The sequence below is a fragment of the Rosa rugosa genome, chromosome 5, assembly GCF_958449725.1.
Source record: "Rosa rugosa chromosome 5, drRosRugo1.1, whole genome shotgun sequence".
NCBI lineage: Eukaryota > Viridiplantae > Streptophyta > Magnoliopsida > Rosales > Rosaceae > Rosa > Rosa rugosa.
In genome coordinates, this window is record NC_084824.1 from 55,661,417 (window position 1) to 55,733,505 (window position 72,089).

The following is a 72,089-nucleotide window of genomic DNA, read 5'->3' on the forward strand; positions in this document are numbered from 1 at the left end:
GCACCTACTAAGCACCTCTTACCTAATAAACCTATACGAGCTCCGCTCTTCATCACTTTCCCAAGTGGCATACACCCGGGCTATACGTTTTCTCTCAACCTTGGAGAGCGTGTAGGACTGATCCTCGATGGCTTGGTATGTGCCCGTCACATACCATTTTCTATTTTTAATTTTCCATCTACACCCCAGCAAGAAACACTTTGTTCCTCCATCTCTTGCTCTAGGAGGAGGGCAGATTAGTGACTAGTGGTTTGTAGTCCCGAACGGTCAGTGTCACGGTACCCTTGCCTAGAAACTTCTTTGAATATGACAAGCAGTACACAGCCCTAAACTTGTTAATGGACAACCATCCAAGATCACAGACATCCCACATAACGATCATACTAAGGATCTGCCTCCACGCATTCGGCGTCACTTGTCCCGGAACGATGTTGAGCATGCTCAGCAAGTATTGCAGGCAGCAGGGCAGCGGCAGGCTTAGATCTTGGTACAATTGATTCTTATGCAGTGCTAACCACCCAGCGGGAGGGTTTGCTGCCATCTCACTGAGATATAGCGGCCTTAGCTCCACCTCATTGGGAATCCCAAACTTCATCCTCAATGTACTGATTTCCTTCACTGTCATACTTCTCACCGGTTCGCCACATACCGTTCCATTTGTCAACGTGTATGTTAGCCTCGGTATACCCTGTGGTATGGCTACAGTAACCTCAAGCTCCTCCTCAGTCTCCGACCCCTCAAAGCCCTCTTCATTAATCCCGGTGGACGAAGAGGCGGTCTCGCTCAACCCACCCTCATCTCGAGTACCGGTCCGCTCCAGGTACCGATCGATGTCCATCTTCACCTGTCTCGCGAAGGCCTGGTGAGAGGATTCAGCACCCCCTGCAGCGGCTGATGTTTCTGATTCCATCCTAAACCTAGTATATGCCAAGTCATGCTGACAACGGCATCTGAAATCAGAAACAAAAAGGGGCAAACGTCAACCTAAGTCTTCGGATCTAGGGCTCGATTAAAGTTAGAGATCAACCCTCACTTCAACCTTAAACCCATAAAACCCAGAAATTCATACACAACGTCCATCGATATTTCTACTCTACAAACACTACCCAAAATGTGATATTTTCCTATCCAAACCCACACACCAACCCAAATTATTCTTATCAACCAAGCACAAGCGCACAAAGCAAAGCAACAGAAACACAAACATTACAAGGTACGAACAAATCAGATAACCAACGAAACATGTATGAATGCAGAAATGCCATACCTGATTAGAGCAACCGCACTCGTTCTCCAAACCAGAAGCAATACCTCACAGCTTGATCAGTCTCCTCCCTTAGCGAAATCGGTGAAAGAGGCGAAGCAAATAGACAGGAAGAGTTGAAAGAGACAACAAAGGATAGAGGAGATGAAATCGGAAAAACTGAATAAGAGCAGAGAATTCCTTCTTAAATTCAAGCACAAGTCAATCCTGAATGTCAAAGCTTAAAGGACCTCCACCATCAGATTGGGACACGTGTCCCACTAACCCTTCTACTTTCCAAACAAGCAACCGGTGAGCAGGCGAAGGGACGTGCATTTATTATCACCAAGGAACCTACGGGCCACGTGGCTTTCATGTACATCTTAAAATTTTGCAAGTATTCACCTCCATATAACACTCCTCCAGGTACATGAGGCCAGGCCCTAACCCTATTCCATTGGGTACATGAGGCTAAGCCATCACCCTACCCCATTAAGTACAAGAGGCTCAATGAGAGGTTCACACCCTCATTCTACCCCACAGGGTAACGGAGGCTCAAACCCTCATTTTACCCCATCGGGTACAGGAGGCTCAAGCCCTCATTCTACCCCACCAGGTAAAGGAGGCTCAAGCCCTCACCCTGACCCAGCGGGTACAGGAAACTGTAGCCTAACTACCTACAGTGATCACAACAACGATGTAACTTCACCCAATCCAGATATTTCTTCACCCGGAACTTGGGGGACTCTCATGGGCACAGTAACCAATGAAACCTATGTGCAGTCATCTAATTCAAGTCCCCCCCCAAGAAACATCTTGAACGGGAACTTGGGGGACTTGTACATACAAGCGCATACTTCGGACTGTCACAAGGTTTTCATACCAATACCAGACCCCGTAGGGCCACCCAAATGCCAGGTTCAGTGCCGGGACCAATACTTAACCAGGTGGTATCCACAATGGACGACACCTTGGGTGATTCAGAGCAACGCTTAGCCCGGCAGGGCTCTCCAAAGTATGCATCAGAGCTGTTTATCAGAACCTAGCAATAAGGGAACTGCATCCCACATCGAAGATATGGAAAAACTCTTCCCTTGCTGAGAGTATATAAACAAAGTTCAACCACCTTCACAAGGGTAATAACTTCTTTCTCTTACCATTACTCTGTCAAATTACATACATAGCCTTACTTAAGCATCGAAGAGGCATAGACCGACCAGCTCGAGCTATACCTCTGACGTTGTGTATTTCTTTTAACAGGGTCTCGGAACCATACTCATATCCGCCTGCGGGTATCGCATTATCTCAGGCTACACCGGAGAAACCAGAAGAAACACATAGTATTTGCACTAACCTCATATAGTCCTCCTCTTTTGGGCACTGATGTATAAGGATCATACTGCTGTGAATTTTCACATATATTCTCTGTAAGACCTCGGAAATTTCTTATTAATTCCTAAATATTTCCTGGGATTAATAAAGTGTTCGTTTGTACGATTTCGTGGTTCGGGGGTGGAGTGGAATTATTTTCGGACGAATAATTATTCGAAGTGCACGTTTTAGGGGGTTCACAAAGTTTGACTTTTTATACGTTTAGATTCTGTGAGAACTTCCTTCACGAAAGTTGTAGAGCGCATCGACACGAGTTCGTGGACATGTGGAACGCGAGAATCGGAGTTCGTATGAGAAAGTTATGAGCGATTGAAATTTGGGAAATTTCTATAAATATAAGAAAATCCGAGATTTTTTCATAAATCCCAAAACTTCCGAAATTTCCATTTTCTTCCCCAGAATTCTCTCTGTTCTCTCTCCTCCGCGCAACCCGACCCGAGGCGAAACCCGGCATCCCGACCCGACTGGATCTTTCATCTCCGGCCACCTCCGGCGACGGGACAAGCCAAGGAACACTCAGACTTGCCTCGCTGACTTCCCTGTGGTGGTGGGTTGATCGGTGCCTCGCCGGAAGTAGCAGATCGGAGCGCCCAAAGTTTATGCTTTCGGGATCCGACCGGTTTTCCGATCTCCGGCGACTTCCCGGCCTATCTCTTCGTGGTTCTGGGATTGCCTCTTCCTGCTGATCATCCCCATATAGGCCTTGCATCTCGATTTGGGGTGTAGAGCGCTAGATCAAGGTTTGACTTTTTAGATGGTCCTGATTCGATCTAGGATCTGATCAGACGCACGAGAGTGATCCAACTTCCAAGCTTGATCTAGGACGATCTAGACCGAATCTCACTTTGCTCCAGGTATGAAAGTGGCTCATCTCTTCATTTTGAACATGTTTGTAGTTGGTGACTTTGGCATCGGAAGTGGTTGATCCGGCGTTGACCGCCGTGGTTGACCACAATCTGAACCACCCATTGTGGCGGCGCGTGGTGGCGCGTCTGGCCTTATTTTTGTGTTCTGTTTTCAGTTTATCCATCTACACATCGATACGGTCGTTTTGATATATTATAAGGTTAATTTGGAGAAAGTTGATGCATGTTAGGGTTTTAGGGTTTTCGATTCGTTTCGGTTTTCGATCCGTGAGGATTTGGCCGTCCGATCGACTTGTAGTTTTGATTTGTTGATCGTAGAAGTGTTCTGAAGACGTTGGATGGTCTCGGATGAGGATCCGACTGTTGGATCGTCGTATAATTGTGTTTTGTGAATTTTGTGCTTTGTGTTGTATTGAGTGTGGCCTTGATTTGGTTAGGTGATTGATGGTTTGAGTTGGCGGACGATTGTGAATCGTATCTTGGCTGTTAGAGAAGACGCAGCACGATTTGGAGGTGAGTAAATCTCACGGTGTTTCGGTTGATAAATTAGTTATGTTTTATTTTCGTATATTTTATTGTTAGCATGAGAAATCATTTTCGAAACAAATTATTTGTTTTAAAATATATGAACTTGATCGACAACGGTTCATGGGTAAGTTAAAACAATGTTTTGATATAAAATGATTTTCGAGAAGTATAATTTATAAAACTATAGTTGGTATTAGTGGTCATTCCTGCGTGAATGACTACGTATATATATATTTACGTGGAATATATATATGGATGGTGTGGTGTTGGGATATGTATATGTTTGATGATTATATTGTTGAAAGAGTTATTAATTTGGAGTTGTGATGTGACAATTGTGAGTCAGAAGGTTTCAGTGGTAAACCTGGGTTTATTCTGAGGACCGAAAGGTCTGAAGTTTGAAGGTTACAGAGGTAACCTGGATTTCTATTCTGAGGACCGAAGGGTCTGAAGTTTGAAGGTTACAGTGGTAACCTGGATTTCTATTCTGAGGACCGAAGGGTCTGAAGTTTGAAGGTTACAGTGGTAACCTGGATTTCTATCCTGAGGACCGAAGGGTCTGAAGTTTGGTAATAAGGTTGAACCTCGGCAGAGGTGACAGGTTACGATTCAGTTGAGCTCGAGTCTGTCGTAGTTCAGAGAAGGTTTTTGGGGTTTTTCGTTTGTGTTTACGTGAGATTGAGATTTCTATGAATTCTATTGTTTTCTTTAAATGTAATCTCCAGAACTAAGTTATATGCTGGGACTACTACCTTTTGAATTGTTTGTTTTTATGTAATCTCCTGAACTAAGTTTCTATGCAGGGATTGCTGATTTTGCTTAATTCTTATTGTGGGTATAGTTGTGGGTTGTGATCTGTAGTGATTGGGAAATGAGTTGTGAGGTCATCGTTTTGACAAATGCTTTATGTTGAAGGGAAGTGAGTGTGATTTGTCGTTGTGATGATATGATATGATATGAACTTGATGTTTGGTTGTGTTTTGTGGAATTAAATATTGTTGCTTTAATTATCTCATGAATTGAGAAATTATACGCATGAGTGACGTGAGTCATTTTAATTGAGTTTACTCATACGGGTTGAAAAGCTTACTGGGTTTGTTGTTTACATTCCCGGTGCACTATTCTATGGTGTAGGGTTTATTGTGCAGGTTAGAATATCGGGTGATCGTTATCGAAGCTGAGGTGGACTTTCCGTCACGTGGGTGTAGAAGGGCGCTTATACTTGTAGTCTTCCGCTGTGTAGTGAGTTGGTGAGAGTGGTTACACGTTGAATTGATATTCAGTTTAATTTGTAAACTATTGTAATGTAATATGTGACTCTAAAGAACGAGTCGGTATTGACATTGTGAGTTCAGTTTGTTTGTTGCTTAGTTTATTTGAAAAATTTTCTAAGAGTCTTCTTGGGATTGTTTGTTCTCACGTTTCGGATTTGAATTCTTTTATTCAAAATTCGGGGCGTGACAGTTTGGTATCAGAGCGTAAGGTACATATTTGGTGATTGTCAGTACTACCCGAGTGATGGCCAGTCTGCAGCGGATTCCCATCTGATGCTCTTCAGTACTGATATAATCATTGGGTATGTCGTAGTGTTAGGTGTCAGTCAGGGCATGAGTCTTTGGAACTTTAGGTTTGCCTTATAGGTGAAGGGGTGGAGCTTTGTGTAGCTTCTTTGAGTTGTAGTCTTTTGAGGAATGGGAACCTCTGGATTAAACTCTGGTGGAGATGTCGAGGATAGTTTTCAGGGAAAATCGTATCCTTGTGCGGAGTAGTCGTTTGGTTGTTGGGGTCATGGCGTTTGACCTATGCTTGTATCTAAAGTCGGTACAAGTGTTTGATCGAGTGTAGTTGTGCCTTCCTAAGTTGGATCGGCAGAGGTATTGGGTGGAAGGTGCTTATCAGGGGTTAGTCATCTTGTTTAATTGCGTGGTGTCTTAGTGGAGCATTTTATTCAGCATACTATTATGTGTTTAAGGTGACTCTAAGGTATCTATGCTGACCTTGTGTGTGGTTTGAGTTCTTGGTATGGTTTGAGAATGATTGTGGATTGCTGCTTCTCTGATTTTTGTTGTAGTAGAGATTTCGGCAATGCTGATTATGTTTGTGGAATGCTTTGTGATGACTTATGTGTAGGTTAGCTGAGGCTAGACCTTACTGTGATTTTGGTTATGAGATGGTAGGAATTGATGAGTGATTATGCATGCCTTATTTTGATGGTGATTGAGACCTTGGTGTAGTTTTGATTGGTGAAACAATCCCTTGTGAGTTGGAATGGTTTCACTATAATGTTGTTTAGGTAGTGGAATGCTTTTGTGGCAGTGCTTTTTGTAGCAGCTTTTGTAGCAGTGCTTGTGTGGCAGCCTTTGTGGCAGTGCCTTTTGTAGCAGTGCTTGTGTGGCAGCCTTTGTGGCAGTGCCAGTAGTGCTTTTGTAGCAGCTTTTATGGCAGTACTTGTAGTGCTTGTGTGGCAGTACTGGGTGGTGGTCTGTGTGACAATGATGGTGTGTAATGTTATGTGTTGATTTATGTGTGAGTATGGTCATTGTTGTGGTAGTAGAGGATCTATACCACTTTGATTGTAATTACAATGACATGTTTCATTTTCAATTCTTGTAATGTTGGGGTTGTATGATTGGTGAAGTGATGCAGATACTGTTGTGAGGACAGGATTCTGGACTGTTGTTTTGTCTGTGTGATGTGCTGCAATTGCAGAGTTTTGATTCATGAAATGATTGTTTTACCATCAAGTGGGGTGGTAAAGTGTCGTAGTGTGGTGATACTAGGTATTGTACCGGTATCAGTGTGTTTGATCGTGGTACAGTTGGAAGGGATGTTGATGCGACCATTGTTGGTGTCGGCTTGTATTCCAGACGGGACTACATAACAACTTGGATCGAGGGATATTGACTTGCTCAATATCTGGTGAAGGTTTCGTTACGAGAGCATTACTTGTTGGGGAACAAGGACTGGATTCGAGGATGTGTTTAGCCGTACCTGATTTTTGGGTAATGCGTTTAAATTTCGGGACGAAATTTCTTTGAGGAGGGTAGAATGTAAGACCTCGGAAATTTGTTATCACTACACCAATTTCGGAATCAGACAACACATATCAGACGACAGCAAACATTTTAACTGTCGTCTGAAATAATCAGACGACAGCAAGAAATATTCTGTCGTCTAAGTTTTTGAATCCAACAACAGTTTTTTCTTGGCTCTTGTGTAAAACCATTTCAGACAATGGTTGATTTTTTTGATGTTGTCTGAATTGACTCATTCAGACAACAGTTATTATGTGATGTTGTCCAAGGTTCATTTATACAATGGTTTATTTTTGCTGTTGTCTGATTATTTTCAGTCACACAACTGTTTTATTTTATTTTAGGTGTCTGTTGTCTGATATCTTTTAAGTCAATGCCTACTGAAAGATGTTGTCTGATTGTTCTGATTCACACAACAGTTTTAGGTTTCTATTGTGCCACTCTCTTTCAGACAATGTACTTGAGTTGATGTTGTCTGAGTTTTAGGGTTCAATACGCTGGAGCCCTAGAATTGACCTTTAAGGCTTGGTTAAATTTTCAAAATTCACTTCCCTCCGTTCGACCAAATTTTGGTGAAATGACTCACTAGCGACCCATTTGCTCTACTCTTCCCCGAAACTCTATGTCTCTATCCCTCTCCTCCTCTCTCTCTCTACCTCCTGATCGAAACAAAACACAAAACTCTAGAAAACGATTTTCTCTCTCACTCTCTCCCCGTCCTAATCGACCCAAACCACAAAACCCTAGAAAACAAATAGATTTCTTTGTGGTCAGCTCGGAGGTGGACTGGACGGAGCTGTGTGGCCATGCTTCTAGTAGTGGCCGGAGGACGTGCAGCCTAGCGTTGACTTGTCGAAGGAAGGCAAAGAAGATGGTGGCTCCGGTGAGTCTACCCTGATGGTCGGAGATCGGTGACAGAAGAAACAGAGTCCTCCAGATCCACTTTCTCTCTCCTCCTTCTCTTTCTCGTCTGTGCTTTAGGGTGGTCCAGTACTGTGGTCCTCTTCGGATTCGTATAGAGACGAACGTTTCTCTACCTACTATACACCGACATCGACTCATTTAGCGAAATCAGATATCAAAATCAATTGTTTCACACTATCAAGGTGAGCCAGTTGCGAAATCAAATTGGAAAAGCAATTCTATTTTAGTTAGTCGTGTCGATTTTGGGTTTTTTGCCTTTGTTTTTGTTCTCAGTTAAGCTTTTCCTGATTGCTTCTTCTTCTTATGCTCAGTAGAGTGTCGAAACTCGAGGCTTTGACGCGATACTGTGGTATTTGTCATGTAAAGAAATTTCGAAGAAAGAAAAACAATAGAAGCTCTTGCGTTGTTGGGATCGAGGGAAGAGAAGAAGAGGTTTTTCATCGGAGGTGATGTTTTATTGATGTCTGTGGTTTTGTGGTTTTGAATCGGTGGATTTTGCTGTGGTTGGGTTTCGATTGATCTTGATTTTTATGTTTTGTTGAGGTATTGATCTTGGTCTTCAGTGGGTGATTTTTGTTGAGGTTTGGATGTTCGGTTTTTCTGGATGTTTGGGTGTTTTCTTTGTGTTTGACTGGTGGTGATCGTTTTGTTCTTTGTGCAAGTTTTATGCAAAGGAGTATTTGGGTTGTTCTTTTGCCGGTGTTCCTGGTTTGGTTAGTTGGTGTTACTTGGTTGTGCTGCTGTGAATCAGGTATTTAACTTTTGTTCTCTAATTACTTGGTGTTACTTTGGTTACTTGGTTGTGCTGCTGTTGCTGTGTTTATATAGTTCTAATGGATAGTTTGTCTGGGTTTGTTCAGCATAACGTCCAATTGCAGCAAAAATATGGTTAATTAAACTTCAACTCTTTATCTGCATTCAATTTTCAATCGACATTGTTTAGCTCTGCTTAATCAAATCATTAAAAGTATAGTAATTTATGATTCTTTGCTTGCTCTGTACAGAGAGCGAGATAGAGAGATATTCTCTTTCCCTTCCACTTCTCTCTGCCTTCTCTTTCCCTTCCACTTCTCTCTGCCATCGTCGGAGACCACCATTTTTGGCCACCAATTCACGACACCACCCTTGGATCAGCTCCTCTGCTCGAAGACGGTAAATGGAATCGGAGTTCTGCGGCCTCTGCCTCAGTCTTGTAAGTCTAAGTCCCTAATTACTCACATTTGTAAACAAAAGGAAAAAAAGATTAGATTTTTATACATTTTATTGCTTGCAGGGAGATCGTTGTGTTATATTATATATATGGCTCAAATTGCCCCCGATGGATTATTGCAATGGAGGTAATAATAATACTGTGATTCTTTGTTTCATATTTGAGCATATATATTGTGCAAGACACTTGAATGGAGAAGCCGTATATTGAGGCTGGTTGAAGTATTGTGACTAGTTGAAGATTTGGAGTATTGAATAACTGAAACTATATATATTGGGGCTGAATTTTACAAAGAATGTGGCTTTTTAATCTTATGCTTATGTTTTGATGTTTACAAGCCTGTAGCAGCCATGCCATTACATGCATATGTTCAACTTTATGAACCCCTTGGTATGCTTGTTTTCTTTTTCAAGAATTTTTAGTGCATGTATCATTTTCCAGTGGCAATGATGAAATGCAATGATGAGATTTTTGAATAATAATAATGATGAAATGCAATGTGCTACTGTAAGTTAGTTTTCTTTTAGACATAAACTACTCATTGGTTTCTCAATCTTTTTAACTAGATTATATTTGATGATTCCTTAAACTTTAGTTTCTGGTAATGCATTTTTCATTCGTAAATGTGGTATCTTGAGGTCTTGAGTATGTGTTTCCCCCAATTTTAGTAGTACCATGGTTTACTAGTTGCAAGCCACCATTTTGCGGACTGCATTTGATGAGATTGAGAAACTGGAGACTTGACAGTCATTTGTTTTTTATAATCTCATATGATCCCATTAAATTTCCCAGTTTGTCTTACCCATATATATTCTTGAAATGTGGCTGATTTTATAAGATTTTGTGCTATAGGGACATGCCAGATCTAAACGACTTGCATCTTTAGCATCATCTCTGGCTGTGGTAAATTGTATGCCACCTTACTCTTTCATGTAGTGTAGCTTATGGTGATTTATGAACTTGAGTGAGCATGGCCATTATCTTTTTTATTTGTGGGAAATATACTAATTTTTGTCATTTGCGTTGTTTGTAAGTGAATTCGTCATATAAAAGGGCTACTGTAAATCTTTTATCAGAGGGTCTGAACAAAGCAGTAGCATTAGTTGGGAAAGTGCTATTCTTCATTAAGCATGAAAATGTTGCTCCACTGTAAGTCCTCTGGAAGCATCTTGCATATGTACTTGAGTGCTTATCTTTGTAGAGTTTCGCACAAGCTTATACTCTAGTACTCTACTAGCATTATCTTGTCTTGCTTTTAAAATTGAAGTGATTGAGTAGAGGAACTTGCTGTGTGTGTTTGAGTGCTTTTGTCTTTAGTTTTTTTTTGTTCCCTCAACACCTTAATCCTTTCTTTGTCTTAATCCTCAACACCTCCAATTTCATATCGAAGACCAGCTTGAACATGAGCTTGGTTTTGCACTCTTGCCAAGTCAAATTGGAGGAGTTCAGCAATTGCTTCTCCATGGCAAATGGTCGAACACCTTATATGCACTTTTTTGGAGCTACTTTGCAGCGATCAGGGGAGTAAATCCAGTAGTTCAGCCATTGATAGATTTGAATATGAATGTTCTTGTTTATAATGGTGTGTATTTGTTTTTGAATTTTGGGTGTTTTGGATTGGTTTGCTTGGTTTTGTGTGTTGGGTTTTGATTTAGTGTGGTGTTTTTATGGAAAGGTGAGATCTTTGGGGGGATTGAGATTGCTAGTGAGGAGAATGATGGTGAAGTTCTAATGGGGTTGCTGGGAGGGTGTGAAAGTTGTGTGCCGAATGTGGTTTCTAGGATCAAGGGGCCTTGGGCTATCATCTATTGGCAGGTAACTTTTGAGTGGTAAATTTCGATTTAGTGTGATTGGAATGTGTTGCACTATTTGTTTTGCTTTGGATACTAGTTTGAATTATGTCAAAGACGGCTTTGCACTCTTTCTAATGTTATTTGTCTTTCTATGGCAGTTGCTTTAATTCCTCTATCTATTTTTCACCAACATTTTCGTTCCACTTTTCGTTTTTCTTTTTCAATTTTCATTAATTTTGCTTTAGATCCAATATTATATGCTATCTATGTCCTAAGTTATGGATTTGTGATCTCGCTTTCATTTTCATATTGTCCATTTTGGTATGGTGAACCAGTAAGCATTTTTACCTTTGGGTGAGATTTTGGTTTCTCTTTAATATGATTTTTAACTCCTCTGACAGATTCAATTTGTTAATGGACGTGTACCACAATCTATATCAAAAATACGAGGGTATTTCCAGCTAAAAACTATTGTCTAATAATTATTCATCATAAAATGCCTAGCAAAAACTGTTGTATAAGCTATCTAACTATAATACATTAAGGACTAAAAGAATGAGAAAGCCATTGTCTAGCAAAACAACAGACAACAGTTTTTCGGAAAAACCTATAATATCAATAATGGATAGACAATTGGAATTTCAGCTACATGTTGTCTGACCCAACCTTCAGACAACAACAAGCATATAAGCCCCTGTTGTCTGGCACAGCCTTCAGACAACAGCAAGCATATAAGCCCCTGTTGTCTGGCACAGAATTCAGACAACAGCAAGCATATAAGCCCCTGTTGTCTGGCACAGAATTCAGACAACAGTAAGTATATAAGCCGCTGTTGTTCTTTGTGGTATTCAGACAACAGACTGGGTAGTAACTGCTGCTGTACTAAATTTTATCAGACGACAGTTTTCTAGTATTGTCTGATTATGTATCAGACGGCATTGAGATAGACAACAGCAAACCTTATACTCAGACAACAGTGAAAAACTGTCGTCTGATTGAAAAATTGGTGTAGTGTATTAATTCCTAAATTTTTCCTGGGATTAATAAAGTGTTCGTTTGTACGATTTCGTGGTTCGAGGGTGGAGTGGAATTATTTTCGGACGAATAATTATTCGAAGTGCACGTTTTAGGGGGTTCACAAAGTTTGACTTTTTATACGTTTAGATTCTGTGAGAACTTCCTTCACGAAAGTTGTAGAGCGCATCGACACGAGTTTGTGGACATGTGGAACGCGAGAATCGGAGTTCGTATGAGAAAGTTATGAGCGATTGAAATTTGGGAAATTTCTATAAATATAAGAAAATCCGAGATTTTTTCATAAATCCCAAAACTTCCGAAATTTCCATTTTCTTCCCCAGAATTCTCTCTGTTCTCTCTCCTCCGCGCAACCCGACCCGAGGCGAAACCCGGCATCCCGACCCGACTGGATCTTTCATCTCCGGCCACCTCCGGCGACGGGACAAGCCAATGAACACTCAGACTTGCCTCGCCGACTTCCCTGTGGTGGTGGGTTGATCGGTGCCTCGCCGGAAGTAGCAGATCGGAGCGCCCAAAGTTTATGCTTTCGGGATCCGACCGGTTTTCCGATCTCCGGCGACTTCCCGGCCTATCTCTTCCCGGTTCTGGGATTGCCTCTTCCTGCTGATCATCCCCATATAGGCCTTGCATCTCGATTTGGGGTGTAGAGCGCTAGCGCAAGGTTTGACTTTTTCGATGGTCCTGATTCGATCTAGGATCTGATCAGATGCACGAGAGTGATCCAACTTCCAAGCTTGATCTAGGACGATCTATACTGAATCTCACTTTGCTCCAGGTATGAAAGTGGCTCATCTCATCATTTTTAACATGTTTGTAGTTGGTGACTTTGGCATCGGAGGTGGTTGATCCGGCGTTGACCGCCGTGGTTGACCACAATCTGAACCACCGCTTGTGGCAGCGCGTGGTGGCGCGTCTGGCCTTATTTTTGTGTTCTGTTTTCAGTTTATCCATCTACACATCGATACGGTCGTTTTGATATATTATAAGGTTAATTTGGAGAAAGTTGATGCATGTTAGGGTTTTAGGGTTTTCGATTCGTTTCGGTTTTCGATCCGTGAGGATTTGGCCGTCCGATCGACTTGTAGTTTTGATTTGTTGATCGTAGAAGTGTTCTGAAGACGTTGGATGGTCTCGGATGATGATCCGATTGTTGGATCGTCGTATAATTGTGTTTTGTGAATTTTGTGCTTTTTGTTGTATTGAGTGTGGCCTTGATTTGGTTAGGTGATTGATGGTTTGAGTTGGCGGACGATTGTGAATCGTATCTTGGCTGTTAGAGAAGACGCAGCAGGATTTGGAGGTGAGTAAATCTCACGGTGTTTCGGTTGATATATTAGTTATGTTTTATTTTAGTATATTTTATTGTTAGCATGAGAAATCATTTTCGAAACAAATTATTTGTTTTAAAATATATGAACTTGATCGACAACGGTTCATGGGTAAGTTAAAACAATGTTTTAATATAAAATGATTTTCGAGAAGTATAATTTATAAAACTATAGTTGGTATTAGTGGTCATTCCTGCGTGAATGACTACGTATATATATATTTACGTGGAATATATATATGGATGGTGTGGTGTTGGGATATGTATATGTTTGATGATTATATTGTTGAAAGAGTTATTTGGAGTTGTGATGTGACAATTGTGAGTCAGAAGGTTTCAGTGGTAAACCTGGGTTTATTCTGAGGACCGAAAGGTCTGAAGTTTGAAGGTTACAGTGGTAACCTGGATTTCTATTCTGAGGACCGAAGGGTCTGAAGTTTGAAGGTTACAGTGGTAACCTGGATTTCTATTCTGAGGACCGAAGGGTCTGAAGTTTGGTCGTAAGGTTGAACCTCGGCAGAGGTGACAGGTTACGATTCAGTTGAGCTCGAGTCTGTCGTAGTTCAGAGAAGGTTTTTGGGGTTTTTCGTTTGTGTTTACGTGAGATTGGGATTTCTATGAATTCTATTGTTTTCTTTAAATGTAATCTCCAGAACTAAGTTATATGCTGGGATTACTACCTTTTGAATTGTTTGTTTTTATGTAATCTCCAGAACTAAGTTATATGCAGGGATTACTGTCTTTTGAATTATTTGTTTTAATGTAATCTCCTGAACTAAGTTATATGCAGGGATTACTGCTTTTTGTATTGTTTGTTTTAATGTAAATTCCTGAACTAAACTCTATGCATGGATTTATATGATTTCTTTTGTTTGTTTTCATGTGATCTCCTGAATTAAGTTTCTATGCAGGGATTGCTGATTTTGCTTAATTCTTATTGTGGGTATAGTTGTGGGTTGTGATCTGTAGTGATTGGGAAATGAGTTGTGAGGTCATCGTTTTGACAAATGCTTTATGTTGAAGGGAAGTGAGTGTGATTTGTCGTTGTGATGATATGATATGATATGAACTTGATGTTTTGTTGTGTTTTGTGGAATTAAATATTGTTGCTTTAATTATCTCATGAATTGAGAAATTATAAGCATGAGTGACGTGAGTCATTTTAATTGAGTTTACTCATACGGGCTGAAAAGCTTACCGGGTTTGTTGTTTACATTCCCGGTGCACTATTCTATGGTGTAGGGTTTATTGTGCAGGTTAGAATATCGGGTGATCGTTATCGAAGCTGAGGTGGACTTTCAGTCACGTGGGTGTAGAAGGGCGCTTATACTTGTAGTCTTCCGCTGTGTAGTGAGTTGGTGAGAGTGGTTACATGTTGAATTGATATTCAGTTTAATTTGTAAACTATTGTAATGTAATATGTGACTCTAAAGAACGAGTCGGTATTGACATTGTGAGTTCAGTTTGTTTGTTGTTTAGTTTATTTGAAAAATTTTCTAGGAGTCTTCTTGGGATTGTTTGTTCTCGCGTTTCGGATTTGAATTCCTTTATTCAAAATTCGGGGCGTGACATTCTCAAAATCTTAAATTGCCTCTTTTGTTGTCTTTCCCATCAAGCTTCCACCAACTGTAGCATCCACCATACTTATACTTTGGGAGTTCAGACCTCTATAAAAAAATTGAGGCTTTTGGGGTTTAGTAAATCCATGGTCAGGACACTTCAAGAATAAATCCTTATAATGCTCCCAACTCTCATAAAAAGGTTCCCCTTGGGGTTGAGAGAAACCAAAGATTTCTGCTTAGAGAGCATTGGTTTTCTTAGCTGAGAAGAATTTCAACAAGAAATTTTTAACCAAATCATCCCAAGTAGTGATGGAACCAGATGGAATAGAGCTCAGCCACTTCCTTGCCTTGTCTTTCAATGAGAAAGGAAAAAGCCTTCAAGGGATTTGCTCATCTGATATCTCATACCAAAGAGTTCCACATGTCTTTAAATTGCTCCACATGGAGATAAGGATCTTCATATGTCTTCTCATAAAATTTAGGCAAGCTCTGGATTGTTGCCTGTCAAATCTCAAAATGCAGTCCTTGAGGAATGGGAGCTACAGCGATGCAAGATGATGTTGTGAGTGCAGTAGGAGTAGTGCACTCCTTTAATGCTTTTGTATCATCATCTGCCATTGGATCTTGAAATTTTTCTTGATTTCTTACTTGTCTTAAAAGTTGTTTACCAGTTCGTTCAATCTCTGGATCATAGACAATGAGACCTAAATTCTGAGATCGACGACCTTGCATAAACAAAATTCAAACCTGCAAGAAAAACAAACAAAAAGTAGGTAAAAGAAAAGGAAAAAAAAAAAAAAATTAAGTATGGCACAACTAACAAATCTAAGTCAATCCCCGACGATTGCACCAAAAACATGTTGTCAATTTTAATATAGTACTAGCAAGTGCATGAATCAATGTAGAATAGATGTGCAAATACGAGGTCGTTCCCTCAAGGACTGATTGAAACAATTTTGTTATGACAAATGTGCTATACTTAAGTAAGATAAATAAACTGAGTTTATGATGTGGATGAGTTTTAAACAGAATATTAAAGAAAGAAAAACTAAAATTAATGCGAATCCACTTCGTAAAATTTCTCAGAAAGCTAACATCCGTATCTTTACCAGTAATTTTAAATCCTTCTGGCTGAGTCATATATATCTCTTCTTTTAATTCACCATGTAAGAAAGCAGTTTTTACATCAAGCTGTGCTAACTCAAGATCAAACTGTGCAACCAAGGCCAATAAAATACGAATAGAAGAATGCTACACAAAGTAAATGACTCAAAAATGACAAGAACTGAACCTAAAGTCCTACATTTAAGGGTATAGAAATGTATGAAATTGTGAGTCTATCAAATTATCTTCACCCAGATTCGTCTTGAGGGAATTCCTTCTCACCTGGATTCCGCTCCTCACTCGGATTTCCCTCGAAGAGAATACTCTTTGCCCAGATTCACTTTGAGGAGATTTCTCCTCACCCATATTCACCTTGAGGAGTTCTCTTCTCACACAGATTTGCATTTAAGGAATTACTTCTCACCTAGATTTGCCTTGAGAGGATTTCTCCTCAGTAAGATTCGCCTTGAGAGGATTTATCTTCACCAAAATCTGCCTTTAGAGGTTAGACTTCGAGATATTTTTCCCAAACAGGTTAATATGCCTCTTTATTAGGCCATATCCTAATTAGAAACCATTATTAAAATTTTACGCCCCCACATAACCTCCACATTCCATAGTGTATGTTTATCTGTGAATAATTTATTTTTTTCTTTCTATTTTTCATTCCATCAAATTTTACAGATGGTTCTTCATTTTATCAGGATGTATCCTCAATATCTTATATATCGAGGATATTTTACGACACTAGAGAAATTTCACAAAAACTGTGGAAGATAAGATATTTTCCTTATGATATATCGATATCTCGAAAAAAAAAGATATCGAGAGATATATCAGAAATATCACAAATATTTCAATCTTTAAATACACTGAATACTCTCTCACACAATATAGAATGAGGAAGGAATGAATGAGTTACGATATAGTGATGTAGGTAGACAAAAGTTAATTGCACGTACACACCGACCCACTGCTCAACAAATTGGAAACACTTAATTAATTAGATCCACATGCAATATGCATATATGGTGGGGTTGTTGCACCTCTACTATCATCTCTTAGGGACCAGAATTAATATGGCACCAATTGCTTTATAATAATGGTAATAATAATTATTAAGCTCTCAAATAATATATAACGATTTTCTTGAATAATATATTAGGGAAATTAAACAGGTCAGAATGAAGTAGGTAATGATAAAAAAACTCCACGATATTTCCAGAATTAATATGGCACCAATTGCTTTATAATAATGATAATAATAATTATTAAGCTCCCAAATAATATCTAACGATTTTCTTTGAATAATATATTAGGGAAAGAATAAAACAGGTCAGAATGGAGTAGTATTTCCAGAATTAATATGGCACCAATTGCTTTATAATAATGATAATAATAATTATTAAGCTCCCAAATATTATCTAACGATTTTCTTGAATAATATATTCGGAAAATTAAACAGGTCAGAATGAAGTAGGTAATGATAAAATATTTCCAGAATTAATATGGCACCAATTGCTTTATAATAATGGTAATAATAATTATTAAGCTCCCAAATAATATATAACGATTTTCTTGAATAATATATTAGGGAAATTAAACAGGTCAGAATGAAGTAGGTAATGATAAAAAAAACTCCATGATATTTCCAGAATTAATATGGCACCAATTGCTTTATAATAATGATAATAATAATTATTAAGCTCCCAAATAATATCTAACGATTTTCTTTGAATAATATATTAGGGAAAGAACAAAACAGGTCAAAATGGAGTAGTATTTCCAGAATTAATATGGCACCAATTGCTTTATAATAATGATAATAATAATTATTAAGCTCCCAAATATTATCTAACGATTTTCTTGAATAATATATATTAGGGAAATTAAACAGGTCAGAATGAAGTATGATTCCCTGGTTGTGTCGTTGAGGCAAAGGAATGGTGATCTGATAGATTGTGGGGACGTAAAATGTTTAAAATATTGGGAGTTATTTCTATAATTGGAGATTGTGGGAAATAAGATAAAATGAGTCGAGAGTCAGAGCATGTTGATTTTGATATGAGTTAACTTACGTGAGCATGATATGATATGATATGAACTTGATGTTTGGTTGTGTTTTGTGGAATTAAATATTGTTGCTTTAATTCATCTCACGAATTGAGAAATTATAAGCATGCGTGACGTGAGTCACTTTAATTGAGTTTACTCATACGGGCTGAAAGGCTTACCGGGTTTGTTTTGTTCAATCCCGGTGCACTATTCTATGGTGTAGGGTTTATTGTGCAGGTTTGAATATCGAGTGATCATTATCAAAGCTGAGGTGTACGTTCGATGGCGTGGACGTGGAAGGGTGCTCTTAGTTTTAAGTCTTGCTCTGGGTAGTGAGTTGTGGTGGGTGTGTTTACTTATTGAATTGTCATTCAGTTTGATTTGTAAACTATCTGTAATGTAATATGTGACTCTAAAGAACGAGTCGGTATTGACATTGTGAGCTCAGTTTATTTGTTGCTTAGTTTAAATGAAAAATTTTCTATGTGTGTTTTCTTGTGTTTGTTCTCGCGTTTCGGATTTGAATTTTCTTTATTCAAAATTCAGGGCGTGACAAATATATTAGGGAAAGAACAAAACAGGTCAGAATGGAGTAGTATTTCCAGAATTAATATGGCACCAATTGCTTTATAATAATGATAATAATTATTATTAAGCTCCCAAATATTATCTAACGATTTTCTTTGAATAATATATTAGGGAAAGAACAAAACAGGTCAGAATGGAGTAGGTAATGATAAAAAAACTCCACCATATTTTCATATTACCACTTTTACCCTTTTACCTTTATTTGCTTTTTTAACTTTTACCGCTTTATCTTTTACTTTTACCGTTTTATTCTTACCGTTGCTGTAAGTAGATAAAGAAAAAATTAAAAATAAAAAAATTTCTTTTCAAACGGACTGTGGTGGGCCCATATCTTGAATTTATGATTTTAAGCATTTATTACTACTAGAATTCATCCTCTATATTCGAAGATAAACAAATAATTTTATCATTCATAAGTTCAATCGTTAGTAGAGTTGAATTGCTTACTGCTTGCAAAGAAACTAATAAAGAGTTGCGAGAAGAACGAGAAAAGTTAGAGAAAGTAAATTTTTTAGATCAAGACTTAATAGAAAAACTCCCCATTACTGGGATTATTTCTGTTGAATAGATGGGTCTGGTCTAGTCCAACAGAATCACGGGATGTTGTGCTACTATCGCTCTCGGTCTCGTTTATATGTAAAACAAACAAAGGTCAGAAGGAAGACCGGGTGTGCCCTAACGGCTTTTGGAACTCCTCAGGGGCATTATGAATGGCTAGTCATGCCTTTCATACTTAAGCAAGCTCCGTCCATTTTTCAAAGAAAGATGGATAATATCTTTAACTGCTGCTCAGACTTCTGCATAGTTTATATAGATGACATTCTTGTCTTCTCAAAAACTATGAATGAACATATGAAGCACCTAGAACAGGTGTGCAAATTTATTGTCCAAAAGGGGATCATCCTTGGACAAAAGAAAATACACCTTATTAAAGGTGAAATAGATTTTCTAGGCATTCATGTTAAAGATGGAGAAATTCATCTCTAAAAGCATATAGTGAAGAAAATCCGCCAGTTTCATGCTAAATCTCTTATGAGATTTTTGGGAGTCATTAACTTTGCTAGAGATCTTATCCCTCAAGTCAGTGGACTCACTGCTCTTCTCTCACCAAAAACAAGTTCGAAGAGAAAATGGTCTTTCACAAAGGATGACAGTAATACTGTCAGAAAGATTAAAGAGTTAACAAAAGACCTGCCACCTTTACAGTTACCAGAATAGGGTGATTTGATCATTTTGCAGACTGATGCAAATGATTATTACTTGGTAGGAGTTGTTCTAGCAGCAACACCAGATACAAATCAAGAGAAAATTTGTAAATTGTTATATGAAAAATTTAATCCTGCATAGTTAAATTATTTAATAGGAGACAAGGAAGTCCTTGCTCTATTTAAAACTATTAAGGGTGCAAAAGCATTCTTAGGAACAAGTTTTTGGTCAGAACTAACATTAAAAGAGTTAAAAATTTCAAAAATTATAAACTAATTGATGCTGTTGATAGGGGAAGAGTTCTTAGATGGCAAATATTTTTAACTCAATATGAGTATGACGTTGAAATGGTTGCAGGTGACAAGAAGTATTTGCCTGACGCGCTCACAAGAGAAATGGCCATGTTCAATAGAGATGAAAGACGCAATCCGCGAAGCAAAATACCAGAACTTGAAGAAAAAAGTATTTGGAAAAGATATAAGAGTGGTGACAAAACAATTGGACCCTTGCATGATGGACCAGGCTATCAGTACATAGTATCCTACAGCAAACCAGACACGAGTCAAGGTACTGAAAGGGTTAGATTGCCCAAACAATATCCCAAAGAAAACAATTCAGCTTGGCAAGATGAAGTGCAGTCTGTTAAGTCCAATGATGAAGAAAAACTCTTAAATGAGTTTCTGCTACATCTGAAAGGAGCAACCACAACTGATCGATCCCAGGAGAAAGGATCGGCTAGCCAGTCTCAAACGGCAGACGGTAAAGTCATATCAAGTCCGTTGATGGTTGATGGTTGCTGCTTTGCCAAAAAGTAGGCAAAACCCTTTTGGGTAAAATCAACCTATTCCATTGAGAAGAAATAGTGTTCATAATAAGCTGTTAAAGGTTTTTCAGAAACCTGTATTCATAATAGATAGAGTTTTAACCTTCAAACAGAAGCTTATTTTAGATAATATTCTCAGCGCTTTCTATGAAGGTAATGAGAATCATATTCTTCAGTGTCTAGAAGCTTTAACAGAAGAATTGTATGAAATCCATACAAAAGAGAAAACTACTCCAGTTAAGAATCCCAACATTTTATATTTTGAAAATCCAAAAAGTGCTAAAGTCCCTGTTTTAGCATTAAAGGAGTTTGAGTGATTTCATTTCCATAATCTCATAGGAGGTTTCGGGTATAAACTCCCTTCAACGTTATTTGTGGTCCCTGGCCCTTATTATGGGAGATATCTAATTGATGTTTAAGCTTAGCATCCTCGGAAACACAAGCTATGGCTTGTAGCAGAAAATGGTTTTGTTCATAATCTATGTATCATTTTTAGTTGACATTTAGGTGATTGATGTTGTTGCAGAAAAGAATTCAATGCTGGAAACGAATGCGGTAGCTGATTGATGTTTACGTCTTATTCTAGTTGCAGCAACAACAGCTAAATCTTATATTGTAGATAATAACAACTTTGTTTGACATCTAGGTGAGTTCTTGCAAAAGCCTGCCTACTCATCCTTTCCTTCTTAACCCTCTTTCTCAGCTCTATATAAATACAACCCATTGCTTCAGACTTTATATATTAACATTTTTGCATTACAACATAACACATTCCCCATCCTTCCTTCTTCCTCCCCACCTTGACCTTTTTTCGATATCAAAATGGTGACCGTTGACGAAGTCCGCAAGGCTCAACGGGCTGAGGGTCCGGCCACCGTCTTGGCCATCGGGACAGCCACTCCTCCCAATTGTGTCGACCAGAGCATATATCCCGACTACTATTTTCGTATAACCAAAAGTGAGCACAAGGTTGAGCTCAAGGAGAAATTCCAGCGCATGTGTAAGTAGTAGCTAGCCACGTACTGATTTCTCTTGTCCATTCTACTTTCCAAAGAAAACTTTTGTGCCATCAAATTGGAATTAGTCATATAAATAGATTACCCTAATGTATAATTTGGCATGCAATCCTTGCCATATATATGTGATTTTCAGGTGACAAGTCAATGATCAAGAAGCGTTACATGTATTTGACTGAAGAGATCTTGAAAGAGAATCCCAGTATGTGCGAGTACATGGCACCTTCACTTGATGCAAGACAAGATATGCTGATTGCTGAAATTCCAAAGTTGGGCAAAGAGGCTGCCACCAAGGCCATTAAGGAATGGGGTCAGCCCAAGTCTAAAATCACCCACTTGGTCTTTTGTACCACCAGTGGTGTTGACATGCCCGGGGCCGATTACCAGCTCACCAAGCTTTTAGGCCTCCACCCGTCCGTCAAGCGCCTCATGATGTACCAACAAGGTTGTTTCGCCGGCGGCACCGTGCTCCGGTTGGCCAAGGACTTGGCTGAGAACAATCGGGGAGCACGTGTTCTCGTTGTTTGCTCCGAGATCACTGTCGTCACTTTCCGTGGGCCTAGCGACACCCATCTCGATAGTCTTGTGGGCCAAGCCTTGTTCGGTGACGGTGCTGCGGCCATTATTGTTGGGGCTGACCCGCTGTCTGAGATTGAGAAGCCCTTGTTTGAGGTTGTCTCGGCGGCTCAAACTATCCTTCCTGATAGTGATGGGGCCATTGAAGGGCATCTTCGTGAAGTTGGGCTCACATTTCACCTCCTCGAAAATGTTCCCATGCTAATTTCGAAGAACATCGAAAAGAGCCTCAACGAGGCCTTCAAGCCTTTGAACATCACGGACTGGAACTCACTTTTCTGGATTGCACACCCGGGTGGCCCTGCAATTCTGGATCAAGTAGAGGCGAAATTGGCATTGAAGCCCGAAAAGTTAGAAGCAACAAGGCACATATTGTCCGAATACGGCAACATGTCCAGTGCTTGTGTGTTTTTTATTTTGGACGAGGTGAGGAGGAAGTCTGTAGCAAATGGGCACAAGACCACTGGAGAGGGCCTGGAGTGGGGAGTTCTATTTGGGTTTGGGCCTGGGCTCACCGTCGAGACCGTCGTGCTTCACAGTGTTGGTGTCACTGCTTGAACTTGAAGTTCTGGGCTGATCCATTTCATATGCTCCCTATTCTATTATGAATGATTTGCATGATTAGTTTATAGCTAGTTTTGGTTTTGGTCATGGTAATTTATTTTTTTAAAGGCGTGTGTGGGCATCATGGGGAAAGCTTAATTGTTGTTGTGTTTACTTTCATGTTGACAAAGTGTAGCCACTTAGATAAAATAATGCAATAATATAAGCTTCCATTTCATGTGACATATTACTATTTTTTCTTTCCTTTTGTTTGATACAATAAATACAATGGTAAGGAATTGACCAGGTCAGTTAGTTTACCAGACAAAGGCTTTTTAGCTAGCCTTCATCATATCATGCTCATTCAACTTGTCATTCCCATCCTCTACATCCTGAGAGGACTTGTGCTTCCTGACTCTCATAATGTCATCTAAGCTGGAGGGATATTCCTTTTCAGTCTCATAATTAATTGCTAAACCAAATATGTATATTCTTTCACACCAAAATCAAACCCAGTGGTTCAAAAATTGGGTTGTTGTAAAGAAATGACCTCACAACCGGGAGGAAATCGCCTGTCCCCAATAACCCTATCCCAACCCTGTCACTACTCCTATATCGTGACACATGTCTATCAACTTAACAGAGATTAACACCGTTAAGTCTATTACTTTTCAGCCTTTTTCTTAATAAAATACATAAAACTCATTGATTATTGTTTGACTCTAACTCTTCCTCTTCCCTATCCATCCGTATTCTTCTTCTTTTCTTCTCTCTACACTTGTGCAACAAACTCAACACCCTTTGTTCCATCACTCCAACAACCTTGCTGTGGATTTTAAGTTTTAATCCAGTTGGAAACCCATCCCAATTTGTGTTCGTCGTCTCTTAAGGAGGAAGTTGATTGCGATGGGAGGAAACTGATAAAGTGATTTAAGGCGACGAAGAGGAGGATGCACTACAAAGATGCGCTGTGGCAAACAAGAAGAATATAGAATTTTGGTTGGCTAGTGTCTGCAAAGGAGGCATTTATTCAAATGTCAGGAGTTTTTAAAGATGAATAATTACAGACTGAAATGGCCAAAATGATTTGAAGAAGAGCCAAAAACTGATTTCTTTTGTAATCTCTGAATTCGATTTACTAGAAATATAATTTTGGCTATTCCATTCGGAAGACCCACCATCCTGATCCACACCATCAGTCAACGCAGCAACCACCGAAACCACCATAGCCACCGTAACTCCACAACTAAAACCTTAACCAAGAAAAGCTCTGCAAAGCCAACTCCAGCCTCCTCATCCCGGGCCACGAAGAAGAGCCAAGAAGGCAAAGAAGAGGATGATGAAGAATAAGAAAACAATGTCGCTGAAGAAGGCTCTCTGGCCAGAATGGCTTGATGGCTAGATCTGGGCTTTGAATCAATAGAAAGAAAGAGAAAAAGAGAAAAATATTATTTAAAATTTTTTTACTTATTTTTTAGTGAGAGTTAACAGAGTTAGTAAGGTGTTAGGTTAGTGATGACGTGTCAAATTTGTATTCGTGAGACAGAGTTGGGATAGGATTATTGGGGACAGGTGATTTCATCCCCTCATAACCTTGAAAGTCCGACCCCAAAGGCTTTGATTTCATTAATTTGGAAATGGATATCTTCACATATGGTGTATGAAATATAGATGATTCTACACTTTGGTGTATGAACTTTGGAAACTATCAAAATGGTGTATCAAGTTTGCTCCACTCTTTCATTTTGGTGTATGCCGTTAAATTTTCCGTTATCTTTACAAAAAAAAAAAAAAACTGACAAAGCCCATATTTCTGAGTTTTTTTTTTTTTTTTTTTTTTTTTTTTTTGTAAAGATAACGGAAAATTTAACGGCGTACACCAAAGTCTAGAAATGCCTAAAGTTGATGCATAGTTTGTGATGTTTTCCCATTTGGAAAATGTGTTGTGGTACAAGTACAGGTCACTTCAAGTCAAAAAGATTTTTATATAAATACACAAAACAACCCAGAGATCCATCATATCCAAAATCAAATTAGAATAAATGTTCAATCAATCTATCTATTAGGACACAATTCCAAAGCTGATACTAGCATAAGCGCCGTTGAAAACAGCACAATCTTCACCACAATTGCCAAACTCTTCCAATTCCTCCAGCCATCAGTAGCCCTATCTAAACCCACCTCCGAAACAGAGCTGCAAAACCCCAAAATCCCAGTCCACACTCGACAAACAGCCCAACAAAATAAGGCGAAGAGTACTCCATTTTGAGCCCAATCATCTCAAATCCTCCAACCATTAAGAACAAGAACAGCCCAGCAACAAGAAGAACCAACAAAAACACAAACTGGGAAGCAAGAAGAGTACTTAATACTGGCCAGAACGAAACCTTGACAGATTGGACAGCCGATATGAACTTGACCGTTGAGAGAGAAGAAGGTTTTAGGGAAATGTGAATCAATTTTGCTTCTGGGATTCTGTATGTGAGTGAGAGAGAGAGAGAGAGAGAGAGAGTTTGAGGAGAGAGGAAGTAAATCTGAAATTCTCTCTCTCCTCCACACCATCGTGCTCCCCAGACTCCAATGAGTCAAACCCAACCTACACTTCGTCTAACGACGCCTGGAAGCGATCTCACGTGCCAACACTTTTGATACCTAGAATTGATTTGGACACCCACCGGCTCCGTTACCCTTAGATGGTCAGCCAACAACTTAACCCACCTTTCCAATGACCTCATAAAATGAAGCAGAAGAAGCAAAATGATTTTTTTTTTTTTTTGGGTGAGCAGAAAAAGCACGAAGTATAGGCAAACTGGGTGTAGTAGAAGAAGAACGACGCATAGGGTTCTTTATTTATTTATTTTTTAGTGAATTTAGCCCAAAGGTTATTTTGAGAATTTACCCTTCTTGGAGGGTCAAAGGTTGAAATGTGGGGCCATGCTGTCGGCTCCATGCCAACTCAGCAAATGAACTCATGATTGGAGCCAAATTTGAAATTTAGACGCGGGTGGTGGAAATTAGAAGTGCACGGATCATCGTGATTAAAAAAAAAAAATCAGGGACCAAACTGATTTTCGACCCAAAGTTTGAGAGAGTAAACTGAATTTAGTCCTATATAATAAGATCTCCGTAACCCAAAAAAAGGAGGCATAACATCTGAGATATAAGATTGTATTTACTAGTTTACATCATTTGTCTTACTAGACTTTCTGTTGCAAAGTATTAATGAAGTCACCTTTCATTGCAGTACTATCAACCTAGTACTCTTAGTTTCTACATGAGAAGGTGTGAAAATATATTCCCACTTTTTCAATAGGGGTATATATGTATTTGGATTATTTGTTCCTCTTATTGAAGCAACTCTAAATTTTTAGAATCAAAAGTGCTTTTTTATTTCTTGCCTTCATTTATGGGATGGACACGATATTTACTAACTACAGACTATCAATTGTGTTTGAACCATAAATCCATTATCTCCATTTACTATTTCCACTATCTCCATTTAGTGCTCCACTACCTCCACTTAGTGCTCCACCTCCATTTAGTGCTCCACTATCTCCACTTAGTGCTCCACTACCTCCACTTAGTGCTCCACCTCCATTTAGTGCTCCAGTACCTCCACCTAGTGATCCACTACCATTTAGTGCTCCACTATCTCCACTTAGTGCTCCACTACCTCCACCTAGTGCTCCACTATCTCCATTTAGTGCTCCACTACCTCCACCTAGTGCTCCACTACCATTTAGTGCTCCACTATCTCCATTTAGTGCTCCATTATCTCCATTAGTGCTCCATTATCATGATTTGTTTAAGGCCAACCACTTTGGCATGGTATCCTATATATAGAGGCTAAAATGAAACAACACAACACACAATTCATCAACAACAATCTCTAAGATTATCCAAGCCTCTCCAGAGCAACCCCTCTTCTTCTCTTACCGGTGACCACACTCCAGTCCTAGAATCCTCAGGAGCCGACTGTCAGTGCCACCAAACCTTCTGTCAACGTGCTTTGGTCCTAGTCTCCTCGGGAGCCGACTGTAGTACCGCGACCACAACGGTTACGGAACCAGCCAAGCTAAAGTCACGCTTTAGCAAGTTCTCCCCACTTCCCGGTGATTTCGCTCTGCTCAATCTACAATATTGAGTATCGATTGTGTGACAAGAAGAAACTGCAGCAAAGTCCTCACCACGAGGCACAAAGAATCCTGCGACGAGGTTGATGCTCTCCTCGTCCTCAATCGCTGAACAGAAGTCAGGTCAAGGGACACCCCCGACGACCGCACCCGAACGGTGCTGGCATGCCCACGCAAGAAAAGAGACTGTTGACCAGCTGCAGCAAAATTAGAGCCAAACATTTTAGCACGCCCAGTGGGACCTACTGCATAGCTTTTCTTCGCAGCCATTAGTTGAGGGCGGAGTATTTGACAGAGGCTCTTAAGGTTAAGGGCGGCTTTTATTAACACTTGTTGAACTGTCTTCACACTTATGACCTTTCTCATCTTAGTAAGTATAGCCTATGTGAAATGGTGTCTAGAAAGGGGACAACGTTCATGACAGGTTCTTGAATCCAGAAGTGCGTGCAAATGGGTCTAAACCACTATGTGGGAGTAGCTCATGCCAAAATGGATTATGCCTCTCTTGTTCGCCCTCCCCCACCTGGCCATTTCAGTAAGGTTGCCCAAAGGATTTGAAAGAAAATTTGTGTCTAGGCGACTATACAGGCACCGGAATAGTGATCTAATAGATTGTGGGGACGTAAAATGAATTGAGAGACAGAGCATGTGGGTTTTTAGTTGGGTTGAAATTGTTGAGCATGTTATTGATTAATTTGAACTTGACGTTTTGTTGTGATAATTGCATATTGTTTTTGTTAAACTAAGATGGTGAAAGCATGTATTTTGTGGAATTAAATGTTGTTGCTTGAATTATCTCACGAGTTGAGAAATTATAAGCATGAGTGACGTGAGTCACTTTAAATTGAGTTTACTCATACGGGCTGAAAAGCTTACCGGGTTTGTTGTTTACATTCCCGGTGCACTATTCTATAGTGTAGGGGTTTTTGTGCAGGTTTGATTATCGTGTGATCATTATCAAAGCTGAGGTGTACGTTCGATGGCGTGGACGTGGAAAGGTGCTCTTAGTTTTAAGTCTTCCGCTGGGTAGTGAGTTGTGGTGGGTGTGTTTAGTTATTGAATTGTCATTCAGTTTGATTTGTAAACTATCTGTAATGTAATATGTGACTCTAAAGAACGAGTCGGTATTGACATTGTGAGTTCAGTTTGTTTGTTACTTAGTTTAAATGAAAAATTTCTATATATGTTTTCTTGTGTTTGTTCTCGCGTTTCTGATTTGAATTTTCTTTATTCAAAATTCGGGGCGTGACAGTTTGGTATCAGAGCATAAGGTACATATTTGGTGACAGTCAGTACTACTCGAGTGATGGCCCGTCTGCAGCGGATCCCCATCATATACTCTTCGGTATTGACATAGTCATTGGGTATGTGGAGTGTTAGGTGTCGTCTAGAGCGTTAAGTCATCAGAGCATAGGTCGGCTCTGTAAGTGAAGTGTAGGAGCTTTGAGTAGCTTCTTGAGTTGTAGTCTTTTGAGGAATGGGAACCTCTAGATTAGACTCTGGTGGAGTGGTCGAGGATGGTTTTCATGGAAAATCGTATCCTTTGTGCGGAGTAGTCGTTTGGTTGTTGGGGTCATGGCGTTTGACCTATGCTTGTATCTAAAGTCGGTACAAGTGTTTGATCAAGTGTTGTTGTGCCTTCCTAAGTTGGATTGGCAGAGGTATTAGGTGGAAGGTGCTTATCAGGGGATAGTCATCTTGTTTAATTGCGTGGTGTCTTAGTGGAGCATTTTATTCAGCATACTGTTATGTGTTTAAGGTGACACTGAGGTATCTATGCTGACCTTGTGTGTGGTTTGAGTTCTTGGTATGGTATTGAGAATGATTGTGGAATGCTGCTTCTCTGATTTTTTGTTGTGGTAGACATTTCGGCATTGTTGATTGTGTTTGTGAAATACTTTGGGATGACTTATGTGTAGGTTAGCTGAGGCTAGACCTTACTGTGATTGTGGTCATGAGATGGTAGGAATTGATGAGTGATTGTGCATGCCTTATATCGATAGTGATCGAGACCTTGGTGTAGTTGTGATTTGGTGAAACAACTTCCTTGTGATTTGGAATTGTTTCACTGTGACAAATTTATGTGTTGATTGAGTGATTGAATTGATGTTGTTGTTTTCAATTCTTGTAATGCTGGGGTTGTTTGATTGGCGAAGTGATGCAGATACTGTTGTGAGGACAGAATTCTGGACTGTTGTTTTGTCTGTGTGATGTGCTTCAATTGCAGAGTTTTGATTCATGAAATGATTGATTTACCATCAAGTGGGGTGGTAGATTTCTTAGTGTGGTGATACTAGGTATTGTACCGGTATCAGTGTGTTTGATCGTGGTACAGTGGGAAGGGATGATGATGCGGCCCTTGTGGATGATTAGCTTGTTTTTCCAGACGGGACAACTTAGCAACTTGGATCAAGGGATATTGACTTGCTCAATATCTTGTGGAGGCTTAATGACGACGGCATTACTTGCAGGAGAGTGAGGACGAGATTTGAGATTGAGTTAGCCTTACCTGATTGTTGGGTAGTGTGCTTAAATTTCGGGACGAAATTTCTTTAAGGAGGATAGAATGTAAGACCTCGGAAATTTGTTATTAATTCCTAAATGTTTCCTGGGATTAATAAGGTGTTCGTTTGTACGATTTCGTGGTTCGAGGGTAGAGTGGAATTATTTTCGGACGAATAATTATTCGAAGTGCACGTTTTAGGAGGTTCACAAAGGTTGACTTTTTATACATTTGGATTCTTCGAACACTTTCTTCACGAAAGTTGTAGAGCGCGTCGATACGAGTTTGTGGACATGTGGAACACGAAAATCGGAGTTCGTATGAAGAAGTTATGGCCATTGGAAAACGTTTCCATTTTGGTTAAATAGCAAAAATCCCAAAAATTTTCAGAAAACCCGAAAATTTCCAAAAAGGGAAAGTTTCTCCCCCGACCTCAGTTCCGCCCAGCCAACTTCGGCGGCTTCGTTCTCCGCCGTCCGGCCACCATAGGCCGTGATGTTTGTCCCTATTTCTTCGCCTCAGTCCCAAATTCGTCTCCATGAAGTTTCACGGTGTGGGTAGACCTGTGCACGACGCTACAAGGCCGAGAAGTTGCACGGTGGAGCTGCAAATCGCCGGGCTTGGTTCTCCCAGCTCCGGCCACTATAGCTCGAGTTCTTTGGGGGCTTTTGAAGCCCAGAGGACGTAGATGCTTCCCTCCAAGAGGCTTGCAACGATTCAACCTATGGAGCTCGAATTTGGAAGATTGGGAATCTAGGGTTCTTCGAATTTCTGAAATTGCGAGGTAAATTCCGGCCAAATGGCTTTGTTTCTGACTTTGTGTTAGTTATGAAAGTTTCAATTGGAGTTGAGATGAAGAACTTTGATGTCGGAAGTTTTGTCAAATTTTGACTTTGGATTGGTGGCGGTGCCGCCACTGTGGTGGTGGGTTCCGGCGGCTTCCGGCCACCTCTGGGGCAGTTTCTGCTCCTCAGTGCGATCTACTCGTCGATACGAGCATTTCGATATATAGTTTGTAATTTTTGGAAATCGTATGAGCATGTTATGAATTTTCCAAGTTTTAGGGTTTTCGGTTCGATCGGTTTTCGATCCGTGAGGATTCGGCCGTCCAATTGACTTGTAGTTTTGTTATATTGATCGTATAAGTATTCCGGAGGCCTCGGGTGGTCTCGGATGAAGTTTCGCCTCGATTGACATTACTTTTGGGGATTTTAGTTCAACGGGGGTTTGAACTTTAATCGTTTTCGATCCGTATACTAAGTTGTGATGCATTTTACTTAGGTGATTGATGGAATGTGTTCTGTACTTTATCTCGGCTGTAAGAGAAGACGCAGCGGGATTTAGAGGTGAGTAAATCTCACGGTGTTCAGTTGATAAATTAGTTATGTTTAATTTAGTAGATTTAATTGTTAGCATGCAAAATCATATTTATCAAAATAAATTATTTGTTTTAAAATATATGAACTTGATCGACAACGGTTCATGGGTAAGTTAAAACAATGTTTTGATATAAAATGATTTTCCAGAAGTATAATTTATAAAACTATAGTTGGTATTAGTGGTCATTCTTGCGTGAATGATTACGTATATATATATTTACGTGGAATATATATATATATATGGATGGTGTGACATTGTGATGTGCGTATGAACTGTGAATTATTCAGAATGTGGTTTTGTGCGTTTACTCTTTGTGGAAAATTCGTTATATCAGGGGCTTGTTGATTTGTCGTGTTGAAAGAGTAATTGAGTTGGGGTAACATTTTGAGTCATGTGGGATTCTTTGTAAATGTTTGCTGATCTTCGGATCTAGTGTCACTGTGGGTGACCGTTTGCTGATCTTCGGATCTGGAGTCACTGTGGGTGACCGTTTTCTGATCTTCGGATCTGGTGTTTATTTGAAGTTGATGGGTGATCATCTACTTTAGTCAAAGTCGATGGGTGAACATCGACTATCGACTTTAGTTTGGAGTTGATGGGTGATTATTGACTTTAGTGTGAGTTGTTTGACTTCTTCATTTATTTTCCTTTTCCTTCTAATTGTTGAATTTTATGTAATCTCCTGAACTAAGTTATATGCAGGGATTACTGTCTTTTGAATTGTTTGTTTTATTGTAATCTCCTGAACTAAGTTATATGCAGGGATTACTGCCTTTTGTATTGTTTGCTTTATTGTAATCTCCTGAACTAAGTTATATGCAGGGATTACTGCTTTATGTATTGTTTGTTTTAATGTAAATTCCTGAACTAAACTCTATGCAGGGATTTATATGATTTCTTTTGTTTGTTTTCATGTGATCTCCTGAACTAAGTTTCTATGCAGGGATTATTGATTTTGCTAAATTCTTATTGTGGGTACAGTTGTGGGTTGTGATCTGTATTGATTGATAAATGAGTTGGGATGGCATGATTTTGGCAACCGCGTTATGTTGAGGGAAATGAGTATGATTTCCTGGTTGTGCCGTTGAGGCAAAGGAATAGTGATCTAATAGATTGTGGGGACGTAAAATGAATTGAGAGACAGAGCATGTGGGTTTTTAGTTGGGTTGAAATTGTTGAGCATGTTATTGATTAATTTGAACTTAACGTTTTGTTGTGATAATTGCATATTGTTTTTGTTAAGCTAAGATGGTGAAAGCATGTATTTTGTGGAATTAAATGTTGTTGTTTGAATTATCTCACGAGTTGAGAAATTATAAGCATGAGTGACGTGAGTCACTTTAAATTGAGTTTACTCATACGGGCTGAAAAGCTTACCGGGTTTGTTGTTTACATTCCCGGTGCACTATTCTATGGTGTAGGGGTTTTTGCGCAGGTTTGATTATCGTGTGATCATTATCAAAGCTGAGGTGTACGTTCGATGGCGTGGACGTGGAAGGATGCTCTTAGTTTTAAGTCTTCCGCTGGGTAGTGAGTTGTGGTGGGTGTGTTTACTTATTGAATTGTCATTCAGTTTGATTTGTAAACTATCTGTAATGTAATATGTGACTCTAAAGAACGAGTCGGTATTGACATTGTGAGTTCAGTTTGTTTGTTACTTAGTTTAAATGAAAAATTTTCTATATGTGTTTTCTTGTGTTTGTTCTCGCGTTTCGGATTTGAATTTTCTTTATTCAAAATTCGGGGCGTGACAACAAGGTTTGAAGTTTTCGACGTCCCTGATTAGATCTAGGATCTGATCAGACGCACGAGAGTGATCCAACTTCCAAGCTTGATCTAGGACGATCTAGACCGAATCTCACTTAGCTCCAGGTATGAAGGTGGCACATCTCTTCATTTTGAATAAGTTTGTAGTTGGTCACTTTGCCATTGGAGGTGGTTGACCCGGCGTTGACCGCATGCTGACCCGTCGCTTGTGGTGGCGCGTGGCGGCGCGTCAGACCATATTTTTGTGTTCTGTTTTCAGTTTATGCATCTACGCATCGATACGGTCGTTTTGATATATTATAAGGTTATTTTGGAGAAAGTTGATGCATGTTAGGGTTTTAGGGTTTTCGATTCGTTTCGGTTTTCGATCCGTGAGGATTTGGCCGTCCGATCGACTTGTAGTTTTGATTTGTTGATCGTAGAAGTGTTCTGAAGACGTTGGATGGTCTCGGATGAGGAACCGACTGTTGGATCGTCGTATAATTGTGTTTTGTGTTGTATTGAGTGTGGCCTTGATTTGGTTAGGTGATTGATGGTTTGAGTTGGCGGACGATTGTGAATCGTATCTTGGCTGTTAGAGAAGACGCAGCAGGATTTGGAGGTGAGTAAATCTCAGGTGGTTCATTTACGAACCGAGTTATTTAATCGTCAGAATTGATTGATAATTGTAAATCGTTTTCAAAATAAAGTTTTGTTTGAAATAATATGAACTTGATCGACTACGGTTCATAGGGCTACGGCTCACAGGTAATGAAAATGAATTTAAGTATAAAATGAATTTCTTGGTTTTAATGCGTATAAACTATAGTTGGTATTAGTGGTCATTCCTGCGTGAATGACTACGTATATATATATATATATATATATATATTTACGTGGAATATATATCTGGAAGGTGTGGCATGTGATATGTAGACTTTTGTTGATTTATACTGTTGAAAGAGTTATTTGGAGTTGTGATGTGACAATTGTGAGTCAGAAGGTTTCAGTGGTAAACCTGGGTTTATTCTGAGGACCGAAGGGTCTGAAGTTTGAAGGTTACAGTGGTAACCTGGATTTCTATTCTGAGGACCGAAAGGTCTGAAGTTTGAAGGTTACAGTGGTAACCTGGATTTCTATTCTGATGACCGAAGGGTCTGAAGTTTGAAGGTTACAGTTGTAACCTGGATTTCTATTCTGACGACCGAAGGGTCTGAAGTTTGGTCGTAAGGTTGAACCTCGGCAGAGGTGACAGGTTACGATTCAGTTGAGCTCAAGTCTGTCGTAGTTCAGGGAAGGTTTTTGGGGTTTTTCGTTTGTGTTTACGTGAGATTTGGATTTCTATGAATTCTATTGTTGATTTAATTGTAATCTCTTGAACTAAGTTATATGCAGGGATTACCGCTATTTGTTTTGTTTTGTTTGTTTTCATGTAAATTCTTGAACTAAACTCGATGCAGGGATTTATATGATTTCTTTTGTTTGTCTTCATGTAAATTCCTGAACTAAACTCTATGCAGGGATTTATATGATTTCTATTGTTTTCTTTAATTGTAATCTCCTGAACTAAAATACGACGCAGGGATTACTATAATTTGAATTGGGTGACTTTGGTGATCTCCTGAACTAAACTTTCGAAGCAAGGATTACTAATTGTTATCTTGTGTGATTGTATGTTTGGTTGTGTTTGTGATCTTAAATATTGTTGCTTTAATTATCTCACGAGCTGAGAAATTATAAGCATGAGTGACGTGAGTCACTTTAATTGAGTTTACTCATACGGGCTGAAAAGCTTACCAGGTTTGTTTTGTTCAATCCCGGTGCACTATTCTATGGTGTAGGGTTTATTGTGCAGGTTAGAATATCGGGTGATTGTTATCGAAGCTGAGGTGGACTTTCCATCACGTGGGTGTAGAAGGGCTCTTATACTTGTAGTCTTCCGCTGTGTACTGAGTTGGTGAGAGTGGTTACACGTTGAATTGATGTTCAGTTTAATTTGTAAACTATTGTAATGTAATATGTGACTCTAAAGAACGAGTCGGTATTGACATTGTGAGTTCAGTTTGTTTGTTGCTTAGTTTATTTGAAAAGTTTTCTAAGAGTCTTCTTGTGATTGTTTGTTCTCGCGTTTCGGATTTGAATTCCTTTATTCAAAATTCAGGGCGTGACAAAACTCCTTCTCCAAGGGACTCAAACTTATTCAAAAAGTTGAAAACCGCGAGGGAAGAAGGGCAGACGGATAAGCGGCAAGGGGTTTTAACCAGACCTTACATTCCGCCAGTGTCGACGTCCTCCATCAAAGAAGGGAGATGGTATACATAGAAGAAGGGCAAGGCGGTGGAGATGAGCTCTTCAAGGAAGAGAAAACTCCAGCTGAGGTCACTACTACAAAAACCACATATAAGGACACTCAATAAGGACACATTTTGGAGATGAGCTCTTCAAGGAAGAGAAAACTCCAGCTGAGGTCACTACTACAAAAACCACATATAAGGACACTCAATAAGGACACATTTTTGTCAACGTGTCCTAATAAGCTTATGAGGACGACAAGAAAAAAACAGGAGCAAACTTCTCCAAACTTCCGCTGCCCCGCCAAAATTTTTTTGCCAAAAGTTAAATTTCCCACTTTTTTTCCCACACCAATTCGCACTCTAGGTTGGCCGATAAAATTGCCTCTATTATTTTAGTTGACCTCCCTCTCTCCCCCCTCTCTCGTCTGCATCTCTTCCTCGTCGAAGAAACCAAATTTGAGCTCAGATTCTTTTGCTCTGAGCAAACCAAATTCACTTACCACGGATGGGTAATTCTCCCTCCTTCTCGATCTGTCTATGGCTTTTTCTTCTTCTCGTCAAATCTGTATGCTTTGGTTCTGGGTAACAGTTGTGGGCAGTGTTCATGATTCTTCGTCGGGTTCCTTTCACCAGGATGTACGAGCTCTCTTCGTTGCCTCTAACGAGGATCAATCTAAGAGCATTGACTGGCGGTGGCTTTGTTCTCTGTCTAGATCTGAATCAGATGGTAAGCTGGAGGTTCATTCAGAGTCCTTAATTGTGTGCGTTTCAAATATAATTGATTTTTTTATGTTAAAACCTAATGAGATTCTTTTCTTGTGTCAATTTTTGAAAGTAGTGTATCTTGTTTATAAGACTTGATGAATTGATGATATTTTGAATTGATGATATTTGAGAGTAGAAAAGTCCTTGACATGTTACTGATTTATTTATGCAATTTCAATCTTACAAGCTTTGAGGCTGCTGAGATTCATTTATGCTTCAAGCCCAGGCCATTGACAATGCATATGAAGGTAAGGTTAGTTTTCGCTCCATTTTTCATTGATTTCACTGTTCAATAAACTGAAAATTCTAAAGCATAAGAATATTGAAAAGGTTTTGGAAGGTCGTCGATTCATCATCCTCTCTGAATTTCTGTCCATGAGACCTTAGAGATTGTTTTCTTTTGTAAGAACTTGTCCTTTAAATTTGTTTGATGTTGGTGATAATGATGATTATGACAGGTGCAAGTATATTACCTATTTTGTTCTGTTAACGTATAACAATCTGTTAACGTATTACCTATTTTAAATATTGTTGCTTTAATTATCTCATGAATTGAGAAATTATAAGCATGAGTGACGTGAGTCATTTTAATTGAGTTTACTCATACGGGCTGAAAAGCTTACCGGGTTTGTTGTTTACATTCCCGGTGCACTATTCTATGGTGTAGGGTTTATTGTGCAGGTTAGAATATCGGGTGATCGTTATCGAAGCTGAGGTGGACTTTCCGTCACGTGGGTGTAGAAGAGCGCTTATACTTGTAGTCTTTCGCTGTGTAGTGAGTTGGTGAGAGTGGTTACACGTTGAATTGATATTCAGTTTAATTTGTAAACTATTGTAATGTAATATGTGACTCTAAAGAACGAGTCGGTATTGACATTGTGAGTTCAGTTTGTTTGTTGCTTAGTTTATTTGAAAAATTTTCTAAGAGTCTTCTTGGGATTGTTTGTTCTCGCGTTTCGGATTTGAATTCCTTTATTCAAAATTCGGGGCTTGACATTCTCAAAAGCTTAAATTGCCTCTTTTGTTGTCTTTCCCATCAAGCTTCCACCAACTGTAGCATCCACCATACTTATACTTTGGGAGTTCAGACCTCTATAAAAAAAATTGAGGCTTTTGGGGTTTAGTAAATCCATGATCAGGACACTTCAAGAACAAATCCTTATAATGCTCCCAACTCTCATAAAAAGGTTCCCCTTGGGGTTGAGAGAAACCAAAGATTTCTGCTTAGAGAGCATTGGTTTTCTTAGCTGAGAAGAATTTCAACAAGAACTTTATAACCAAATCATCCCAAGTAGTGATGGAACCAGATGGAATAGAGCTCAGCCACTTCCTTGCCTTGTCTTTCAATGAGAAAGGAAAAATCCTTCAAGGGATTTGCTCATCTGATATCTCATACCAAAGAGTTCCACATATGTCTTTAAATTGCTCCACATGGAGATAAGGATCTTCATATGTCTTCTCATAAAATTTAGGCAAGCTCTGGATTGTTGCCTGTCAAATCTCAAAATGCAGTCCTTGAGGAATGGGAGCTACAGCGATGCAAGATGATGTTGTGAGTGCAGTAGGAGTAGTGTACTCCTTTAATGCTTTTGTATCATCATCTGCCATTGGATCTTGAAATTTTCTTGATTTCTTACTTGTCTTAAAAGTTGTTTACCAGTTCGTTCAATCTCTGGATCGTAGACAATGAGACCTAAATTCTGAGATCGACGACCTTGCATAAACAAAATTCAAACCTGCAAGAAAAACAAACAAAAAGTAGGTAAAAGAAAAGGAAAAAAAAAAAAAATTAAGTATGGTACAACTAACAAATCTAAGTCAATCCCCGACGATTGCACCAAAAACTTGTTGTCAATTTTAATATAGTACTAGCAAGTGCATGAATCAATGTAGAATAGATGTGCAAATACGAGGTCGTTCCCTCAAGGACTGATTGAAACAATTTTGTTATGGCAAATGTGCTATACTTAAGTAAGATAAATAAACTGAGTTTATGATGTGGATGAGTTTTAAACAGAATATTAAAGAAAGAAAAACTAAAATTAATGCGAATCCACTTCGTAAAATTTCTCAGAAAGCTAACATCCGTATCTTTCCAATGATATATGGCTCGTTTGCTAACTTCTTGTGAGAAGGTACAGTTTAATCGTCAAAGTTGATGCTCAGCAGAGACAATTCTGGAAGATCAGGATAGCAAGCACCCTTTCAATCATGCGTTCGACTTTAAGCTCCAAATCTTTCTTTTTTCCAATTCAACCTACAAAACGCAAACACAAAGTAAATGACTCAAAAATGACAAGAACTGAACCTAAAGTCCTACATTTAAGGGTATAGAAATGTATGAAATTATGAGTCTATCAAATTATCTTCACCCAGATTCGTCTTGAGGGAATTCCTTCTCACCTGGATTCCGCTCCTCACTCGGATTTCCCTCGAAGAGTATTGAAGAGAATACTCTTCGCCCAGATTCACTTTGAGGAGATTTCTCCTCACCCATATTCACCTTGAGGAGTTCTCTTCTCACACAGATTTGCATTTAAGGAATTACTTCTCACCTAGATTTGCCTTGAGAGGATTTCTCCTCAGTAAGATTCGCCTTGAGAGGATTTATCTTCACCAAAATCTGCCCTTAGAGGTTAGACTTCGAGATATTTTTCCCAAACAGGTTAATATGCCTCTTTATTAGGCCATATCCTAATTAGAAACCATTATTAAAATTTTACGCCCCCACATAACCTCCACATTCCATAGTGTATGTTTATCTGTGAATAATTTATTTTTTTCTTTCTATTTTTCATTCCATCAAATTTTACAGATGGTTCTTCATTTTATCAGGATGTATCCTCAATATCTTATATATCGAGGATATTTTACGACACTAGAGAAATTTCACAAAAACTGTGGAAGATAAGATATTTTCCTTATGATATATCGATATCTCGAAAAAAAAAGATATCGAGAGATATATCAGAAATATCACAAATATTTCAATCTTTAAATACACTGAATACTCTCTCACACAATATAGAATGAGGAAGGAATGAATGAGTTACGATATAGTGATGAAGGTAGACAAAAGTTAATTGCACGTACACACCGACCCACTGCTCAACAAATTGGCAACACTTAATTAATTAGATCCACATGCAATATGCATATATGGTGGGGTTGTTGCACCTCTACTATCATCTCTTAGGGACCAGAATTAATATGGCACCAATTGCTTTATAATAATGGTAATAATAATTATTAAGCTCTCAAATAATATATAACGATTTTCTTGAATAATATATTAGGAAAATTAAACAGGTCAGAATGAAGTAGGTAATGATAAAAAAACTCCACGATATTTCCAGAATTAATATGGCATCAATTGCTTTATAATAATGATAATAATAATTATTAAGCTCCCAAATAATATCTAACGATTTTCTTTGAATAATATATTAGGGAAAGAATAAAACAAGTCAGAATGGAGTAGTATTTCCAGAATTAATATTGAAGGAATGGATGGATTTCAAAACTTTTTAATTAGTGCGGAATTAGTTTAACAATTAAACTACTAACTAAACATAAAATCCATTCCTTTAACCCATGATCTTGGCTTATTGTGATATGTATATAAACATAGCATGCATAGTAAGGAAGAACAAAGAGGGAGTTTATGTTCTACTCACCCTTGGAGCGTGATTTTAATCCGATCCAAGTGAACCACCAAAGTTCCTCTCCTTGATCTCTCCTTGTGTGTGTTTCCTCCACCTTGAAGCACCTTGAATTAAGAACTCCTTCTTGTACTCCTTGTGCTTGTAATATTCTCCTTGATGTAACAAGTAAAGCCACAAAATGATATGGCCTCTAAGGATCTTCACCAAGTGAATCAAGAGATGAAGAAAGATGAAAGAAAAGAAGAAATTATGCAAGTGTTCTTCTTTCCTTTAATTTCTGAAAAATGGACCAAGAGAGAACTCTCTTTCTCTCTCTCTAATCTGAAAAATAATGGTGTAGAGATACTACCATTATTATGTCTATGCTTTCACTTTTATATAATAGGAAATAACTCCAATTACTAAAAGAAAATATTGACTTTCATAAAGCCAATATTTTGGCTGGTCCATACTTGTTATTGGGCACTAAAAATGTGTCTTGGGCTTTCATTTAAATCTCATTTAGTGAAGCCCAAGTCCACACGAAAAGCCCGACAATCGTTTAGGCCCAATAGGTTCGGTTTTACCCGAAAAACCTAATTATGTCCAAATAATAAATCTAATTAATTATTTGGTCATAACCAACTCTTGTTTAATCTTCTTCATATACAATCTCAAGGATCCACTTATATGGTGTGCGATCTCTTAGGTTCTAATTAACAAGGCAGTGAAGTTTATAGAAACAATTCTATTTTGTTTACGAATCAAAAACTCCATTTTTGATTCTCCCTTGTTATTAGGATTATAAATGTTTATTAATCCTCGGGGACTCACAAGTCATGAGTGACGTCTTGCAACATATCATGACTACCCTAGTTAATGTAGAATGACAAAGAACCTATTCAATTGGAATTACAATACAATACGGTCCTTCTCTAACACTATGTTCTAAATCACATCATCGGGGTATGGAATTGATATGTCAATCCCCTAATGTGATTTTCATTCTTATGTGATTCTTAGAATGTGATTAAAAACTCCTTTTTAATCTCATTCAATGCTTTGGCCAAAGACTCATTGAATCACATCTTTGAACATACACCTTATTTACTTAAGGATAGAGATTCCTTATTGTACACTCACATGTCTCCATGACCGAATTGATTATACCAATGAATGCATCTATTATATCCATTAAGGGACACAATATTATTGCATCATCAAAAAATAATCCATTCACTCATAAGACAACTATGGTGTCTCAGGTCAAAGGACTAATTTGTATTATTGCAATTTAGAGTTCAAGTTTGACATGTAAGTAAGACTCCATACAAGAACTCTAATGATCGCGTTCAGTGTACTCTTTAAGTTAAGAGCACCCACATACTTGTATTAGTGTCTCTACACAAATGACAAGAGACATATCATCCTCCATATTGAGCATACATAGTATGTGCTAGTCTTTCCGGATTATCAATGTCCAAGTGATAATCCTATGACTAGGAACCTTTTAGGATAAGAGTGTGAAAGAGTAAAGGTCTCACACATCTAACTCTTTAGATTACTTTCTCTTTAACTCATATTCCTTGGACCTTGTTCAATCAAATATTAAATATAAGCAATGAACAATAAACTTGCCCTTTTGAATAATAATAATTACAATAATAATTACATCAAAATGATTGTTTTAGGACACAATTCCTTCAATCTCCCACTTGTACTAAACCCAATCAGCCATGAAACGTACACCCATCTTCTCAAGATGTTGTTCTAGCTTTGCTTGTGATAAAGGCTTAGTGAATGGATCTGATATGTTATCAACAGATGCTACTTTGAGAATGTTAACGTCTCCACGATTAACAATCTCCCTTATGATATGGAAACGTCTTTCGATGTGTTTGGATTTTTGATGAGACCTTGGTTCCTTGGCTTGAGCAATTGCCCCATTGTTGTCACAGTAAAGTGGAATCGGTGACTCAATGGTAGGAACAACATCAAGTTCAGTGATGAACTTTTTCATCCAAACTGCTTCCTTTGCAGCCTCTGATGCTGCAATGTATTCTGCCTCAGTAGTGGAATCTGCAGTAACGCTTTGTTTGCAGCTTCTCCAATTTACTGCACCTCCATTCAAGGTGAAGACAAACCCTGATGTGGATTTTCTGTCATTCACATCAGATTGAAAATCTGAGTCTGTGTATGCTTCCACTTGCAACTCTGATTGCAAATCACCACCTCCATAAACGAGGAATAAATCTTTAGTCCTTCTCAAGTACTTAAGGATATTCTTAACAGCATTCCAGTGTTCTAAACCTGGATTGGACTGATATCGACTAGTTATGCTTACGCCATAACTGATATCAGGTCTTGTGCATAGCATCGCATACATGAGGCTCCCTATTGCAGATGCATATGGGATCTTGCTCATCTTTTGCACTTCCTCAATCGTTTGTGGGCACATTTTCTTAGAAAGGTGAATGCCATGTCTGACAGGCAGAAAACCCTTCCTAGATTGTTCCATGTGAAATCTATTCAGCACTTTGTCTATGTACAAGGATTGAGATAATCCAATTAATCTTTTTGATCTGTCTCTATAGATCTTTATTCCTAGTACATAGGCAGCTTCTCCAAGATCCTTCATAAGGAAGGTCTTGGACAACCAAACTTTAATTGAAGATAACATTCCTACATCATTCCCAAATAGTAGGATGTCATCTACATAAAGTACAAGGAACACAACAACACTCCCACTGACCTTCTTGTAAACACAAGGTTCATCCATGTTTTGTGTGAAACCAAAAGATTTGACTGCATCATCAAAACGGATGTTCCAACTCCTTGAAGCTTGCTTGAGTCCATAGATGGACCTATGAAGCTTACACACTTTATGAATGTCATCTTTAGACGTAAAGCCTTCAGGTTGATCCATATAAAGGTCTTCCTCAAGGTTGCCATTCAGAAAGGCAGTCTTTACGTCCATTTGCCATATCTCATAATCATAGTGAGCAGCTATAGCAAATAATATCCGAATAGATTTAACCATGGCAACAGGAGAGAACGTATCTTCATAATCAATGCCCTCTCTTTGCTTATAGCCCTTTGCCACCAACCTTGCTTTGTAGGTTTCTATTTTACCATCTGAACCTATCTTTTTCTTGAAGACCCATTTGTTTCCAATTGGTCTAATACCAGGTGGAGGGTCAACGAGAGTCCAGACTTGATTGGTATACATAGAGTCAATCTCGGATTCCATGGCTTCTTGCCATTTCTTTGAGTCAACGTTTGACATTGCTTCATTATAACTAGAAGGATCATGCAGGTTTTCATTGTCACCAAGGAGATTTAACTCCCCAAGGCTTTCATGACACAAACCATACCTCTTGGGAGGTATCCGGATCCTACTAGATATTCTTGGAGTTTGTGTTATAGTTGGTTCAGGAAGTTGTTCAACGGGAAATGAAGTGTTAGTTTGTGGCTTGTTGGACACTTCCTTGAGTTCTACCATTTGCTCAACATTTCCATCAAGGACATAGTCCCTTTCAAGGAAAGTGGCATTCCTGCTAACAAACACCTTTTGTTCTTCAGGTTGATAGAAATAATATCCTAAACTATCTTTAGGATATCCCACAAATAAACACTTGCTTGATCTAGCTTCAAGCTTGCCTGCTTCTAGTCTTTTGACATAAGCTGGACAACCCCAAATCTTAATATGATTGAGACTTGGTTTCTTCCCATGCCACATCTCATATGGTGTAAGAGGGACGGACTTGGAAGGCACTTTATTCAACAAATAAATTGCTGTTTGAAGTGCATATCCCCAAAAGGATATAGGTAAATCAGTATAGCTCATCATGGAACGAACCATGTCTAACAAAGTTCGATTTCTCCTTTCAGAGACACCATTGAGTTGTGGTGTTCCAGGAGGAGCTAATGAAGAAACAATGCCTTCTTGTTTGAGATAATCAATAAACTCATTGCTTAAGTATTCGCCTCCTCGATCAGATCTTAGAGCCTTAATACTTCTGTCGGTTTGTTTCTCAACTTCATTCTTAAATTCTTTGAACTTTTCAAAGGCTTCAGATTTGTTCTTCATAAGGTATAAATAACCAAACCGAGAATAATCATCGGTAAATGTTATGAAGTATGAGAATCCACCTCTACTAACAGTGGACATGGGACCACATACATCGGTATGTATTAGGCCTAGGAGTTCTTTAACTCTTGTTCTTTGTCCACCATAATGTGACTTGGTCATTTTTCCTTTTAGACAAGACTCACAAGTAGGCATAGGATCAGATCCTAATGACTCTAAGTATCCATTTTTGGATAATTTGTGAATTCTATCTTGGCTAATATGACCAAGTTTAAGGTGCCACATCTTAATGGGGTTAACCGTTTCTCGAGTTCTCTTAGATCCCAAAGCATTTTCCTTCATACAGTTAATACTACCATCTAAAGCTAGATGAAAGAGACCATCAATAATATTAGCATGACATATCATGCGTTCATTAATAGATACAAAACCACTTAGTTTATCAAAAACTACTCTATAACCATCCTTCAAAAGCATGGAAATGGAGATAAGGTTCTTTATACATATAGGAAGATAAAGACAATTATTTAACTCCAATGTATCTCCTGATGGTAACTTCAAAATATAAGTCCCCACGGCTTTGGCATCAACTCTTGTGCCATTTCCTACACGTAGGGAAATTTCTCCAGCTTTAAGCTTCCTTGCTCCCACTAGGTCCTGCAACGAAGTGCAAACATGGTGAGATGCACCTGAATCAATTATCCAAGTGGAAGTATTATTAACTGTAAGTATTGATTCAATCACATTGATTATACCTTCTGTTGAAGACTTGTTCTTCAAGGATGCAAGATAAGCTTTGCAATTCCTCTTCCAGTGCCCATCTTTGTTGCAAAAGAAACAAATACCTTTTGGTTCCTTTTGTTCCTTCTTCTTCTTCTTTTGGACTACTCCCTTAGGCTTTATCACTTGTTTCTTCTTCCCTTTGCCTTTACATTTGGACTTACTGGATGAAGAAGAAGCGATAATAGCCGCACTCCCACTCTCTTTCTTAATTTGCTTCTCAGCTGTTACCAGCATATTGAGAAGATCAGAAAGAGTATGATCCATTTGTTGCATATTATAGTTCATTATGAACTGAGAAAATGAATCATCTAGGGAGGAAAGAAGAAGATCTTGAGCTAGCTCCGCATCAAGTGCAAATCCAAGGTCTTGAATTTGCTCAATAAGGCCTATCATTTTTAGACCATGTTGATGAACAGGTGCACCCCTCACATGCTTTGTCTTAACAAGCTCATTGACTACTGTGAAGCGCACATTTCTATTTCTCTCACCAAACAATTCAGTGAGATGAAGTAATATAGAACTGGCGCTATCCATATTCTCATGTTGCTTCTGAAGTTGTGAGTTCATGGATGCAAGCATAACACATTTAGCTTGCGTGTCATCATCCTTATGCTTTTGATAAGCAACACGTTGCTCATCGGTTGCATCTTGAGCCAATGGAGTGTGAGGAGGTGCATTTTGTAAGACATAAGCGATCTTATCGAATGTCAATACAATTTTCAAATTGCGGAGCCAGTCATTGAAGTTTGGGCCCTCAAGACGATTTTCATTGAGAATTTTGGTGATAGGATGTCCTGACATATTGCAGTCTACATAACATAAAATAAAAGAAGTGAGATTGATTTTAAAACCAAGTGACTCGGGTCTTAAGAATCAAATGGCACCCTCTCACTATTTTAACAAATTCCAAATCCCTCAAAGGAATTCGAGAGTATAAATTAAAACTCTTAGTGAGTATGGAAGACTCATTTTCATTAAGCCAACCGCATCATAATAGAACTATAAGTCAACTTAATTTCCATGAGAGGATACTCTTATCCAATCACATCAAATGTGAATATCCATAACTTTGGCCTCTAAAGTAATTAAGTCTCACCATAATAGGATATTGATAAATTACTCTAGTTAAGCTATACCCAACATCTCATGTAAGTATAGAGATCAAAAATTAAATCTCATCATAATAGAATATTGACCAAGATTTGTCCCTACCTTACAACATCAAATGTTGAATAACCTCTCTTTAATGCTCCTAGCAAGAAATACCTCCGTTCGGAATGATATTCACATGCAAGAACATCTACTAGGAGATTACAATGTTGGAAGGCCACAAAGAAGCATTCATAATGACTTCTTCGTTTTTCAACTTAATATCACTTTGAGGGAATTTTAAGGTCTCATCTTTAATAATCTCATTAATAACAATCACATTGCATTTGCTTTGATCCTAATGCAATCACACATTCATTATACTTGATCTATAATAAAATACTCCCACTAATTGTTTTCAGAAAACAATTTGATTTCATCAAAAACATTTTTCAAATGGAATCATGGGAAATATAAAATTACTTGATCAAGTGCAATGAACATGCAATTATAATAGGTCACATAGGATGATTATGGACTTGTTGTTTGATCCAACATGAGCCAATATGTTGGATCAAGGTCATGTTTGGGTGGTTGATTTTAATTACGCGTAACGATTACGAGAATTAAATAACTAAGCTAAGTTATTACACTTTGCACTTGAACTCCTTTCAAGGCTTGATGACTTCAAACTTCTTCTTTGGATCATCCTCATGTGCCTCCATCTTTGATTACAAGAGTGGATGAGGGGAATACAAGCTCCCATTTAATTTAATCAAACTTGAATAAATTAAATAAGCTACTTAGTTACACAACCAAATGAATTAACTACTTTAATTACAAAACCCAAATGAATTAACTACTTTAATTACATAACCACATTCATTCAAAATGAATAGTCGGCCAATCACATGCTCAATTATATTTGGCCATAGTCCATAATCATCCTTTAATTAACCAAGATTAACAAGGTTAATTAAACAAGCATAATTAACTCAATCAAAATAAGTTAACCACTAAATTACTTTAATTTAATGCAAGTAAATTAGTTGAGTGATTTAGGGGATGATGATGTCTTACATCATGCATCACTAACTTTTGGTGAGTAATTTAGGGGATGATGTCTCACATCACTTTTGATGAGTGATTTAGGGGATGATGTTTTACATCATGCATCACCAACTTTTGGTGAGTGATTTAGGGGATGATGTTTTACATCATGATTCACCAACTTTTGGTGAGTGATTTAGGGAGACATGTCTTTTATCTCATAATTTAGGGAGACATGTCTTTTATCTCATTCCAACTTTTGGTGAGTAATTTAGAGAAACTAATAGTAAAGATGACTAACTCTACCAACCTTTTGGTGAGGGAAACATGGAAATGATTTTATGTCATCATTAACTATTAGGTAAATTTGAATTCATGAATTTATGGATCAAAAGTGAAAAACAAACACCATGAAAAATTAGCTAGTTCATAACTAGATTAGACATGTTCCAAAGCTGGAAATAAAATTTCAGCTTTGTGTTCTTCCATTGAACACTTGTTTACTTCATCTTTGAAGCCAAAAATCATGCATACCCTAAAGCATATATAATCTAACATGTTTCTAAGATTAACACCTTAATTAAGAAACATATAGAATCCCTTAATACATATCTCATATGCATCAAAGTTTCATAAAACTTAAACCACTTCTTACATGTAATTTCCAGAAAACTTTTTCTAGCTATCATAAAATCTACCTTACATCACATGCTTCATAACTTTTATGATAAAGCAAATTTTATGATCTAAATTACATATTACTCTAAGCTTAAGAAAATCACATCAACCAACATACTTAGCCATGTTTATAACATATCAAAATTAAGCCAATGGCTCTGATACCAATTGAAGGAATGGATGGATTTCAAAACTTTTTAATTAGTGCGGAATTAGTTTAACAATTAAACTACTAACTAAACATAAAATCCATTCCTTTAACCCATGATCTTGGCTTATTGTGATATGTATATAAACATAGCATGCATAGTAAGGAAGAACAAAGAGGGAGTTTATGTTCTACTCACCCTTGGAGCGTGATTTTAATCCGATCCAAGTGAACCACCAAAGTTCCTCTCCTTGATCTCTCCTTGTGTGTGTTTCCTCCACCTTGAAGCACCTTGAATTAAGAACTCCTTCTTGTACTCCTTGTGCTTGTAATATTCTCCTTGATGTAACAAGTAAAGCCACAAAATGATATGGCCTCTAAGGATCTTCACCAAGTGAATCAAGAGATGAAGAAAGATGAAAGAAAAGAAGAAATTATGCAAGTGTTCTTCTTTCCTTTAATTTCTGAAAAATGGACCAAGAGAGAACTCTCTTTCTCTCTCTCTAATCTGAAAAATAATGATGTAGAGATACTACCATTATTATGTCTATGCTTTCACTTTTATATAATAGGAAATAACTCCAATTACTAAAAGAAAATATTGACTTTCATAAAGCCAATATTTTGGCTGGTCCATACTTGTTATTGGGCACTAAAAATGTGTCTTGGGCTTTCATTTAAATCTCATTTAGTGAAGCCCAAGTCCACACGAAAAGCCCGACAATCGTTTAGGCCCAATAGGTTCGGTTTTACCCGAAAAACCTAATTATGTCCAAATAATAAATCTAATTAATTATTTGGTCATAACCAACTCTTGTTTAATCTTCTTCATATACAATCTCAAGGATCCACTTATATGGTGTGCGATCTCTTAGGTTCTAATTAACAAGGCAGTGAAGTTTATAGAAACAATTCTATTTTGTTTACGAATCAAAAACTCCATTTTTGATTCTCCCTTGTTATTAGGATTATAAATGTTTATTAATCCTCGGGGACTTCACAAGTCATGAGTGACGTCTTGCAACATATCATGACTACCCTAGTTAATGTAGAATGACAAAGAACCTATTCAATTGGAATTACAATACAATACGGTCCTTCTCTAACACTATGTTCTAAATCACATCATCGGGGTATGGAATTGATATGTCAATCCCCTAATGTGATTTTCATTCTTATGTGATTCTTAGAATGTGATTAAAAACTCCTTTTTAATCTCATTCAATGCTTTGGCCAAAGACTCATTGAATCACATCTTTGAACATACACCTTATTTACTTAAGGATAGAGATTCCTTATTGTACACTCACATATCTCCATGACCGAATTGATTATACCAATGAATGCATCTATTATATCCATTAAGGGACACAATATTATTGCATCATTAAAAAATAATCCATTCACTCATAAGACAACTATGGTGTCTCAGGTCAAAGGACTAATTTGTATTATTGCAATTTAGAGTTCAAGTTTGACATGTAAGTAAGACTCCATACAAGAACTCTAATGATCGCGTTCAGTGTACTCTTTAAGTTAAGAGCACCCACATACTTGTATTAGTGTCTCTACACAAATGACAAGAGACATATCATCCTCCATATTGAGCATACATAGTATGTGCTAGTCTTTCCGGATTATCAATGTCCAAGTGATAATCCTATGACTAGGAACCTTTTAGGATAAGAGTGTGAAAGAGTAAAGGTCTCACACATCTAACTCTTTAGATTACTTTCTCTTTAACTCATATTCCTTGGACCTTGTTCAATCAAATATTAAATATAAGCAATGAACAATAAACTTGCCCTTTTGAATAATAATAATTACAATAATAATTACATCAAAATGATTGTTTTAGGACACAATTCCTTCAAATATGGCACCAATTGCTTTATAATAATGATAATAATAATTATTAAGCTCCCAAATATTATCTAACGATTTTCTTGAATAATATATTCGGAAAATTAAACAGGTCAGAATGAAGTAGGTAATGATAAAATATTTCCAGAATTAATATGGCACCAATTGCTTTATAATAATGGTAATAATAATTATTAAGCTCCCAAATAATATATAATGATTTTCTTGAATAATATATTAGGGAAATTAAACAGGTCAGAATGAAGTAGGTAATGATAAAAAAACTCCACGATATTTCCAGAATTAATATGGCACCAATTGCTTTATAATAATGATAATAATAATTATTAAGCTCCCAAATAATATCTAACGATTTTCTTTGAATAATATATTAGGGAAAGAACAAAACAGGTCAGAATGGAGTAGTATTTCCAGAATTAATATGGCACCAATTGCTTTATAATAATGATAATAATAATTATTAAGCTCCCAAATATTATCTAACGATTTTCTTGAATAATATATATTAGGGAAATTAAACAGGTCAGAATGAAGTAGGTAATGATAAAAAAAACTCCACCATATTTCCAGAATTAATATGGCACCAATTGCTCTATAATAATGATAATAATAGTTATTAAGCTCCCAAATAATATCTAACGATTTTCTTTGAATAATATATTTGGGAAAGAATAAAACAGGTCAAAATGGAGTAGTATTTCTAGAATTAATATGGCACCAATTGCTTTATAATAATGATAATAATAATTATTAAGCTCCCAATAATATCTAACGATTTTCTTGAATAATATATTAGGAAAATTAAACAGGTCAGAATGAAGTAGGTAATGATAAAATATTTCCAAAATTAATATGGCACCAATTGCTTTATAATAATGATAATAATAATTATTAAGCTCCCAAATAATATCTATAGATTTTCTTTGAATAATATATTAGGGAAAGAATAAAACAGGTCAGAATGGAGTAGTATTTCCAGAATTAATATGGGACCAATTGCTTTATAATAATGATAATAATAATTATTAAGCTCCCAAATAATGTCTAACGATTTTCTTGAATAATATATTAGGAAAATTAAACAGGTCAGAATGAAGTAGGTAATGATAAAATATTTCCAGAATTAATATGTCACCAATTGCTTTATAATAATGATAATAATAATTATTAAGCTCCCAAATAATATCTAACGATTTTCTTTGAATAATATTGTAAGACCTCGGAAATTTGTTATTAATTCCTAAATGTTTCCTGTGATTAATAAGGTGTTCGTTTGTATGATTTCGTGGTTCGAGGGTGGAGTGGAATTATTTTCGGACGAATAATTATTCGAAGTGCACATTTTAGGGGGTTACGAAGTTTGACTTTTTATACGTTTAGATTATATGAGAACTTCCTTCACGAAAGTTGTAGAGCGCGTCGATACGAGTTCGTAGACATGTGGAACGCGAAAATCAGAGTTCGTATGAAGAAGTTTTGGCCATTGGAAAAAGTTTTCATTTTGGTTAAATAGGAAAAAAATCCGAAAATATCAGAAAATATCCACTTTCTATTTTCGGAAAGTTTTCTCTCTCCTCTCTCCCGACCTCAGTTCCGCCCAGCCAACTTCGGCGGCTTTGTTCTCCGCCTTCCGGCCACCATAAGCCGTGATTTTTGTCCCTATTTCTTCGCCTCACTCCCATCTAGCACCCTGTGAAGTTTCACTGTGTGGATAGACCTGTGCACGACGCTACAAGGCCGAGAAGTTGCACGGTGGAGCTGCAAATCTCCTCAAATCGCCGGCCTTGGTTCTCCCAGCTCCTGCCACTATAGCTCGAGTTATTTGAGGGCTTTTCTAGCCCAGAGGAAGTAGAAGCTACACCCAAGAAGGCTTGCAGCGATTTGATCTGTGGTGATCGAATTTTGGAGTTTTTGAAACTAGGGTTTTTCGAATCCTTCGGCTTGCGCGGTAAAATTCTACTTTTTGGCTCATAATCTGATTATGGTGTAGTTATGAAAGTTTCAATTGGAGTTGAGATGAAGAACTTTGATGTTGGAAGTTTTGTCAAATTTTGACTTTGGTTTGGTGGCAGTGCCGCCACTGTGGTGGTGGTTTCCGGCGGCTTCCGGCCACCTCTAAAGCAGTTTCTGCTCCTCAGTGCGATCTACTCGTCGATACGAGCATTTCGATATATAGTTTGTAATTTTTGGAAATCGTATGAGCATGTTATGAATTTTCCAAGTTTTAGGGTTTTCGGTTCGATCGGTTTTCTATCCGTGAGGATTCGGCTGTCTGATCGACTTGTAGTTTTGATATAGTGATCGTACATTATTATTCGGTTTAATCATTAATTGTGAAACGAAGGTTCGGCTACCGCCGGACTTTGAGCATTAACAAACCCTATCCCAACCCTGTCACTACTCCTATATCGTGACACATGTCCATCAACTTAACAGAGATTAACACCGTTAAGTCTATTACTTTTCAGCTTTTTTCTTAATAAAATACATAAAACTCATTGATTATTGTTTGACTCTAACTCTTCCTCTTCCCTATCCATCCGTATTCTTCTTCTTTTCTTCTCTCTACACCTGTGCAACAAACTCAACACCCTTTGTTCCATCACTCCAACAACCTTGCTGTGGATTTTAAGTTTTAATCCAGTTGGAAACCCATCCCAATTTGTGTTCGTCGTCTTTTAAGGAGGAAGTTGATTGCGATGGGAGGAAACTGATAAAGTGATTTAAGGCGACGAAGAGGAGGATGCACTACAAACATGCGCTGTGGCAAACAAGAAGAATATAGAATTTTGGTTGGCTAGTGTCTGCAAAGGAGGCATTTATTCAAATGTCAGGAGTTTTTAAAGATGAATAATTACAGAATGAAATGGCCAAAATGATTTGAAGAAGAGCCAAAAACTGATTTCTTTTGTAATCTCTGAATTCGATTTACTAGAAATATAATTTTGGCTATTCCATTCGGAAGACCCACCATCCTGATCCACACCATCAGTCAACGCAGCAACCACCGAAACCACCATAGCCACCGTAACTCCACAACTAAAACCTTAACCAAGAAAAGCTCTGCAAAGCCAACTCCAGCCTCCTCATCCCGGGCCACGAAGAAGAGCCAAGAAGGCAAAGAAGAGGATGATGAAGAATAAGAAAACAATGTCGCTGAAGAAGGCTCTCTGGCCAGAATGGCTTGATGGCTTGATCTGGGCTTTGAATCAATAGAAAGAAAGAGAAAAAGAGAAAAATATTATTTAAAATTTTTTTACTTATTTTTTAGTGAGAGTTAACAGAGTTAGTAAGGTGTTAGGTTAGTGATGACGTGTCAAATTTGTATTCGTGAGACAGAGTTGGGATAGGGTTATTGGGGACAGGTGATTTCATCCCCTCATAACCTTGAAATTCCGACCCCAAAGGCTTTGATTTCATTAATTTGGAAATGGATATCTTCACATATGGTGTATGAAATATAGATGATTCTACACTTTGGTGTATGAACTTTGGAAACTATCATAATGGTGTATCAAGTTTGCTCCACTCTTTCATTTTGGTGTACGCCGTTAAATTTTCCGTTATCTTTACAAAAAAAAAAACTGACAAAGCCCATATTTCTGAGTTTTTTTTTTTTTTTTTGTAAAGATAACGGAAAATTTAACGGCGTACACCAAAGTGTAGAAATGCCTAAAGTTGATGCATGGTTTGTGATGTTTTCCCATTTGGAAAATGTGTTGTGGTACAAGTAAAGGTCACTTCAAGTAAAAAAGATTTGGGTATTTTCCCGTATACCCAAAAAGCTTCTGTATTTTGCCCAACTGCCCAACACTCTTGTATTACACTATTACTTTAGGAAAAGACTAATAGGGTTAGGTCTTTTCAGGATAATGCATTTTGTATCCTATGTTGACCCGTGGTTTTAGCAGTATTATTCGACCAAAAAGAACTTTGCTCTAAACGACAAAAACAAAAACAAGACTAGCCTTCAACATGCCTAAGTTTTTCACCTAACGGCCTCTTGCCAAACGGCTACTTTAACAGGCGGAATCACTGCTGCTTGTCCTAATTTTTGGTTTAAAACTGATTTTTTCAGGTGAATAGTAAAATTAGAACCTTGGATTTCTACAGGATGCATGCATCTAGATAGTGAAACATAATGACAAATATAATTAAGGAAACGTAATGACAACTATATTTGTTGAAGAAGTGGGTGAGCAACCACCTGAATTCATTTATTCAAATATACATACATGTTAAACATTCAGAGCATCATTCTCAGGTAAACAGCAAAAAGGCTGTTTAGCTATCCATAAGAATGAGAACAGATACTTACTTGTAATGAAAGCACACTACTTCACACTTAGACAGGAAGGGAAGCACACTGCTATACTATTTGAGAGAAGACTCTTCTGCTCAATTTTTTTGATTCTGTTTCTCTCTATTTTCGAATGCATAACAACTGAAACTAAGGCTCCATATATAGCTAGGGAGCGGAACTCAAACTAGAATTCAAAACATAAAAATGTACAGAACAACTCCGTGACTCTTCAGCTTTTCTGAGTGCTCCTAATGATGGAGGTCGGATGGGAAAAGCAGAAAAGTATTTGGTGAAGTGTCTTTTTCTTGACTTTTGAAAAAAGCAAAAGTAGCTTTAGAAAAGTCTAAAAGTCTACAGTTGCAAGTTTGGTGCTTATTCTTCACCTGTAGCTTCATATGTTCTCGTCTGTTTCAGAATTTTGGCCAAAGACAAAGGAGTTGTTGTCTGCCTAGGCCATACGAGTGGTTGTGGCATTATCTTCGACATCTGTATCAACATACATCTTGTAGTGGTTGTCGTTTTCAAGTCTTTCGACCCACTGTAAGCATGCCAGTGTCGAGTCTATCTCCTTTCGTGTGAGAGATAGGAATAGGTCACTGCTGACTACGTCAGGATGGTCGTAGGCAGTGATTATTGTTTTTTCTCCTGCTGCCAGGAAGGTATGGTTTGTGTCTTCAGAGATGATCTTCTTGATGTATTCAAGGGACATGGCCTTCATCCATGGAATGCTTGAATTAGGCTGGCCATTATATCCAACACAGGTGGGCTGAAGATATCGTCGTTGATTAATCTTTATATAGTGATAAGGAGAGATGTATTCAACTTCGCCGTTTGACCTCTGAATCCATTCTGGTGGAGTGGATCTGAACTTCAGTCTTAGGGTGCAGTCATTTTTTCTGATATTTTTGACTGTGTTGACGATGATGGGGGGCAGGCCTTTGAGATCATCATTTGTTTTGCTCCAAAGATTATGAACAAAACCATTTTCAACAAGCCAAAGCTTGTGTTCTTGAGGATGTTCACTCTGAACATTGACTAAGTATCTTCCAACATAAGGTCCAGCAATTATGAAGAGAGTTTGAGGAATACGGTCCTCTGAATTATGACTTCCTATCTGTTTCTACTGAAGAATACGGAACGAGACTAAGTGTGGATCATGAGAGGGAGAGAGAGAGAGGGACACAAGCATGTATAGTGGTTCACCTTGCCCTTGAGGCAAGGCTACGTCCACTTAGATATTGTACTATGTAGTGAGGCCAAGTAGCCTTTGATAGTGATACAAGTGAGGGGATCATGGATCCATCCCTTCTAAGAAGGGGAGGACTTCCCTTTATAGCTAAGGGAAGTCCCCATCTATTCTATATTTCCGATGTGGGATACAATGTACATATTGCTTCTCTTGAAGCCTCTTGGAGAGCATGGGAGGGTGGCCTCCCTATGAGGTACCGGCCGACCTCCACCATAGCGAGGTAGCTCGGGTGTCCGAGTACCGGATGCATGTTGTAGGCGGGACTAGCTATGCCGCGGGGCCCACCTAAGAGGTCGTTGCTTATGCTTGGCGGTATGTAGTATAAGTGATATCAACAAGTCCCCCAAGTCCCCGAGTAAGAGGCGCTTCTTGGTTAGGGAGTTTAAATATGATGCCGCCAAGTATAAGTGATGACCTTGTTTGAACGCTATACCCATACTAGTCCCCCAACTCCATAAGTAAGAAGGGACTCTACGGGTATGTTGGTGCCCCGGGGCCCTCATCAAGCTAGTACCTGCAAATAAGATGAGTGCACACAAAGCATATTGATTGCGCTAGGGCAATCGAAGTGACATTTGAGTCAAATGCATCGAGGTGCATGAATGTTTATGTGAGATGCATGTTACACAATGTGTGTATGCATATATTATGTAATGTTTGACATACGACGTATAAGTTGAAAATGTATGTGTTATGATAGTATAACGAAGTGCATATGATGCATAGATGTGTGATGAACATGATGACACCTAATGATATGTAATGTTGTATGCACGTGATGAACACATGTTAGGACCGGGAGTGTAGTTACTCGCCGAGTCCCCCAAGTCTCGTAGAAAAACAGGAATTTGGATTTAGGCTATGGTAGACGAAGCCGGTAAGGCTAAGAATGAAGCTCCGGTATCGAAGTAACCATTGACAATACTAGCGAGACTATGGCGTGACCATGATAGTCCCCCAAGTATAGGTTAGAAGAAGGAACTCTAACTTACTTAACCCGAACGTATAAGCCATAACCTGATTGTTTGGCTCATGTGTAACGGGAACGTAAGAGATGAGCTCGCTCATGTTGAGCGGGTGTGAGTTTTGTCCTATGGTCTTATTAATGGGATGTAAAAGAAATTTAATTGTTGCGATCAACAATAGGTGAAAAATTTCAATATTTCCATTAATAGACCATAACACGAAAGTATGAGCGTGAAGCTCAATGATAGTCCCGGTCGGGTACTATCTCCACTTGTGATAAGTGGTATGAATAAGTCCCCCAAGTGTACAGAACGCTCGGGAGGTGAGATGATTCAAAAAGCAAAGGATTGGACCTTCGCTTACCCCGCCTCCGGTACCAAGTGGGATTTTCTGAGGGCTTGAGCCTATGGTACCCGATAGGGTAGAATGAGGATTTGGGTCTATGATACCCGGAAGGGTAAATGAGGACTCGAGCCTCTGATACTCGGAATGGTAGAATGAGGACTTGGGCCTCTGATACCCGGAAGGGTAGATTGAGGACTTGAGCCTCTGATACCCGGAAGGGTAGAATGAGGACTTGAGCCTCTGATACCCGGAAGGGTAGGATGAGGACTGAGGACTTTGGCCTCTGATACCCGGAAGGGTAGGATGAGGACTTGGGCCTCTGATACCCGGAAGGGTAGAATGAGGACTTGAGCCTCTGATACCCGGAAGGGTAGAATGAGGACTTGAGCCTCTGATACCCGGAAGGGTAGATTGAGGACATGAGCCTCTGGTACCCGATGGGGTAGAATGAGGACATGAGCCTCTCGTACCCGATGGGGTAGAATGAGGACTTGAGCCTCTGGTACCCGATGGGGTAGCATGAGGGCTTGATGCCTCTGGTACCCGATGGGGTAGCATGAGGGCTTGATGCCTCTGGTACCCGATGGGGTAGAATGAGGGCTTGATGCCTCTGGTACCCGATGGGGTAGAATGAGGGCTTGATGCCTCTGGTACCCGATGGGGTAGCATGAGGGCTTGATGCCTCTCGTACCCGATGGGGTAGCATGAGGGCTTGATGCCTCTGGTACCCGATGGGGTAGCATGAGGGCTTGAGCCTCCTTAACCCAATGAGGTTGAATGAGGGCCTGTAGGCCTCGTTTACCCGGTGGCGTGGCCCCGGGTAGAATGATGGTTGTAGCCTCGTAACCCTGTTGGGGTGTCCGGTGGCTTTGGCCTCCGGTACCCGGTGGCGTGGCCCCGGGTAGAATGATGGCTTTGTGCCTCGTAACCCCATTGGGGTATCTCGCTCGGGGCGAGGATTTTAAGTACCGCACGTTACACTTATTTAGTGTCATATGTATACATGTAGTAATTTAATTGATGTGCAATCAAGTTAAAGTATGACATTAATACATAGGCTCAATAGATATGATAGCGAAACTATCACATGTCGTAGGCATGCTTAGATTATAGAAATCGTTATTTGAAGCATGTAAATAATTGCATTAGCTCAAACTTAAAAGTGTAAATGAGAACTTATCTTGTGCCGATTTGGAGTGAATTGGAATTAGAATCATTGTAAGTACCCAAATCATGTTGAAGTTGTCCAAGCATGACGCCCTATTGCTCCGGCGAAGTTCCTTAGTAGAAGGATGATGGTTTAGCTAATTGGAGAGGTGATCGGTGATTATGTATCTTTGAAACAAAATAGGTGATTAGTACGTGAGTATGTAAAATCAACACTAGTATCTTGCATATATACTTTGATAAGGTAGACAAATTATTTGAATATTTGTATCAATTAAGCAAAGTACACAAGCAATGTTTATAGATAGTTAACAAATGACATGAGTGATTGTGTGTCACTGATATGATTTCAAATTGACAATGAAATTGTGGAGAATCAACTTTATCACGTGGACAAGCTACAAGATGGTATCAAGCTAACTATATGCACGCAGCCATTACAGCCTAGCCATCTCCACGTATGATAATGGTAGCGTGATATTAAGCATGCATAATTGTAGTAGATCACAAAAATAAAGCAAGTGTGCCATACATTATCAAGTTTGATCATGGATCATGGATCATGGATCATGGATCATGCAAGATAGTTCATATCTATATATGAATTATGAATTGTGCAATAGTCTAAGTGGGACATGGGTGAAGTGGTTATAGAACTTCTTACCATGCATGACAGCAAGATTAAATGTGTATTATAGTCAAGGTGACATTAATAAGCGAGGCATGTGAATTTTGATGATTTGAATAAGCAATCGAGCTAAGCACATGCTAATCTCGCGATACTGTAGTTGTAATGTAATATGTGTAGCTATTTGCAATGTGCAGGGGTGCATGCACATAATGGTTCCCGAGAGAGAGTAAATGATGTGTAATAAAGAGTGTCAGTGGGCACATGGAATTAAAAGAACTGGGAGCATATCATGTACATATGACAGAGGACAAAAGATGACCGAGTTGTCCATGTGAGTACAAAAGATGATTAATCTTGTACATGTGACAGAGGACTAATGTGGACACGCTCAAAGAGGAATCAAGAATTGATTGTGCAGCAATAGTCATGCAAGAGTGATCATGGATAGTCATGGTTGTACAATTAACAACAATTTATTTGAATCTTGGAGTAATTGATGGAATGTTGTTTGTTTGGTGTGGTGACACTGACACCACATATGAGAAGCAAATGCATTGGAATGATGTGCATAGATGTGCTCTACAAGTATACAGGTGATAATCAAATAGGAATTATGCATGAATTGTATCTGTGCCTTTAACATGCACAACGTTTTCGAATGGAACTAGATAGGCATGAGTGGTGTGCATGTGGTATGTGAATTAAGCGAGCCATGCCTGACATGTGTTCCTCTAGATCAGAGTCATCCATGAACTCGTCCTAAACATGTATAGATGACTTTCTGTTTGAAAATATCTGCTGCCACGTTCTATACGTAGCCATGTGCATGAATAGTGGCCTATCACAGATGTTTAAAGTATGGTATGATTGGTATCAATATATATTAAGAATGATAAGAGAGACAAAGGACTTTATCTGTTTGGCTGTCTGTGTTGGGATATTCAAACTGCAGCATCATCCGATTACAAGCACCCGAAGCAGCGAGCTTGAAGAGCAATAGAGCGATCTCGGTTGAGTGATGCTGAGTCTGCTCAGCCATAATAGGCTTTCATTCTTCTAGCTCCCATGGGGGTTTGCTCGTCGAGAGGTGAAGGATGGTCTGCTAGATTGGGCAGCATGGCAGAGTACCGATGGAGGCAGGGGGTACCGGTAGGTAGCATGCTTCGGGTATGCGGAGCTAAAAATTTTGGAGCTCAGTCTGCCACCAAGATGTCGGCCTGAGAAAAGTACCGGTGAGGCAGCAGGTACCCGGCCGGGATGAGCCTCCACTGGCCCGAAGCCGAATTTGGAGTGGTGGACTGAGGTTAGAGGTACCGAGCAGTTGTCCAAAGCAAATTCCCTTTTAGGGTACCGAGATGGGTTAAGGATCCGGGCTGATTGAGCATGACCCTGGTGAGGCCCCGGGATAGGAGCTGCCATAGTGACCACCGGGAAGTAAGAAAGGCAGCGAAACCCGGAAAGTCATTCCGGGTGCACCGAGTAGTTTCTGCATCTTCCCCGCTCTCTTTTGTTTTTTTTGAAGATACCGCTGAGTATGCATTTAAGCAAAGTACCGCGGTCGGGGAGCATGCATGGCTGAGTCACCGAGAAGTGAAGAAGATGCCGGTGGGGTATGGGTTGAAGACATCGAGGGTAGTTGGTACCCGGAAGATTGGTGGCCTATCGGTACCGGTGATGGTAGGGTACCGGTGAGGGTAGATGGTACCTGAGGGCAGATGGTACCCGATAGGCGGAGGGTACCGGTGAAGCAGAGGGTACCAGTGAAGCAGAGGGTACAGGTGATGATCACCGAGAGGTGAGGATGCTGTGGGGAAGGCCTGGTCCCAAGATTAATTTTTGAAGTACCGAGCGGGTTGTGAAATGGTACCCGAGCATGACTCATTAACGGACCCAAGAAGTTGAATGCCACCGAGACCCATGGTGTGCAAGACTTCCTCTCCGGATATGCATAGGTGCAAGTGGACCCTGTACCTGCTGACTCGTGAAGTTCCCGGAGAAGTGCGAGGCTTAGAAGTGGGGTTGAGTGTACGGGAATGTGCAAGTACCTGCTAGCTCATGTACCCGTGCATGACTCTTGCTCAAGGTTGGAGGTTCATACCCAAACATAGGGACCCTCCTTCTAGCGCCAATGTTTCTACTGAAGAATACGGAACGAGACTAAGTGTGGATCATGAGAGGGAGAGAGAGAGAGGGACACAAGCATGTATAGTGGTTCACCTTGCCCTTGAGGCAAGGCTACGTCCACTTAGATATTGTACTATTTAGTGAGGCCAAGTAGCCTTTGATAGTGATACAAGTGAGGGGATCATGGATCCATCCCTTCTAAGAAGGGGAGGACTTCCCTTTATAGCTAAGGGAAGTCCCCATCTATTCTATATTTCCGATGTGGGATACAATGTACATATTGCTTCTCTTGAAGCCTCTTGGAGAGCATGGGAGGGTGGCCTCCCTATGAGGTACCGGCCGACCTCCACCATAGCGAGGTAGCTCGGGTGTCGGAGTACCGGATGCATGTTGTAGGCGGGACTAGCTATGCCGCGGGGCCCACCTAAGAAGTCGTTGCTTATGCTTGGCGGTATGTAGTATAAGTGATATCAACACTATCAGACTACGGAATTCATGCCAATCTGATTCTTTTAGTGCTATAATAGGGATTCTAGCACTTTCTGGATCTTCTAGGAAGTGAATTTTTTCTTTCTTGACAGCACTCTGCTGTAATTCTTCAAACTGTGGCCTTGCATTTTCATAGAGTTCTTCCGCTAATGCAAAGAAGCTGGGAACATCAGACCACTGCTTCTTTCCTGAAAGGCAAATAAGAGATTATCCAGAATTTCCTTCTGGTGGTAAGCTAGTCTCCTGCCAGTTCTGAACACAGGAGCATCAAAAGTTTGAAGTTCATAATTGAACACATTTATTACTCTAGTTGGAGTAGGTTTGCTTTTTGGCAAAGCAACAGTCGTCAACGGTCTTGATGAGCCTTTACCGTCTGCCGTTTGAGACGGGCTAGCCAATCCTTTACCCAGGGATTGATCAGTTGTGGCTAGTCCTTTTGGGCCTAGCAGGAATCTTTTGAGGATTTTTTCTTTTGGATCCTCAGCAGTTTCATGTTCTTTCCCAGTTCTTCTGCTTCTGGGATTGCGACCTTCGTCGTCGTCTTTTCGACTTAACATTGCCAGTTCTCTGGTTAAGGCGTCTGGAAGATAATTCTTGTTGCCTGCAATTAATTCAACAACATAATCATATTGGTTAAGAAATAATTGCCAGTTTGCTAATCTTCCTCTATCAGCAGCTTTATCAAGTTTGAAATTTTTGAAATTCTTTACTCTAGCACAATCGGTGCGAACAGTAAAGGGTTTTCCAAGAAAAGCTGGAGAATTTAAAATTGTTTTCTTAACAGCCAAAATTTCTTTTCCCCCTGTGGGATAATTCAGTTCTGCAGGGCTGAACTTGCCACTACAAAATTTACAGATCTTTTCAATGTTAGTTCCAGGCGTTTTTGCCAGAACAACACCGGACCAATAATTATCACTCGCATCTGTTTGGAGGATAATTTCATCATTTTCCTCTGGTTGTTGTAGAGGAGGGAGGTTTTTGCAAAGATTTTTTATCTGCTTCACAATTTTTTCATCATCTTCTGTGAAGTTCCATTTTCTTTTGGAACTTGTCTTAGGAGATAACATTGCTGTTAACCCTGAGATTTTGGGAATGAAATCTCTCCCATAATTTAGGACACCAAGGAATCTCTCTAGACTCTTAGCATCAGGAATTCTAACTGGGAATTTCCAGATCTTCTCAAGGATATGAGGTTGAAGTTTTATCACTCCATTTTTGATATTTATTCCTAGGAAATCAACTTCATCAAGGATAAAGAAGATTTTCTTTTCTCCTAGGATAATTCCATGCTGAACTATCAGCTTTACAACCTCGTGGAGGTGTTTCATGTGTTCTTCTCTGTTTTTGGAGAAGACCAGGATGTCATCTATGTAGACGACGCAGAACTCCGCAACATGTTTGAAGATGTTATCCATCTTTATCTGGAAAATTGAGGGAGCTTGTTTTAGACCAAAAGGCATTACTAACCATTCGTAATGTCCTTGTGGTATACCAAATGCAGTGAGAGGTACACTCTCAGGATGCATCTTGACTTGCCAAAAACCCAACTTTGCATCGAATTTTGAAAAGACTTTAGCTCCTCTGAGCTGGTTGATCAATACTCTTACTTGAGCGATTTGATAACCGTTTTTGACAGTCTTTTTGTTGACATCTCTGTAGTCAATCACCATTCTAGCTTTTCCTCTTAGATTTTCTGCATGATTTCTCACATAGAATGCTGGAGCATGATGAGGGCTAGTGGAAGGCTGAATTAATCTCTTGTTCAGGAGATCTTCAATATCTTTTCTGAATTCTTTTTTTATCTTCCTCTTTGTATTGAGGAATGGCTTTTACATGACAGATAGCATTCATGTCATGTAATCTCAATTCACATACCACTGGGTCTTTTTCCCAAAACTTCTGAGGGTCTATATCGATATTCTGTTCGAGTAGTTTCTTGATTTTTTCAAGAGTGGGAATTTTCTGAGACTCAAGCTTATTCTGAAAGTGTTTGAGGTTATGCTCATGAATGAAAGTAGCTTCTTCTTCTTTACTAGTTTCTTCTTCTTCTTCTTCAGAAGATTCTTCAACAAGTAATTCTTCTTGTTGTTTGATTTGGAGTATGGGTTCAAATTTGGGTTTGTAGGGAGTAAGATCACCACTATTCTGTTGCAATCTCTGATATTGGGTAGTAAAGTGAGGACCTACTACACTTTTGGCTTGAGTAAGCCTATTTGCCCAGAACACCCGTTCTCCTTTTCTGAAGCCTATCGCTTCTTCATCCTGGATAAATCTCTGTTGGAGGATAAAATCATTACCCAACAAGAAATCTGATCCTTGGCCTTCAGATTGCCAAACGTTGTGGATGATAAATGTTCCTCCACCAATGATGATATGAACATTTTTTGCTACTTTATTCATTGTAAGGTGGCTTCCGTCAAAGGTTACACCAGTAGCAGTTCTTTTCTTATCTTCTTTCCAGAGTTCTTCTGGAATTGTAAATCTTTTTGCAACAGTAAATCCTGATCCGTTATCTACAAAGGCATGTAGATGATATTTTTTGTGATCAGGGAATTTTAGTCCAATCTCTATGTAGTTGCTGTATCTACTAGTAGAGACGACCTTCGATTGTTGAAGCTCATTTTCTTGAGCTTGTTCCTTTGGAATGAATGGTTTACATTCTTCTGGAACAATTTCTGGTGGTTCAACCAGTTTGATATTGTCATCGATTTTTTCTTCATCGATGATTTCTTCCTTTATTTTTGAGGAAGATGGTTCCATGATTTCTTGGAACAAGGCTTCTACCTTTTTCTCTTTTTGTTCAGAGAAATATTCTTCATATTCTTGTTCTACCAATTGGCTGACAAGGCCATTCTTGGTTTTTCTTCTTGCTTCAGCTATGAATTCTTTGTGATAAGTCTTTTTTGACTCCTCACAAAACATAGGGAGACCATCCTTTTCGTGACATAGGCAGTAGTCACAAACGAATGTACCAGGGTTCACCTGATAAGAAGACATTAAGGATTCTGTCTTACTTTCTTCCCAGTTTTTGATTTTCAAAACATTCATTTGTTTGGATTCGAAGTACTCTACTTCAGAATCTGTCTCAGACTCAGATGATTCTTCTTCTTCTTCAGACCAAGCAGAGTAAACTGACCTGTCGTCTTCTTCATCATCAGAATAGGCTATTTCGTAGCCTTTCATATTTGTTGATTCTACTATATGCTCATATTCTTCAAACAGAGCCTTAGTAGATCTTTTACCCTTTTCCGGGCATTCATTGGCATAGTGCCCTTCAGCTTTACATAACCAACATCTGCAAGCTTTCTTGCTTGGTTGTTTATGTTGATGAGTATTCTTCTTTTTCTTGAAGAATTTCTTCTTAGGATCTTCATCCTGTTGTTTCTTGTAATTGGAACTTTTCTTGAATTTCCAATCTTTTTTCTGATTACTCCTTTTGAATTTTTTAGAGTAATATTTTTCTTTCTTCTTTCTGTGGAATTTGGATTCATGACATCCCCAGTTGGTTGGCATATCCAGTATTCCGTAACAGAAATTTTCAACTCCTTTGAGTTGTTTCTTAGCCATCTTTGCTCTAAGATTGGCTTTACACTGTTCTTTCAGTAATTGCCTGATTCTGTCGGCAATTCCTCCAACTGAAAATCTTTCAATTGGTTTTTCAGCTATGCTTTCTCTCACAGCTGTTCTCCATGGTTCAGGGAGTTTCCTGTGCAACAGGTTGACTAGATCAGTATTTTCTAGTTCACCAATCGTACAGTAATATTCTTGAAATTCATTCAAGTATTCTTCAAAATATCTCATGTCACAGATTTTGAGAGCATAGATATTTGATTTGGCCTTTTCTTTAGCCTTTTCACTCAGATTTGAGAGATCTCCACAGAACTGATCGTACAAGGGTACTGCAAAATCATACGGAGATTTCGATGTTTTGATCTCTTCCAGCCATTCTTTTCCTCTGGCTGTCTCTTTGAAAGAGAAGTAATACTTTTTTGCTACTCCGGTAAGAGTAGTTTCAAAGTACATCTGAAGATCAGGAGCTTCAAATTTTCGAAGGGTAAGAGCAGAGGCCATCATCAGGCTGTCTACCCATTGGTCAAGAGTTTTTCTCTTGTCTAGAGCTTTGTCTAGATCTAGCCAGATACCATAATTGGAAATTGGTACTCTGGGTATCTTGTCCTCTGGGACAAATCTTTGAGAATTTCTTTCTCCATTTCTACCCGTAGGGGCTTTCTATACAGGGAGTTTTAGTTTTCCCTTTTCTCTAATGATGAAAGTTTTGGAGCTCTCTCCTTCTTCCATTTCAATATCTTGAGAGGGAAGGAGTTTTTTTCCTTTCCTGGATTGAAAATTTTCATTTCTTCGATTAGTTTTTCTAATCGCTCAGGATTTTCGCAGGAATCTGCTTCTTCATAGAGATCATAGAGCTTTTGTGCTCTAAGCATATTTACTGGTCTGTTTAGATCAGCTTCCAATTCTTCTTCAGTGATAGACTCTGATGGTTCTTCAGAGTTTTTTGTACCACTAACACTAGCTTCTCTAGTGCTGTAGCTTCTTCTGAGAAGATTTTTGTTTATCCTGATGTTTTAAGGACAGACATCACTTTTTCTGTGATTGTCAAAATTTAGACTGATTTCTCCAGTCTTTCTACTTTCATAAATTTTAGCTTTTGCACTTTCTGCTGGTAGCTTTGGACCAGATAGTTTCCATTCAATAGGAAAAGTTACTTCATTCCAAGTAACCTTGTGAATCTGTTGTGAATGGTTCTTCTGACTGGTGAGGAATCCAGTAGTAAGACCAGGGATATTTGATATCCTTGTCTTTGGCTCTACTGTGGTACTCATCAGTTTGTAGTATATTCTGTATACTATTGCGAGTTCTTCCATATCATTTTTCATAGATATGTCATCTGTCTTGACTCTCAGTCTTAGACAGTGAGCTGCATCTTTCAAGCTGGTGGAGAAATTTGGGAAGCAGTTGAAATATGCCACTTGATTGCATAAAGATGCTTCAAGGGTTCCCAACAGACTAGCTTGAAAATCTGTTAGTCTATTGTCTTGTAAGACACATAGAACTGAACAGTTTATGCCTTCTCGGGCAAGAAGTTTTATGCCTACTTGGACTGCTCCAATGTGCATAAATTGATAATTTTTTGTTCTTGCTCTGGCAACTTCTTCAGGAGTGATCAGTAGTAGATCTGTTTCTCCTGTTGTGGAGGGGGTTGTAAATTCCAGTAATTTGAAATGATGGCTATCCATCAGGTCAAATGTTCCCCTTTTGTAGATTTGTTTGAAATCTAGCTTTGGAATTGAGGCGTTTTTTACCTCATGCTCGATTTCGTTGTATTCGAACTCTTCAGCATTTAGGAGTTGTACTCCTTTCTTTTTCCCGAAGATGCTCATCATATTGACATCTCGAGTTTCTTTCGGGTTTTCATACCGAATACTAGTAGAACTAGTTGAGGGATCCAGAAAAATCATGTTTGAAACAGGATTCTTTTCCGGTCTTTCTAATGGTTTGAATCCATTAGCCTTCTTTGTTTTTACTGTAGGCACTTTCTTGTCCTTCAATACAGTTTTCATAGAATCCAGCGTTTTTTGTTGTTCATTGATTTTTCTACTAACACTTGTTAGCTTTTCTTCTTCCGTTTTTGGAAGTTCCTTGATATAATCCAGTTTGTTTTCCAATTTTTCTAATTGGTGGATTATAACAGGTATTTTTTCTAGATGATCTTAATATCTAGATATTTCTTTCTGCAGGTTCTGATATTTTTCATCAGAAGATTTTAATAGAAAATTCAGTCTCTCTATTATCAAATCAGACATTGTCCCCATTGGGGATTCCCCTGCTGAGCCTTTTACAAGCTCTAATACCAGTGATTTGCGGATCTAACCAATGCTCAAATAATCAAGAGGTTTTTGTTCCTCTTTGAGAGTATATAAGAGATTTTCAATATCCTGCTCAACTTTATAGATCCTAGTTTGGATACTAAAGATGAGATCCCAGTAATTAGGAGTTTCTCTTTTAAGACTGTTTCTATAGTCTTTCAATTTTCTCAACTTTTCTCTTTCTTTCTTCAATTCTTTTGTAGTATTGTGACAAATAACATTTAACTCAAGTCTGTCAACTATCGAAATTATGAATAGTAAAGCGTACTGTTTACCTTTGAAATAGAAGATGATTGTAACATCTGCATATATATTGAAACAAATAAAACTCTGATGGGCCCACCACGTTTCAACAAAACGTTTGTTATGCAAACACTGAAATAGACAGCAAAGAAAACTGAAAATAGACAACCAAGGAGGGTACTAATGGTAGGAAGTTTGACAAGATGGGTAGGTAGGAAGAAAAGGAAGAAAATGAAGAAAAGGTTGTGTAAAGAGGAATAAAAATAAGACATTGGGGTGTATGAGAAGTATTCTCATGGATTCGGGGTGTATGAGCATTAACCCAAAAGATTTTTATATAAATACACAAAACAACTCAGAGATCCATCATATCCAAAATCAAATTAGAATAAATGTTCAATCAATCTATCTATTAGGACTAAATTCAATTTACTTCCTCAAATTTTGGGTCGAAAATTAATTTGGTCCATGATCTTTTTTTTTAATCACGATTGTCCATGCAGTTCTAATTTCCATCACATGCGTCCAAATTTCAAATTTGGTTCCATTCATGACGTCATTTGCCATGTTGGAGCTGACAACATGGCCCACAAGATGGGCAAAATTGATATTTTAAAATAAAAAGATTAAAAAAAACTTGCACCTCTCTCTCTCAACAAAAAAGCCCAACCCCGAAACCTCCCTAGCAAAGATTAGAGTAGACATGGGAGATTGGCGGCGGTGGTGGAGAATTTTCAATCTACTGGAGGACCCAGCAACAACTCCTCGCTTTTCAATCTACTATCTCAACTCTCGCCATGTGGTCGCGGTGGTGGAGGCCGAATTTCTCACAGTTTCTCTTCCACCACCACCTCCAACACCAGTCCATACAGTCCACACTCAGCACGCCCCAACACAATTCCAAAGCTGATACTAGCATAAGAGCCGTTGAAAACAACACAATCTTCACCACAATTGCCAAACTCTTCCAATTCCTCCAGCCATCAGTAGCCCTATCTAAACCCACCTCTGAAACAGAGCTGCAAAACCCCAAAATCCCAGTCCACACTCGACAAACAGCCCAACAAAATAAGGCGAAGAGTACTCCATTTTGAGCCCAATCATCTCAAATCCTCCAACCATTAAGAACAAGAACAGCCCATCAACAAGAATAACCAACAAAAACACAAACTGGGAAGCAAGAAGAGTACTTAATACTGGCCAGAACGAAACCTTGACAGATTGAACAGCCGATATGAACTTGACCGTTGAGAGAGAAGAAGGTTTTAGGGAAATGTGAAGCAATTTTGCTTCTGGGATTCTGTATGTGAGTGAGAGAGAGAGAGAGAGAGAGAGAGAGAGAGAGAGAGAGAGAGAGAGTTTGAGGAGAGAGGAAGTAAATCTGAAATTCTCTCTCTCCTCCACACCATCGTGCTCCCCAGTCTCCAATAAGTCAAACCCAACCTACACTTCGTCTAACGACGCCTGGAAGCGATCTCACGTGCCAACACTTTTGATACCTAGAATTGATTTGGACACCCACCGGCTCCGTTACCCTTAGATGGTCAGCCAACAACTTAACCCGCCTTTCCAACGACCTCATAAAATGAAGCAGAAGAAGCAAAATGATTTTTTTTTTTTTTTGGGTGAGCAAAAAAAGCACGAAGTATAGGCAAACTGGGTGTAGTAGAAGAAGAACGACGCATAGGGTTCTTTATTTATTTATTCTTTAGTGAATTTAGCCCAAAGGTTATTTTGAGAATTTACCCTTCTTGGAGGGTCAAAGGTTGAAATGTAGGGCCATGCTGTCGGCTCCATGCCAACTCAGCAAATGAACTCATGATTGGAGCCAAATTTGAAATTTAGACGCGGGTGGTGGAAATTAGAAGTGCACGGATCATCGTGATTAAAAAAAAAATCAGGGACCAAACTGATTTTCGACCCAAAGTTTGAGAAAGTAAACTGAATTTAGTCCTATATAATAAGATCTCCGTAACCCAAAAAAAGGAGGCATAACATCTGAGATATAAGATTGTATTTACTAGTTTACATCATTTGTCTTACTAGACTTTCTGTTGCAAAGTATTAATGAAGTCACCTTTCATTGCAGTACTATCAACCTAGTACTCTTAGTTTCTACATGAGAAGGTGTGAAAATATATTCGCACTTTTTCAATAGGGGTATATATGTATTTGGATTATTTGTTCCTCTTATTGAAGCAACTCTAAATTTTTAGAATCAAAAGTGCTTTTTTATTTCTTGCCTTCATTTATGGGATGGACACGATATTTACTAACTACAGACTATCAATTGTGTTTGAACCATAAATCCATTATATCCATTTACTATTTCCACTATCTCCATTTAGTGCTCCACTACCTCCACTTAGTGCTCCACTACCTCCAGTTAGTGCTCCACCTCCATTTAGTGCTCCACTACCTCCACCTAGTGCTCCACTACCATTTAGTGCTCCACTATCTCCATTTAGTGCTCCACTACCATTTAGTGCTTGTTGTGAAATTTTAATTAAAACTCGCAAGCGCACGAATCGTCATTAGTATAGTGTGCAAATACGAGGTCGTTCCAACTGAGGATTGATAATCAATTTAAACCCTAACTCAATTAATCCAAACACAAAATCACATAAACAATCAAGCAAAAGAAGATATTGTTTTTAGATTTTCAAATAAAGAAATAATGTGAAAATTAAAGAAAGAAAGAAAGAAACAAATAATGATAAAACTTAGGGTTTCAGAATCGACCACTAACAATCCTATTTATGTTTCAATGCAATTAATAGATTCTTTTGCTTCTCTATATGATAATTCCCGTATCTAAGTCCTTCTCAGGTACTCTAGACCATAGTTTTCCTTAAGTGTATGATGCTCTCCCTCTCGGGTAAAGATCTTATATCCTAACTATGCAGTTTATCCTTCTCAGGTATAAATTTAACATGCAAGACTCATTACGCTTTAGAAAACAAGGGAATCAAGCAAATCATTAGTCTTTCTCAAGTAATAATGTAATTTACCACACTTAATCACAAGAAGCTAATCAAATTATTGCATCTCTGCTTCAAATTTGTCTTCTAATTACTATATGCAAAGCCCTAAGGTGATCAATCAAATAACTTAAACATAAAGCATCAATTCAAATAGTGATTAAGCATTCATCATAAAGAAACTATAAATCCATCAATAAATCATCAAAGTACATAAACAATCATGATAGGGCATCATCCTAACCCTAGAAAAAGTTCAACAAAAGATAACTAAGTAAAACATAGGAAAAACATAAAAAGAATGGAAGGGGAAAAGAAAGGGAAGATGGATGAGTCGTCTCTGCTCCTTAGGCGTCTACATTGTGCTCCCGAGACTCTCTTCTCATGTAAATTCGTGCTCCCTTATATAGGGAAGATTTCTGCTCATCTTTGGCTTCATGTTTCCTTGTAAAACTTGGATTTAGATTCCTTTCTTCATTTGGAATGGGAAAAGCTTGAAATATCTCTTGTAAAGTAGGAATAAGTTCCTCATTGAATCCTCATCTGAATTAACTTCCTTGAAACATTAGGATTGACCATCTTGTGTCACGGAACTTGAGTTCTCCACGAATGTTTGTAAATTCCCGAGCAGATTTCCTGTCCGACCTATCTTCACTCAAATAATCATAACTTTCTCCAAAAGTATCGAAATCAAGATCCGTAAAATTCTACAGAAAGTAGACATCCGTAACTTTCCATTCATAAAAGGCTCATTGTCTGATTCGATCTGAGTAACTCCCAGTAATTCGGCGAAGTTGGATGTTCTGCACAGACAGATTCCCAGTCTCAGATTGCACATTGCATTTCAATCCTACTTAGCTCATTTTGGCTTCTTTTCTTCTTTCTATGGAACAAACCTACAAAAACACTAAAACATGTAAATGAATCGAAATAAGGAGGACTAAGCATAAAAACCAAGATTAAGAGGCATAGAAATATAAGATAATATGAGCACATCAGTGCTCCACTACCTCCACTTAGTGCTCCACCTCCATTTAGTGCTCCACTATCTCCACTAAGTGCTCCACTACCTCCACTTAGTGCTCCACCTCCATTTAGTGCTCCACTATCTCCATTTAGTGCTCCATTATCTCCATTAGTGCTCCATTATCATGATTTGTTTAAGGCCAACCACTTTGGCATGGTATCCTATATATAGAGGCTAAATTGAAACAACACAACACACAATTCATCAACAACAATCTCTAAGATTATCCAAGCCTCTCCAGAGCAACCCCTCTCCTTCTCTTACCGGTGACCACACTCCAGTCCCAGAATCCTCAGGAGCTGACTGTCAGTGCCACCAAACCTTCTGTCAACGTGCTTCGGTCCTAGTCTCCTCGGGAGCCGACTGTAGTACCGCGACCACAACGGTTACGGAACCAGTCAAGCTAAAGTCACGCTTTAGCAAGTTCTCCCCACTTCACGGTGATTTCGCTCTGCTCAATCTACAATATTGAGTATCGATTGTGTGACAAGAAGAAACTGCAGCAAAGTCCTCACCACGAGGCACAAAGAATCCTGCGACGAGGTTGGTGCTCTCCTTGTCCTCAATCGCTGAACAGAAGTCAGGTCAAGGGACACCCCCGACGACCGCACCCGAACGGTGCTGGCACGCCCACGCAAGAAAAGAGACTGTTGACCAGCTGCAGCAAAATTGGAGCCAAACATTTTAGCACGCCCAGTGGGACCTACTGCATAGCTTTTCTTCGCAGCCATTAGTTGAGGGCGGAGTATTTGACAGAGGCTCTTAAGGTTAAGGGCGGCTTTTATTAACACTTGTTGAACTGTCTTCACACTTATGACCTTTCTCATATTAGTAAGTATAGCCTATGTGAAATGGTGTCTAGAAAGGGGACAACGTTCATGACAGGTTCTTGAATCCAGAAGTGCGTGCAAATGGGTCTAAACCACTATGTGGGAGTAGCAAATGCCAAAATGGATTATGCCACTCTTGTTCGCCCTCCCCCACCTGGCCATTTCAGTAAGGTTGCCCAAAGGATTTGAAAGAAAATTTGTGTTTAGGCGACTATGCTTGGGCCGCATGTCTAAACCTTGATTCACAAGGTCTTATTGAATTCAGCTACTTATTCAATTCAGACTTCCAGAAGCCATTGGGAAGTCAAGCGCAAACCCGTACCAAAAGGTTTACGCTAACTGTCCAAAACACAAGACCTCCAGTTACAAACCGCACTCGCGTGCGGATTGTCGTGGTCTTTTTGACGAACAGGTAATCCAAAGATTTTCTCTCCATTCGCCATCGACCGAGATGTCAACTGAGCAAGGAGAAAATAAACGACCCGAGGGCGAGAAAGTTCCCACCACCCAACCTAATGAGGCCGGAGGAGCGTCTGATACCACCAAAACGGTTAAAGACGAGGTGAGAACAGTTGACTTTGTGCCCATTCTCGTCCCAGAGAATGCGAGCATTGAGGAACGGCTTGCTATCTTTCAACAGAATACTGCTGCATACAATGAAAAGATGAAAAAAGCTTTCGCAGAAGATCGTCGGAGGCATGATGAGCTTTCAATTTCGGTTCAAAAGCTCGATGTAATGTCGCGGCAAATACAGGGACATTTGGAAAATATCCACACGCAAAACGAAGAGTACCACAAGGAGCTCGTGGATATGATGAACGGTCAGGCCGCCC

At 38.8% G+C, this 72,089-nt stretch overlaps 3 protein-coding genes and 1 non-coding gene across 23 annotated transcripts; 3 read left to right on the top strand and 1 right to left on the bottom strand.

Moving 5' to 3' along the window:
- Positions 1-7,632: 7,632 nt before the first annotated feature.
- Positions 7,633-36,437, top strand: LOC133708207 (uncharacterized). 20 transcript variants are annotated; one of them, XR_009845661.1, is made up of 10 exons: positions 7,635-8,170; positions 8,303-8,739; positions 8,993-9,180; positions 9,262-9,325; positions 10,051-10,108; positions 10,233-10,347; positions 10,594-10,780; positions 10,874-11,013; positions 13,254-13,329; positions 14,599-15,060. XR_009845661.1 is itself a non-coding variant. In XM_062133663.1 (9 exons), the coding sequence occupies exons 5-9, from the start codon at positions 9,145-9,147 to the stop codon at positions 18,478-18,480; spliced, it is 612 nt and encodes a 203-aa protein (XP_061989647.1). In that variant the 5' UTR covers positions 7,633-8,170; positions 8,303-8,569; positions 8,651-8,739; positions 8,849-8,876; positions 8,993-9,144; the 3' UTR covers positions 18,481-18,531. The 20 variants fall into 20 exon arrangements, 11 of the variants coding, with proteins under 11 accessions (XP_061989647.1, XP_061989646.1, XP_061989642.1 ...); XR_009845657.1 differs by having other exon boundaries at positions 10,589-10,780; positions 14,599-15,059; XR_009845660.1 differs by having other exon boundaries at positions 7,633-8,170; positions 10,051-10,347; positions 10,589-10,780; positions 10,874-12,804; positions 14,599-15,082.
- LOC133708205 (polyketide synthase 1-like) lies at positions 21,487-22,971 on the top strand. Its single transcript, XM_062133656.1, has 2 exons — positions 21,487-21,694; positions 21,847-22,971. Exons 1-2 carry the CDS (start codon positions 21,517-21,519, stop codon positions 22,842-22,844), a joined length of 1,176 nt encoding a protein of 391 aa, XP_061989640.1. The 5' UTR covers positions 21,487-21,516; the 3' UTR covers positions 22,845-22,971.
- Positions 36,438-36,776: 339 nt separating the features above from the next.
- LOC133713258 (small nucleolar RNA R71) lies at positions 36,777-36,883 on the top strand. The gene has a single exon (XR_009847924.1). It is a non-coding gene; the product is annotated as a small nucleolar RNA R71 (small nucleolar RNA).
- Positions 36,884-41,010: 4,127 nt separating this feature from the next.
- LOC133708559 (secreted RxLR effector protein 161-like) lies at positions 41,011-41,858 on the bottom strand. The gene has a single exon (XM_062134035.1). The coding sequence runs from the start codon at positions 41,810-41,812 to the stop codon at positions 41,015-41,017; it is 798 nt and encodes a 265-aa protein (XP_061990019.1). The 5' UTR covers positions 41,813-41,858; the 3' UTR covers positions 41,011-41,014.
- Positions 41,859-72,089: the final 30,231 nt, after the last annotated feature.

Coding starts and splice junctions, on each gene's coding strand:
- LOC133708559 (XM_062134035.1), bottom strand. CDS start 41,812: ATGGAACAATCTAGGAAGGGTTTTCTGCCTGTCAGACATGGCATTCAC.
- LOC133708205 (XM_062133656.1), top strand. CDS start 21,517: ATGGTGACCGTTGACGAAGTCCGCAAGGCTCAACGGGCTGAGGGTCCG. Junction 21,695..21,846: donor GGAGAAATTCCAGCGCATGT/GTAAGTAGTAGC, acceptor TGTGATTTTCAG/GTGACAAGTCAATGATCAAG.
- LOC133708207 (XM_062133659.1), top strand. CDS start 9,145: ATGGAATCGGAGTTCTGCGGCCTCTGCCTCAGTCTT. Junction 9,326..10,588: donor GATGGATTATTGCAATGGAG/GTAATAATAATA, acceptor TTCATATCGAAG/ACCAGCTTGAACATGAGCTT. Junction 11,014..18,300: donor GGGCTATCATCTATTGGCAG/GTAACTTTTGAG, acceptor TCTATGGTGTAG/GGTTTATTGTGCAGGTTTGA.